The 72089-nt window shown below is 44.5% G+C and overlaps 3 protein-coding genes and 1 long non-coding RNA gene across 4 annotated transcripts; 3 read left to right on the top strand and 1 right to left on the bottom strand.

Annotated features, from left to right (window-relative positions):
• Positions 1-1141: 1141 nt before the first annotated feature.
• LOC311526266 (G-protein coupled receptor 35-like) lies at positions 1142-2086 on the top strand (the record flags this gene model as incomplete). The annotated part of the gene is made up of 1 exon (XM_084639133.1): positions 1142-2086. One exon carries the CDS (start codon positions 1142-1144, stop codon positions 2084-2086), a length of 945 nt encoding a protein of 314 aa, XP_084495259.1.
• An 8454-nt stretch (positions 2087-10540) lies between these two features.
• On the top strand, positions 10541-11524 carry LOC311525792 (G-protein coupled receptor 35-like; the record flags this gene model as incomplete). The annotated part of the gene is made up of 1 exon (XM_084638144.1): positions 10541-11524. The coding sequence occupies one exon, from the start codon at positions 10541-10543 to the stop codon at positions 11522-11524; it is 984 nt and encodes a 327-aa protein (XP_084494270.1).
• A 17439-nt stretch (positions 11525-28963) lies between these two features.
• Positions 28964-29929, top strand: LOC311525860 (G-protein coupled receptor 35-like; the record flags this gene model as incomplete). Its single annotated transcript, XM_084638262.1, has 1 exon — positions 28964-29929. The coding sequence occupies one exon, from the start codon at positions 28964-28966 to the stop codon at positions 29927-29929; it is 966 nt and encodes a 321-aa protein (XP_084494388.1).
• A 6768-nt stretch (positions 29930-36697) lies between these two features.
• On the bottom strand, positions 36698-45811 carry LOC311525862. The gene is made up of 3 exons (XR_014712878.1): positions 45003-45811; positions 38733-38884; positions 36698-36813 (listed from the first exon to the last, which is right to left on the bottom strand). It is a non-coding gene; the product is annotated as an uncharacterized lncRNA (long non-coding RNA).
• Between the last annotated feature and the right edge of the window lie 26278 nt (positions 45812-72089).

Here is a 72089-nt window from a genome sequence, read left to right as displayed (position 1 = left end):
GGTCTGGTGCTTGCCCAGCTCTGGTGCTCCAGCCGGGAGCAGGGTTGGGGGCCGCTCTGCGTGGCTCCCAGAAGCAGCAGCATTGCCCCTCTCTGGCTCCTATGAGTAGGGGCAGCCAGGGCACTCCGCTCTGCACTCTGGCCCCACCCCAAGCACCGCCCCCGCAACTCCCATTGGCTGGGAAGTCCGGCCAATGGGAACTGCAAGGGCAGTGCCTGCGGACAGGGCAGTGTGCAGCAAAGCCGCCTGGCCATGCCTCCACGTAGGAGCTGGAGAGGGGACATGTGGCTGCTTCCAGGAGCCGCTTGAGGTAAGCACTGCCCAGAGCCTACACCCCTAAGCCTCCCCTCGTGCCCCAACCCCCCTTCCCCAGCCGTGATCTTCCTCCCGCCCTACAAACCCCTCCATCCCAGCCCGGAGCACCCTCCTGCACCCCAAACCTCTCATCCCCAGCCCCACCCCAGAGCCTGCACCCTCAGCCGGAGCCCTCACCCACACCCACACACCACCCTCTCCACCCCAGCCCGGAGTCCCCTCCCTCAATCTGAACTCTTCATTTCTGACCCCACCCCAGAGCCCACACCCCTATCCAGAGTTCTCACCCCATCCCACACCCCTACACGAATTTTGTGAGCATTCATGGCCCGCCATACAATTTCTATACCCAGATGTGGCCCTTGGGCCAAAAAGTTTGCCCACCCCGGTATAGTATAAAATTATACTAAATTTAAAATAAAAAATATACTAATTTAAATTTACTATACTATGGTATAAAATTACACTAAATGTAGGCCTTGGCATAGGTTCTCATAAATTTAAATTTAATTTTAATAGGTTTATTTTTTAAAATAAAAACATATAACTTAAACTTTAAAGTATTTTTTTAAAAATCCAACTTTTTTAATCATTGATTTTTATGCACTCTGATTCAGTCATGGGGCTGTTGAGGGACCAGAGGAATGTAGGGAGGCCATTGCTGCCCTATTGGGAGGGGAAATCTTATAGGGAATGTTTATCAGACAATTTGGCAAGAGGGTGCAGTGGGTCAAATAAGAGATGAGCTTTCGTTTTTAATGAAAAGAATCGTGTTTGTTATATTTCAGGTCTTTGAAACCTCGTTCTATAGCAGAGGTGCATCGTAATGACAAACTCAACAAACTGCAACAACAGTCTAAAATTGAGTTACAATGTTCAGCTCGTTCAAGTCATTATTTATGCCACAATTTTCCCTTTTGGAGCCATATTTAATGTCCTTGCCTTGTGGGTGTTCTGCTGGAAACTGAAAAAATGGACAGAAACCAGGGTGTACATGATCAACTTGGTCATTGCAGACTGTTCTGTAGTCTGCACCTTGCCTTTCACAATTTACTTCCTCTGGAATGATTGGCATCGTGACACGCTGTGCTTAACTATACAGTCTATATATTTAATAAATATGTCCATGAGCATCTACATTATCACTGTCATCTCAGTCGACCGATACATTGCCATAAAGTTTCCTCTGAAGGCAAAGAGTTTAAGGTCACCATGGAAGGCTGCTCTTATCTGTGGGCTTCTTTGGGTATCAACGATAACTGGTCTGATCGTAAAACAAAGGAGAAATGAACGTTTGTGCTTTCAAAAGCTTTCCACAAAACCATCAACCGGTTTTCTATATCTCTTCATCTTCATTTTTTTAATTCCACTAATAATAGTGTGCTTTTGTTCCATGCACATCATCAGGAGTCTTAAAAAAAAGATTATCTCCAGTTCACACAAAAATAAGCTAATCGAGAAAGCTATCTATATTGTTTCTGCAAATATGATTGTATTTATAGTGTGCTTTTTACCTGTCCAAATTGGGATGCTTGCTAGGTTTGTGATGGAAAAAAATTTAGTTAACTGTCTTGCAATCCAGAAGATTAGAACTTTTATTACTGTTTCCACATGTATAGCAAATTCTAACTGCTGCATGGATGCCATTTGCTACTATTTTGTGGCCAAGGAATTTCAAGAAGCTTCTTTCTTTCATAAGCCCAAATCTCATCACTCTGAGACAAAGCAAACCCCCACCTCTCAGTTGAGGACATTCGAAATGCTGGTATAAAAATATTGCAACACCAAAGCCAGAAGTAATAAGAGAAGCAATGGGCTTATCAAGCGTGGCATATTCATAGCTGTGTTTAATCTATGAAAATAAAATCACCACATACCATGCTGTTGTTAATTTTAACATGGTTTCCTGTATATACACAGCATTAAACAAGTAACTGCTGTGACTGTACTGTAGTGCAAACATTGATGCATGAACTTTTCCAGCTTGACATCTATTTGCTATCTTTCTGTCATGAATATAAATGAAAAGAATTCAGCTTCCTTCTGTCAATTTAATTTAACAGGATTGCATTAAATTGAGAGAAGAATACAGATACATTTTCTTTTGTTGAAGTTTTGAGAGAAATTCAGAGATCATTAATGCTATAGATATGGGAGAAAGGAGTATTAGCAAGCATTATATAACCTCACCCGCAGCTGGAACCTGCACCCCTTCCTGCACCCCTGTCCCAGCCCTGATCCCCCTCTGAACCCCTCGGTCCCAGCCCAGAGCACCCTCCTACACCCCAAACTCTCCAGCCCCCAACATAGGAAAGAGATGTGGTGTCCACCCCACACAGGACTGGAAGGGGCTAGGTGGCCAGGTAGCGCTATTAGCTCCACAGGCTGCACCTGGAGGGAGTGCCAGGGAGCAGGGAATTAATTGCAAGGAGGTTCAGCTATGCAGGAATAGACAGGGCCTATCAAGCTAGGAAGCTGGAAACATACAAGGGTTGCTGCTGTGAAAGGGCAGTCACTCCCTGGGAAGAGGGTTTGGACCTGGTACACCCAGGGGAAGGAGGGGAATCAGGAGTTCTAGGAAGCAGTTCAGGGAAGGAACAGTGAGGGCTGGGAGAGGAAAGCCCCAAACTTCTGGGTTGAAGGTCCCTGGACTGGAACCCAGGGTAGCAGAGGGCCCAGGTTCCCCTACCTGCCACTGGGGAAGTGGCACTGGCAGAGCAGTGAACGGGGAGACTGCCCGAGTCAATGTGGGAGTGAGAGAGGATTTGAAGGACTGTACCCTGAAAGGGGAGTGTAGGGAGCCAGGGTGGCTCCTCTCCGAACCAGAGGGTAAAGAGCCACCCTCTGGGCCTGAGTGGGCGGGGCCAGGCCAAGCTTCCGCCAATCCCCGGAAGGGGAGGGGTGGGACAGGAAGTACAAAGTGCGGGGCCCTCTGCCCAGTGAGGAGAGCATCAGGGAGGGAGACAGATACAGGCTGCTCCCTTGTGATCCTGCTGCTGTCCCAGGCGAAGCCCTGGGCAAGGAGGAGCCTGACCGGGGGGAAGGCCTGTGGCAACCAGGGCTGCCGGCCGCTGAATACCCAGAGGACCTGGAGGGGCCTGACTGCAGCCCGGGCCAGCGTGAGCCCGATACCGAGGGGGAGCGGGGGTGGCCCGCAGTGGAATACCCAGAGGATCCGGAGCTGCCCACAGCGGAATACCCGGAGGAGATGGAGGGACCGGAGCGACCCGCCTGAAAGAGACCAGGTAGGAAGTAGCTCAGGGGCCCAACTACACCGTGGGCTGGGTGTGTTTGGTCAGCGGGTGCGGATTGCCCCGCTGACCCTGCGGCGGGACCTTCGCCTCCTGCCACTGTCAGGGCCTGGGCTGGAACGCAGTGGAGTTGGGTGGGCCTGCGTTCCCCTACCCCGGCGCTCCCCTGCCCGAGGGGCGCGCTACTGACTCTGGCCGGCGCTCCCCTGCCCGCTAATTCCCCAACACCCGGGAGGTGGGGCCGAGGCCTGCCACGGAGACCATTGCTCTCCATTGCCCCTAGGGGCTCGGAGGACCGACTGACACCTGTCACAGGGAGAAACGCTGAGTGACCTAGCCGGAGGGCTGAGTCACGAAGAGGACGTTGCAATTCCTGGGATGAGAGAGGAGCTGCAGAGATGGTGTGATGGCATGCAATCCCCAGAATGACCAAAAGGAGGTGCCATACAAGCAGTGAGTGGTGCACCCCGTGGCAGAGCAGGGTTCTCTTCTCAGCCCTAATACAAACTTTCTGGGAGATCAGAATTTTATTCTCCACTCTGCTACCAAGTACCTGCGTGACATTGAGCCTGGGCGTAAGATCAGAGTTCTGTTCCCAGTCCTGGTACAAGCTTTCTATGTAACATTAGACAAATCACTTAACCTCCTGTTGCCTCAGTTTAAAATGTATTTGTACTAATTACAAAACTTTTTCCTCTACCTTTGAAGTCTGAATAGGCTACATGTAGGGCCAGAATTTTCAGCCTGGTGCAGTTTTTTTGCACCACCATTGGCATAATCTGGCCAAAATGATAGTTTAACTGGCTAGGGAGGATTGATCTGCCAATGACATAATCAGCATAGGACTCTTGCGTCATTCCCCATCCCTGGCACAGAAGAGAAAAGCAAGAGAAGACAGAGGAAAGGGATGTGGCCAACTTAATGCCACCCTGGCCTTTGGCTGGTTTGTTGGGTTTTTTTTTTTTGGTACCCTGTGGTTGTGGCATCCAGAGTACATTACAGTGATCAGCAAGGCTGCTCTAATTTGTCACAGAGGGTCCAGCACTACACAGAGAAGCACTAAGATCACAGGACTGCCAGGGCCAGATTAACACTCCTGTGGGCCCGGGGCTATTAGATTTTGTGGGGCCCCTGGGGTTTTGGAGTGCAGGAGCGGGCTCAGGGCTGGGGCAGGGGATTGGTGTGTGAGAGGGGGTGCAGCTCCAACTGGAGGGGTGGGGCCAGGAATGGGACAGGGGGTTGGGGTGTGGCAGAAGGTTTGTGGTGCGGGCTATGGGTAGGAGTTTGGGTGCAGGAAGGGGCTCAGGGCTGGGACAGGGTTAGGGTGCAGGTAGGAGTTTGGATGCAGAAGAAGGCACCGGGCTGGGGAAGGGCGCTGGGGTGCAGGGTGCACATACCTCGGGCAGCTCCTGGTTGGCGGCACAGTGGGGCTAAGGCAGGATCCCTGCCTGTTCTGGCTCCACGCTGCTCTTCTCCTTGAGGTCGCTGGCATGTTCAGCCCCTAGGGGACAGGCCGCTCTGTGCAGTGCATGCTGCCTGTGCCCACCCCCACAGCTCCCATTGGCCATGGTTCCTGGCCAATGGGAGCTGCAGAACCGACACTGGGGGTAGGGGTAGCACGCAGAGATTCCCTGAACATCCCTCACCTAGGGGCCACAGGGGCATGCTGGCGACCCGGCACTTGCGGCTCCAGCCCTGCGGGGTGGTGGGGGCGCCGAGGCTCAGGGACCAGTGTCCAGCACGCAGTGTGGAGACTTGCCACGGGCTGGATGAAAAGAAGCAGCGGGCTGCCTGCGGGACCCCCTTAGCCCAAGGCCCTGGGCTGCAGCCCCTAAAGTCCCTGCATTAATCCGGCCCTGGGGGATTGCAAGGATGAGTTACAAACCATCTTTACAGCAATCTTCCTGACTTGTGTTCTGTGCACTTTGGCCCTAGCCAAGGTTCATAGCTTCCTTCCTTGGTGAAATGCAGACTGGAACCAAAACATAATGCAAAAGATTGCACTGATGTAATAGACTCAGTGGAGGGCACCAGAGAAACATGACACCAAAGAGGAAGTTTTAAGCTGAAACATACCAGATAAATCTGAGGAGCTCGTTTTATGAATATCACATTGTGAATCATAGAATATCAGGGTTGGAAGGGACCTCAGGAGGTCATCTAGTCCAACCCCCTGCTCAAAGCCGGACCAATCCCCAACTAAATCATCCCAGCCAGGGCTTTGTCAAGCCTGACCTTAAAAAATTCTAAGGAAGGAGATTCCACCACCTCTCTAGGTAACGCATTCCAGTGTTTCATCACCCTCCTAGTGAAAAAGTTTTTCCTAATATCCAACCTAAATTGTGCAATTCAGACATGCCAGATTTACTGGTGATGAAGTGATTGTATGGATGCAAGCCATGAATAATGGTCAATACCTGTTGGAACTTAATAATAATAATTAATCAATATAATAATTACTGTTGACCATTATTATTTATTAATTACGGTAGTACACAGAGTCCCCAATTGCACTGGGTGCTGAACAACTGCAGAGGAAGTCAGTCCTGACCCAAAACTCTGACCCTCGAATTTAAGCCAAGATACAACAAGCAAGAGAAAGGTGGCAGTTACAATAAGATGTCAGTTACATAGACTGGATGTATAAATCCACATAAATAAATAAATGTCAGGAATGTGGTGGCTCACATTTTTGAAAGCGTAAAGACCAATTGATACAGGGGATAAACATCTTTGAGTTCATTTACACTCCTAAAGTATTTGGGCCCAAGCCAATGCCCATTGAAGTCAATGAGAGTCCTTCCAGGGAGTGATCAGACCCTTACACTTTAGGGCCAAGTCTTCAGCAAAGCTTTCTTGACTTTACTAGTGTAATACAAGTTTACGCCAGATCTGACTGTTAAAGCTGTAGGTGTGCAACTGTGGGCATATGTTTCACTAATTTGTGAATGCAATTCCAAAACTTGTGAGTAATTATGATTCCTTAGTTCGATCTGCCCAACTCTCCAAGGCAGAGAACCTAAAATAAAATCCTAACCAGGATCTCTTCAGATGAGCACCACAAGGAATATAAAAAAATACTTGAACATTTTAAAAAGGTATATGGGGAACGGGATGGCTCAGATGTAACTGAGACATAGCCTTCACCTTCGTATCATTGGCTCAACACCACCTGAAGTGGGTAGTAACCATAACATACTATCTATTGGCTTTTCAGTGTCCTATATGGAAAGAGTTGGTAATTTCAGTCCACTTATCAGAGAAAAGTAGCACTATCATAATTGACACTGTGAAGGAGTGTCCACCCCACACAGAACTGGAAGGGGTTAAGGTAGCCAGGTAGGCCTATTAATTCCACAGGCTGCACCTGAAGGAAGAGCCAGGGAATTGATTTCAGTTTCAGCAGTACAGGAATAGGCAGAATAAAACCAGGAAGCTGGCAACAGACCGGGACTGCTGCTGGGAAAGGGCAGACACTCCCTGGAAAGAGGGAGGCGTCTTTAGTGGCTGCAGAAATTTATAGGCTGCAGTCACTCCCTGGGAGGAGGGAAGCCAGGAGCTGAAAGAAGAAGTCCAGGGAAGGAGCAGTGAGGGCAGAAGAGGGGAAGCCCAGAACTGCTGGGTTGAGGGTCCCTGAACTGGACCCCCAGAGTAGAGGGTGGGCTTGGGTTCTCCTACCAGCCACTGAAGGAGTGGCACCTGAGGCAGTGAATGGGAAGCCTGCCTAGGACTACTGAAGAAAAGACTTTGATATACCCCAGAAGGGGGGAACACTGAGTGACCTGGCTGGAAGGTCATGAAGAGGACGTAGCGGTTCCTGGAATGAAAGAGGGGCTGCAGACCAGAGAGAGAGAGAGAGAGAGAGACGGAGTGGCAGCATGCAACAGCGGGAATGAGCATCAATCTGGTGAACTAATCCCCAGAGCAGCCAGGAGGAAGCACCAGATTAGTGGTGAGTTGTGTGCCCCATCACAGACACCCTTACTGACAACAGCCAGACCAAGGAGAAACAGGACATTGCTTCCCCCATGTGCAACCTCGTTCTGCTGCCCTTGCTTCTGGGTTTCTGAAGTGCCCAGCCAATAATAATCCAGCTCAGGAATGTTAGTAGGTATTGAACTGCTTGCTGACTGACTGCTTGTTCTGTGGCTAAATAAAAAGTTTTGTTTTCCACTGATGTCAGTGTAGGACTTGCTGCTGCTGCTGCAAAACCAATTAGAAAACATTATAGTTTTCCTTCCACAAATTACTAAACTTATCTTTGAGTTGATGACTGTGAATATTAGTATCAGTTCCTTGCTGGGGGAAAACTGTACAGTAGAGCGGTGCTACTCAAAGTGGTAGCTACTCATCGACTGCAGGTCTGCATGCACATTGCGGGGGAAAAAATGCCGGTCCCCCACATCGGATAGCTTGAGAAGCACTGCTGTAGAGGGTTGCACTGATGTAATGGAATAAGTAGGAGGCACCAGAGAAACATTTGTCACTAAAAAGGAAGTTTAATCATGAAACATACCCGATGGTCTGGAGGAACAGGAGGAGATTTGGTCATTGTGCTTTTTTACTTCAGAGCTAGTGATGAAAGAATCATTGGACTTGTGCCCTGAACAATAAGCAGCATCAAGTGGAACAAAATCTGAGTCTATTAAATGTACTCCATAGCATTCAGATAAACTAATCTGTGCTGAACCAAAGCTTTTCTTGTGGAGTAAATTAATTGTGCAGTGAGCTACAAAGAAGCAGGTAACTTTTAATTCTTTCATCATTCTTATGCAATTTGCACTAGTAAATGCAGACTTGGGCCACAGTGAGGCTTCTCAATCATTAGTAGGCAGGTTACTACTTTTTATTTTTAAGGTTAAAATGGCTATTAATCAGCGGTTAGGTCAGCACGCTAAAAATTCTACTTTCATATACCTTTGATGGCACTTTTTCAAATGCTGCTGTCTTTCTGCAGGTTTTCTCTCCACCTACTTTTACTCTAACTTTTGTTACTTTCTGTGTGCTTGTTCTCCCATGCATTGAATCACTCTGTTTTAGATTATATTTGCTGTTTGTAGTGAGAGTCAAAACACATCATTCTTATTATTGATCATAATTATGTGATACTTTGCACTTCTATAGCATCTTCTGAATTGGGATTTTAAAGCATTTTAAAACCATGAATTAGTTTAATCTTGCAACACTCAGCGAGGTGAGTAAGGGTGACTACCCCTATATTATAGATAGAGAAATGGAGGCGGAGACTGTTAGTTCACTGGGGACAAGGATCCTCTTTTCATTGTGTGTCTAATCAGTGCCTATGGATTATGGAGCTGTCGTTTCTCAGTGCTACCCCAGTGAAAATAATGAACAATAATAATGCAGGCTGGGATTTTCAAAGAAGCCAAAGGGAGTTAGGCACACAACTGATTGACTTTCAATGGAAGTATGTCATCTGATTTCCTTTGGCTCTTTTGAAAATCCCCCCCCCCCCAAATACTAAAAATGCTAATTTTAGGAATATCATGAACAGTTGAGATTTGGGATTGTAAATGTTAACAAACTGATATACTATTAGCGTTATGCAATGCCTGATCCAACAATGATTCTGAAGCCAATGGGAGTCTCCAGACTGACTTTGGTGGGTGTTGGGTCTGGCCCTATATCTTGGCCACTAAAAATTGCTTTGCTCTAACTCAGTGGTTCTCAAACTAGGGTCGCCGCTTGTTCAGGGAAAGCCCCTGGCGGGCCAAGTAGGTTTGTTTACCTGCCGTGTCCCCAGGTTCGGCCAATCGCAGCTCCCACTGGCCATGGTTAGCCGCTCCAGGCCGATGGGGGTTGCGGGAAACGGCCCGGGCCGAGGGATGTGCCTCAGGCTTTATTGGGGTACAGATAAAGACATGCACATCTCCGCTTTCACCAGAACCTAAGTAGAAAAATACTTGAGGCCTGAGCCTCATTTACACTAAGGCCCCTTTGTACCACTCTGGCAGTGTAAAGGGGCTCAAAGTGGGCACCAAATTACATTTGCATTAGTATTAAGGCCCTTTACACTGCCAGAACACTGTAAAGGAGCCTCGGCATAACTGAGAATCAAACCCATTGATTGCAGTTAGGAGTTTTACCTGGGAAATGAATGAAAACTGTAAGGCGATTTGGTCCTTAATTTTTATAGGCCATGATTACCTGGCTTTGGAGTGCTGGCATCATATAAAGACTGCAATCTAAATGACTAATTCTCTCTGGATCTGGACAATGTCTAGACAGCAGAGCTAGTCTCCTAAGAAAGGGATCCTTAGAAGCCAGCAAGCTGAGCAGGGAGCTGTCTAAAAGCCAGCCAGGAGTTAAATGCTGAGGAAAGGGACAGGAAGAGGGGCCTAAGAGGCTGACATGGTGCACCTGCCTGACAAGCCACAGATAGGCACCTCATGCCACTCAGGATGCTTAGCCACAGGCGCTCATCTAAAGTTAGGCACCTATGCCAGGTCAGCCTCTTCCGTAACCCATGCCCTAGCAGCTGAAATTGTCTCTCACTCTCTGCCTCCTGGTAATGCTCATTACCTCTCTCACACTCGACCTGCATTTTCTTGTGCCCCCAGCTGTTTTGTGTGATTGCTTTGCTGCCCCCCACTCCCGCATGCCCACACACCAATTGGTAGCCTGTATCTCTGGCCCTCCTCCTGCAGGGTCTGCCAGGTATCCAGGCTCAAGCATGCTCAGAGCACACCGACAGGATTGGGCCCTGCTTACAAGACAGCATGTTCCTCTGACTAGTTTGAAAATCCTGCTTCAAGGCCTAAAAGCAGCATGTTAGCTGTGCAGTGGTGTCAGGTCTGAGGCAGCTTTGTGGCAGAAACTTAGATGTCTAAGGGATTTTAGGCCCCTACAAGATGTGAACATTAGAAGAATAAATAAGTTGTAAATTAATCACCAGTGTGTTCTGTTGTATTTCACAGCTCTTAATTCTTCCATTGCAGTAACTACTTATCAGGATGAACTGCAGCAGCATGAACGTCACAATGCATGAAAATCTTAACCTTTTACAACTGATTATTTACATCCCAATTGTCTCTTTTGGAGTTATATTTAATATCATTGCCTTCCTGGTATTCTGCTGCAAGCTGAAAAAATGGACAGAAACCAGAGTGTACATGATCAACTTGGTTATTGCAGACTGTTTTCTGCTCTTCACGTTGCCTTTCATTGTGCATTTTCACAGGACTGAACATCCCATAGATGAACTGTGCTATGCCATACAGACTATATATTTTACAAACATGCCTGTAAGCATTTATATCATCACCCTTATAGCAGTCGACCGATTCATTGCAATTAAGTACCCCCTGAAAGCAAAGAGTTTCAGGTCCCCACTGAAGGCAGCTGTTAGCTGCGGATTTCTTTGGATAATAATAATCATTTATGCATACTTCAACCCACGATTTTCTGAGAAAAAAGAAAAAAAGTGCTTTCAGAAAACCTCTGGTGAACCTGCAGTAACTACACTGGTGTCAGGTATTTGGGGTTTTTTTATACCACTAATAATACTGACTTTTTGTTCTATTCAAGTCATCCAGTGTCTGAAGATGAAGAAGAACATGAGTCCACCTGAGGAAACATCAATCCAGAAGGCTCTCTGGATTGTCTCTATGAACCTGAGTGTATTTATCATATGTTTTTTGCCTTTTCATGTCGGGCTACTTGTTAGGTATGCAATGGACGCAGCTGGAGCTGCCTGCTCTTTACGCCAGAATGCAAGCCTTTTTATTCGTGTGGCTGCGTGGGTAGCAAATTGTAACTGCTGTTTAGATACACTTTGTTATTACTTTGTAGCCAAGGAATTTCAGGAAGCTTCTTCTCTGTTACCCTCTTTTAAATCTCTGAAGTCTAGATCAAATCAAAGCCAAACCATAACCACAAATGCACTAAGTGATCACAAAAAAATGCATGATACAGGGGTGGATCCACAGCTGATATAAATTGTCATAGCTCCATTGACTTGCCATAAAGTCTGTAATTATCATGGGTAATAGTCACAAACTTCCTCAAAGTGTACCTGATTCTGATCTCACTTATACTGTACTCGTCTTACAGCATTCCAACTCCAGTGATTTCAACAAAGTTACTTCTGATTTACACCTATGTAACTGAGATTCCAGTCAGGATCAATGTCTCTCTTTGAAGCTATGCATATGCCTATTTTATTATTGCCATGATTTCCTTTGCATATACAACATTAACCAGCTAACTACAGGAAGCTTTCTTGCATCACTACAAGGGTCAGTTAGTTTCTTGTACTGCTGTGAACGTGTTTACAAGAAAACCGATGTAGTAGCAGAATGTAAATACTGAGATGTGTATCTTTCATATTATATTGGGTTTGCATAATTTACAATCTGCTATTTTCCTTCCTGCTGCTCTCAGCCAAATAGTATACATTTGAAGCCTGAAGCCGCTATCAGAATTCCGCTTATCTCAATTAGCAGAATTATCACCAACACTAGTCAAATACTGGTGTAACCCCCCTTTCCTGTGTGCCTGATGTTGTTGACATTCAAGGAGATCCTGAGTACCCCAGTGGTGATGTTGGATAGGTGAGAATCCTCTATCCACCCCTCTACTACAGTCCCTTTACTCCTAAAGGAATTTAAATTTGGCAGTGCTTCCACCTCCTGGCCCCTGTAGACACTCAATGGTGTGCCTTGGAAACCTCTAAGAATAAAGCTATTCTAATAATAATCAGTGGCATGTATCTAAGTCAAAGCCCCTGCAGGCTCTCAGGTATGGACAGAGCGCCACACCAGCAATCTTGCTCCTTTCCCAAAATGGAATCCACCGCCTCTCTCCCTGCACTCCCTGGAAGGGGAAGTGTCTCACTCTTTTCCCCCAAGGCATCATGGGAGTTGTGGTCTCTAAGGCTAAATTGCGGCACACAGGATCTTCCCAACTGAAACACTCCCAACAAAGTTCAGAGATCCCTCTAGTAAAGGGTGACATGAGAACAAGGCTCAATTTCTGTTGAAGTTTTGTTTTAATCTGGTGCATTGTTACAATTATGGAGGGTCCCCCCTTCCCAGTTTGTAATAATAATTAAAAGGTCTAATATTGTACGAAATGAGGGAGATGTACAAAGTATTGTGTGTTGTGTGACATGGCAAATGATATGAAGTAAAATAGCAACACTATGCATAAAATGTGAAGAAACGAGACTATAATCTCACTGAATGAATTTCTACAGAGTTCAGTAACAACCTTACAAGGGTAGTCTTACAGTGGGAGAGGAAGGTGCTCTCTGCTGCCATCATCTTATGACCCGGGAGCAGAGCTAGAATGAGCATACTTCAGTGGCATTCACTATGCCAGTGTGTTCCTTCGAATAATTTTTGGTTAGTCATTTCAGTTTTGGATGTCGGGGTAATGAAATGTTCCTCTTATTGTGTGATTAAAAGGTAGCTAATACCTTTTAATCACATAATTAATACTTAATTACACCCTGAGTGAGGGGCTCACCAAAACCACAATCTCAATTATGTACCCCTGTAAAGCGGCATATGGCCATGAGCTGGGAGAGGACATGGAAAGGGGTTCTACTTTGTAGGAAGGAAGGAATCCTTGCTGGTGTGGACTCTGCTCAAGGGTTCAAAATGCCATTTGCCCTTCCTCCACAGTAAATGATGATCGCATGTGAAAGATGATGTGATTATAGCAGTGGCAATGATGATCAGGCGTTCCAAGGTAAGCTATTTAAGTTTTCCCAGGTTTCTGGTTGGATGCTCAAGCCAGTGGTGCATGTTAGTTTTAAGAGGAGCCCCTAGATATTTAAACCAAGCCACTGTTGCTGCTATCAGCACCTCGTAGAAAAGTCACATGTAGAAGGAATTAATTTAGGGAAGTCTTATGGCCAGTGATATACAGGTTAGCCCAGATCAATGGTCTCCAAACTTTTTTTGATCGCACACCCCCAAGAAAAAAAAAATTTGATGCAGTGGGAGGGCTGCCACAGGCGTGCCGCTGAAGAAAAAACAAGGGAAGAGCTGCTCTGTAGAAACACAGGTGAGGCATTGTCACTTAAGCCACACAGTAGCTTTATTGCCCATTGTGCAGGGTGTGTCTGAGTCACAAAATCTCTGGAGGGCCTCTCCTTGGGAGGTGCTGTTTACACACTATCACTTAATCAAGGCTAAAAGCACACACTAGCCATGTATGCCTAGGCAAACTATAAATGCAAGTGTTATATATGTTTGCAAGATCAACAAAACAGTTGAGTGATGCAGGTTAAACTTTTCTCTTCCTTGATGATTCACAACAAGTATCTGCTCCCATCCTATTGAAAAGTTTGGGCCAAAAAAAGATAATACTGGCCGTTTGTGCACCAGAGTTAGGTGAGAGCTTCAGAGACAGCACTGCCATTGGGCAGGAAGTACATTTAACACATAGCAAAAATGTTGTGAGGTTAGTGATTGTGTGGGCTTTTTTTTTTTAACATCAGAGTAATTGTGCATGGGGCAACATCCGTTGGAGCAAGGCCCCTTTATTGTTGTGTGGAGGCTTTTCTTGCAGTAGTTTTGTGCACTGCAGGTAACTCTTACATTTTTAATCTTGAGTTTTATTTTCACCAGTTGACTATAGGGCTGCAGTGCAGTTTGTTTCCTAGCTTTTGAAGACATGGGGGAATTAATTTGAGGCAGTTTGTGTGACTGATGCACTATATAGAAAGCACCTGCTGGGTTTGTTGCATGTTTTGTATACACCTTTGACTGCACTGTGTTTCACTGCTTCAGGGTTGGAGCTGAACACCCTTCCACAGGGCCCCAGGAGATGGGGTATGATAGCCCAAGGTACTTGTAACTTCAATTTTGTTTAAGAGCCCACCTCCAGTCAGTGCTGCACCAAAAATGAAGCACATTGGCCAGGATGGAAGCAAAGTTAAGGGGGGGGAAGGTTGCTGAGTCATTGTCTGTATCACTAAGGCTCCTTGATGCAGACAAAAGCTGATCTCACCTGGTGTAGTGTTACCTTTGCCCTCCACTGTCCCTTGGGTGCCTCTTCCCTCTGTGGAGCAGGCCATGGTAACATAAACAGGTAGAATTTGCACGTCCTTACAGAAGAGTGAATCTAGTTTTTTGGTGTAGTTTTAAGTCTGAATTTCACTGCACGTCCTAGGTGCTTAGCACCTTTGAAAATCAGGCCATTTTTACATGCTTATTTCCTTCACTATTTTCTGATCATTTCCCTTTCACACTGACAGAACCACAATGCTAGCACTGCAATACTACCAGCAAAGATTTAAGGCCATGATTCCCAGTTGCGTTGCCTGTCTCTGTGTACATTTATATCTTCATCACTAAAAGCCCCTGACGCTCTGCTGCTTTACAGCACTTTATATGGCTAAATGGCATCCCACAGCTCTAAATTATGGCTGAATAGAATATCTGGTCCATGATTAGTGTGACTGTTTTTCATGTTTCTTTTGATTCATTCTCTGTTCAGTGCTTTACAGAAGCCCCTCTCTTTACTGTGGAAACCTTTCGGTTTTTCACAGAGCCTGGTTCATATTAGCAAACATTCTGGTTTTCAAAGCTGACCTGCAAAGAACAAAAAATGACTGACAATTCAAAACTAGTTTGTGTGATACCAAGGAAAAGCAGCAAATAGGAGCTGGGTACAAATCTAGGGCTCCAGGGAAGCCCGGGTTTGCAGTAGGGATAGAAAGTGAGGAATTTTGCATCTGTTTGTCTCCTCTCAGCTGCATTTGTTCCCACCTCCTATGCTTCCCCTCTGCAAATCAATCATTTTTCAGCACCTGCTTTTCCCTTTCCACAGAAGATTCCTGAGGCTCAGGCAAGGGAAGAGGCCAGTGAGGATGAGGGAACAGAAGAAGTGGCAAGGAACCAGGGCGGGGGAGGATAAAGGGTAGACGGGTAAAAATGAGAAGGAAAACGGACACTGAAAGAAGGGGAAAAAAGCTACAGTCACATTCTGGAAAGAAAAGGACAGAAGGAACCTAAAATGACAAAAGATGGAAGAAATAAAGCAAGGGAAACACTGTCAGTTCATACATTCATTATCAAAGTTTAATGCCAAAAAGATACAATAGGTCTGTGGTCACCAACATTTTTTATGCCAGAGATCACTTTTTTAATTTAAGGGTAACCCAGTATTTACCCCGCCCCTTCCCCAAAGCCCCGCCCCATTCACTGCATCCCCCCTATCACTCGCTCTCCCCACCCTCTTTCACCAGGCTGGGGTAGGGGTTTGGGAGGGGTCCAGGCTCTGGGCTGGGGCCGAAGGGTTTGCATTGTGGGAGGGGGCTCTGGGCTGAGCCTAAGGCAGGGGTAGGAGTGCAGGATGGATTGAGGGGTGCAAGCTCTGAGAGGGAGTTTCGGTGCAGGAGGGGGGCTTTGGGCTGGGGCAGAGTGTTGGAGGGGGTGCAGGGTGAGGGTTCTGGAAGTTTGGGTGCAGGAGGGGGCTCCAGGCTAGGGCAGAGTGTTGGGGTGCAGGAGGGGTACAGGGTGCTGTCTCTGGGGGTGGGGTCAGAGCTGGGGCAGAAGGTTGGGGTGCAGGAGGGCGTACAGGGTGCCAGCTCTGGGAGGGTGGTTGGGGTACAGGAGGGGGGTACAGGATGCTGGCTCTGGGAGGGGGTCTCAGGGCTGGGAGTTGGGATGCGGCCTCCCGCCAGGCAGCACTTACCTCCAGCGGCTCCTGGTCGGCGGCGCAGCAAGACTAAGGCAGGCTCCCTGCCTAACCCGGCCCCACACTGCTACTGGAAGGGACCAACATGCCCTGTGGCCCCTAGCTCCACGCACTGCCCCTCTCCAGCTCCCATTGGCGACAGCTCCCTGTTCCTAGCCAATGAGAGCTACGGGGGTGGTGCTTGCAGGCAGGAGCAGCGAGTGGAGGGAGACCCCTGCCCCGCCATCCCCAGGGCCGCAGGGCACGCTGGCCACTTCCGGGAGTGGCATGGGGCTTGGACAGCCCCACTGTGCCGCCAGAGATCGCAATCAACTGGGAGATCCTCTAGGATTGACCAGTCGATCGCGATCAACCAGTTGGTGACCTCTGCAATAGGTGAATGCAGACATAAGGAATGGCTGATTCCATAAGTAACTGTGAGCAATCCCCCACCGACCATAGCCCTGACCTATGTATCAGTACGCCTGTATGATCTGCTAGGCTCAAGGGAGTTCTGATCACATTTAGTGCCCTGCTCACAGATAGTACCCAGACTTGTTTGTGCCTGTCAGCCAGTCCTAGTTTTGGGTAGGGAGGAGGGGAAGCCTGGAGAGACACTGGGCAGCTCCTTACTGCATCTGGGCAAGGAGGGGATTCTTCAGCCTGCTAGCTAGGCTGAGGGGGCTGTTTGTCTCTCTCACACTGACTGGTCAGCTTAGGTGCCAGCCCCCCTCAGCCAGCCAGCTCCCACATTCCATGCAGCTGTTCTGGCTCCTCCCCACAAACTGTAAGGGACCCTAACATTGGGCCTGATGTATTACTTTCAATGGGCCCAATGGTAGGGTCCCTTCCAGTTTGCAGGGAGGAGCCAGAACAGCTTTCAGCGAGGTAACATCTCAATTACTTTCAGCGAGGTAAAGGTGTTACCAGGCAGGAACCTGTAATTGTCCAGCATTGTACAGTTGTAAACAAGGTCAAGGGCTGGTATACAGAGACTTCAGCTGCTCAGTACTAGGGCAAACACCATTAATTTTCTTCACCTTTTATTAGAAGATACAGAAAAAGGGAATACAGTTACAGCATTTGAAATGTAAAGTACTGAGTAAGTGTTTCATTTTAGCACCTCGCCACCCAGGTTACCTAGAAAGAATATTTAGAAAGAACCCTCCCCCATGTCTGACAGTCTTTAAGATAGTACAGTATTAACTTTCCAAGAAGCGGATGGCTGGAGCTGGGGCTGTTGCTGTTTCCTAGAAGACAAAACCACACACACAAATGAACAAAAGGTAGAAAATGCAGTCTCCAGCATTGACTCTCACTTGCACCTTCACTGCTGGAAAAACACAGGCATACACATGGTCTGATCAGCCACTCTGAGACCTGGCAAACTTGTGCCAGCATGGGGCTGTTCTGGGCATTGCTTTTAGCTGCCTCTCTGGGCACAGGTGTATAGCACTGTTGCAAAACATACAGTTTTGGGCAGCTAAGCCAGACTCCTGTTAGATAGATAGAGAGAGAGAGAGAGAGAGGAGAAATGAGGTAGGGAAGGAAAAGGACATGGGGGGACAGGACGGTGACAAAGTCTCACATCACAGCTGTTTGGGATTTAGCCAGAGCCAATGCAGGTAGGGTGTCATCTGGTCTGTTTGGTTAGGATAGTCCTCGGGGTTAGGTTGAAGGCAGCACAATGGTGTCATGCTGGCTCCTAAGGTCCGAGGAGATGGTGAGGATGGCAGCTATAATGGTGAAGCTCACTCCAGTGCTGGTTGGCTGTCAGCTTCTTCTCCTGCTAACTTTTTCCCCCTAAAGCCTTCTCTTTTAAGGTTACCTAAAGGAAATGATAAGATGTGCCTCATCTTCTGGAGGTGGAGGAACAACCTGTATTCCTTATTTCCATGGGAAAATACCCTTCAATTTATTATAGCCCCATTGGGTTTTTCTATTACTCACCTATTGTCAATGTCTTTTAATCAACTGCTCAAAAGAGAGTGGCAGACATTATTCGAGAAGACGAGCTGGCTATGAGTCATGCGTCTAAATTTCCCCTCTGGTTTTCTACTTTGAAGACAGCTTTTGGTTTTGAACCATTCTTGACTGAGTTTTCAAGCCCGCATTTACTCAGCTAAGATTCTAAACCATGAAAACTGCTGTCCTCAAATGGCAGATGTGGAAGGGTCTCTGCACATCTTCCTTTTTTCCCATGTACATCTGGAGCACTGGAGAATCTTCCTCAACGTCTTCTGGATTGTAGAGTTTTCTGAGAGCACACTGGGGTTGTTTAAAAAAGAAAGAAAGAAAAAAGGCAGCTTTATCACCATTTCAAAAGTGAACATTTTTAATATTTTCTCAATCTCCCGTATTAATTAACTCAGTGGCAATTTTTGGTTGTTTAGAATCTTGCTAAAGAAGAAAGTTTTTAGTAAGTTCTGATTAGTATTTTAAGTATCATGTGGAAGTAGCTGTTTTGGTGGATTGTATATGTTTGCTCTATGTATCCATAAAAGACATAGCATGTGGAAGCTAATAAAGTTGAATTGAATGATGATTGGAATAGCCCACCCCTTGTTATTTTTTCCTCTAACTAGGCCTAATTTCCAACAGCTCAAGTTTGGTTCATTAATTTTTGTGCTCACATTCCCCTCTCCCCCGGCCCGGGACATGATTTTAAACACAGTCCTTGAACTATATCAGTAGGGCTTTTTGTGTGGACTAATTCAGTCTGTTTCCCTTTCACACCTTTTGCCATCAACATGTGTTACAGGTTATTGTGACATTCTATGAACTTTCACTCCTTACAGTTGAGCTTACAATTAGGGTAAACGTGTAGGCCCAGTTGTTACACTAGCACTCTAGTTCATTTGAACCATTGGACCCTTATATGATTGTCCACCCCTGAGTTTAAAGAAAAGCACTAGCCTGCTGAACAAGCTTCCCTGGTCCCCTCTGACAATTTCTATAACATCGGTCCATGTGGTTAATGCAAAAATCTCAGGCATATCAAAAATGAGGGGGATGGTCTAAAATAATAGATTTTATTGACATATAATGGAGAGGCCACTGCACGTATTGCATTATTCATTTTCATATTTAATGTATTAAGGTCCCTCAAATGAGACTATATTGGCCCTTTAAAGCCAGAGGAAGTGTCGGGGACAAGGCTACCCCTTTCCAGGAGGGCTGCAACAGAACTTTGAGAATGCCAGAGGTCGCCACTGGGAGAAGTCATTTTCTGCTAACAGTTGGCATCTGGTGTCTAGAAGCAAGACTGGAATGATGTAAAGGTGAAATGGAAGAGAAGTAAATTCTCAGCACTTATGGGCAGAGACAGTGTGTATACCTTGCTTAAAACACAATGAGGCACTGATCTCAGTTGTAGCCTCTAGGTGCTACCATAATTCTAATAAATAATAGGATAATATTTTAGATTTAAACTATAAGGGACAATGGAAAACAAAAATGTTAAATATCCCAATCTCTTGTCTACAGTAAATCTAAGACATAAAGGAATACCATTAAGTAGATTGAATTTTAGCACTGGAAAATCAACACACGCTGAATGGAGTCTTGCCAAAATTAAACACAAGCTGACCCAATTACACACTTACATTACACGTACAGAGAGAGCAAGCCCACGGAAGAGAAACTGCCACTTTTAGATATTTCATGCAGTGTTGCTGGGTCCAGATAAGGGAGGGGGTGAGGTTGGGCCAACATCCATTGATGTGTGTGAGCGAGAGGGAGAGAGAAACTTTAGAGCTTACACAGTGCTCTTCTTCAGGTCACAAAAACAAAAAAAAAACAAAAAAAAAACAATTGTGTCTGACATATGGGAGAGACTTTATGGTATTGTTGATACCAATATTCTAAAATCGCAAGGAATCTGACCAGCTATTCCATGTAAGGCATCTACAAAAATGTTATAATTTGCCAAGTATGATAACCTTGTTTATATGTTTGTATCACCTTCGTATTCTCAATTATAGATATGTATGGCATATCTGTATTTCAAAACTTGTGCTTGTGAAGACAGATTGGTATCAGCATACCTGTTCAATGGCCTATCAAGGATCATCATATGTACAATGAACCCACTGAAAGGAACTAGGGGATATACTTATGAGTCAACAAGGCATGTAGTATGCCTGTGGTCTGAGACCATTTTGTATAGTGAGCAGAGTTTTTAAAGAATTTCTCACCATACTGGACATATGTGCAGATTGGGAGCCAGAGAACTGGAATGCAATAAAGGGGGCTGTGTGGTTTCTTTTTTAGCTTCTTGATAACCAGTGTGGGGGACCAGGAGCAGTTTGTGACTGGCTGGGGAGTCTAACTTCAGTGTTGACCACATTTTGGGAGAATCTGCTCTCATTTTTGCATTGGACTGCCCTGACCTTAGGATTTTCAGTGAGGGCTGCCCCAGGCACCCCGGGTAACAGTGTCTTGTTCTATTTCATGTCTTTAAAACCTTATTTTACAATAAAGGCGTGTAATGATGGCACACAACTGCAGCGGCAACAGCATGAAAATGTATGAAATGGTTCAGCTTATTCAACTGATAGTTTACATCCCAGTTTTCCTTTTTGGCATCGTATTTAGTGCCTTGGCTTTATGGGTATTATGCTGTAAACAGAAGAAATGGCCAGAACTCAAAGTGTACACGACCAACTTAGTCATGGCAGTCTGCTCTCTGCTCTTCACTTGCCCCTCAAAAGCTTTTTTCAAAGAAAGGAAAAGAAGCACGATACAATGTGCTTAGTCTTAGAATCCATTTATTATACAAATAGGCCCAGGATCATTTGCATTATCAACCTTGTAGCAGTTGATAGATACATTCCAATCAAATACCCCCTGAAAAAAAAATGTTTGCAGTCCCTCTTTATGTCAGCTTTTGTCTGAGAACTTCTTTGGATACTAAGTGCTGAGACTGCCAGCTGAAGATGACTTCTGCTTTCAAAAGCATTTAAAAAATCCCTTTAAAAAAAGTCTTTGGTCTTTAATGTTTGGTGATTTTTTTACACCATTAATCATCTTGAGGTTTTGGTGTATATAAGTTAAGGGGGACAAGATTATGCAGGTATGGAAGTAGCCAGTGGAGCCCCAAGAGGTATATTAATAGGATGGCCCTTCCAATGACCGTGAACGGAAGATGACCAACAGAGAGACTGGAGATACAGTACACACAGTCCTCGGACTTAAGACACAATTGGTTCCTTACAATTGCGTCGAAAGTCGTAAGTCGGAACCGGAATCTACTCCATTGCAGGACCAAGTGTCATAAACTCGAAACCTATAGTTGTAAGTCGAATCAGGGTGTCAATGTAGAAGTGGCGTAAGTGCCGTTCAGCATAACTCAAACGCTGTAAAGTCAAAGACTGCCTGTACAGGGACCAAGCATCCACAGACCTTAGAGAGAGACCACATTGCACAACAGTCAAGCGGACAATCCTGAGTTTTGGAAGAAGGCTATAAAAGTTGCTGAACCTGCAAAGAGATGTGGTTTAAAAAAAAAGTTTTTGTTCTCTATAGATCATTAAGACACTTTTGAAAAAAAACAGATCCTTGTGTGTGAGCAAAAGTTAATCCAGAAAGCTACCTGCATTTTTTCCCTGCAAATACGATCAACTGTAGGGTATGTTTGCTACCTGTTAATTCAGATCATTTTGTTTGGACTCCACCAGTGCCAGCTGCTCTTTAATAGAAAATGTTACAATTCTCATGCATCTGGCCTCATTCAGAGGAAACATTAATTGCTGCTTGGATGCCATTTGTTATTACTTCGTAACCACAGGATTTCAGGAAACTTCATTTATGTTACAAATTTTTGAAGGCAAGGACAGCTCAAGACCAAGACATCCTATTATACATGCACTAAATGCTAGTCTAAAATAGCTGTAATATATTATTTGCAATTAACATTGTTAGTAGTAACCAAGCTTACCACACACAGAGCTGTGTGAAACTATTAAGTGTTGCTTCATGGATAGTCACAGGAGAAACAACAGTTTAAGATGCAAAAAAACAAACTTTCCACAATTCAAGTCAGAAATGAAAACAATTGTTAAATGTTGCTGTTTTGTGAACTGAAAATTAGTGATTTTTTTTACAATTTCTGCCATTGGTGAAAAATATTTTTGCATAGTTTGTACTGTATGCTACAGAAATTGGCGGGGGTTCGGGGGTTGAAATATTATTTCATCCACATAAGGAGAGAGGAAATTAGGACTGCCCTGAAAATATTCCTTTAAACAAATGTGTGATTGCATATCAGAGTCAATATAGTCAGTTGCTAACTCTAGTCATATATTAGGAGTATGAGAATTGGTCTCAGACACTGTGAGATGATGTTTGTGTGGCTTCTTTATTGCAATTAAAAGTTGTGCAAGAAACTAGGATGAATTAAAGAGCTTAATGAGGGTACATGGACTGCATCTGTGAGAATTACATGCTGTTTTATATGAAAAACTGTAATATAGCACCAGCATCTGTTGACCTTCCTTTGTCCACATTGAATGATCCCTTACTCAATGATGATCATATTGAAATGAAACTACTTGTAAGGTGAGGTATGTTGGGATTCCCTCTGAGACCTTTTCCATTTAGCTTATCTAGAGCACCTCTGCCAGTTCAGGGAGAACACTTACTTGGGCTCCAAAAATTCAGTTTGACAGCAGTTCATCACTCAGGTTACTTTATCAGGCATGGAACAACTCTATGCCCACACTGGCCTGGGCCAGATACAGGGCTTTTGGTAGAGGGTGAGACTACAATTCCAAATCATGTTATGCCCTACACAGTTTATATACATTTTTTCCTACCTACTAACATATATACTTCTTGAATTAATTGGTTTGGACGTCGTATGGTTCATGTAAGGACCAATCCCTTCGCAGATCATGTAAGGCAGTGGTTCTCAAAGCCGGTCTGCTGCTTGTTCAGGGAAAGCCCCTGGTGGGCTGGGTCGGTTTGTTTACCTGCCGCATCCACAGCCCTTCCCGCAGCCCCCACTGGCCTGGAGCAGCGAACCATGGCCAGTGGGAGCCACGATTGCCCAAACCTGTTTGTTACGGCAGGTAAACAAACTGGCCGGCTCGCCAGGGGCTTTACCTGAACAAGCAGCGACCGGCTTTGAGAACCACTGATGTAAGGCTCAATTGCTTACATCTCACTTTAACCACATTTCAAGCTGATCAGTTCAGGCCATTCCTATTTATCTCAGCTAGCCCAAAAACATCTGGTCCAGCACACAGCCTTGTTTACAGTTTAATCTTGCACTCAAATCAAGCTTTATGCAAGTCTACTCATGCCCAACAAGACTGAGCTAAAGGCTCTATTCAGGGTGAGTGAGGGTGTTAACATCCAGCCCATAATTAAGTGTTGGTAGTCAGATAGTATTGGGATTGGAGGACATAGGAAACCATACCATTGAATGAGTTCCTGTGAAGCTCCATACCTATACATCTGGATACTCAAGTGTCTGAATTGTGAAGAGCACGAGACTGAGTGAATGAATGAGGCCACAGGAACTCTCCCCAAATCCCTGCACACCTTACAGAGTGTGCAGAAATGGGGGAGGATTCTTATAGTTGTTTCACATGATTACTAAAAAAGAATGTTGCTTCCATGATTCCCATGTTGGGAATGGAGTCATATAGTGTTATTGCTTCTCAGCTGTTATAACAGTCTCATTCAGAGTCAGGCCCCTTGTCGCAGCTGAGGGTGGCTGTGTGTTAGGTCAAGTCAGAACTTCAGCAATTACATTTTATACAGCTGTCCAGTGGCTTGTGTTCATGATCATAACAGCTCACCACACCCTCTCCATGATCCTTCAGAGACATTCTGGCTAAGAAGAGCTCAATGTTTGGCAAGAAGCCACACTATTTTGTACAAGGGATGCTGCAAACATCTACTGGAACTCTTTGCCACAAGTACCTGGACAGCAAGGGGAAGCCAATCTCCAGTAAACCTGTGCAACAGTTGGCTGTAACGTCTTTGCAAAAATAAACTGTGCTTGGATTTATAATGAAGCCATCTGATGGCAGAAACATGCCATTGCTGGGGTCAGGGGGGTGGGAGCAGCAGGGAAGCTGAAACTGGAAAAACTGCAAGGAAGCCTGAAGCACCCAATCCTGCAAACATTAAATTATGGTCTTAAAACCATTTTTTTCAACTGATATCAAGTGATTTTAGATCAAGCCCTATTAGAATAGCATTATTGACATCAGTCATGGAAACGCCCATAGCTTTCTTAGACCAGAAGCGGTGCCCCAGTGTTATGTTTAACATAGAGCAGTATATCCAATAAGTCAGTACAGACCTAAGCTCTGATGAGTGTATTTTTTCTTACCTTAGTGATAACACACTTCACTGATTAATTCCTCAAAAGATACCGGTGTACTAATGTGACACTATAAGCCACTAGAAAGAGGCTCAAAATGTGGGATTCAGAGTCTAAACACACTAAATATGCAGTGTATTTTTTAATAGGGTCCAGCTGTGAAATTTGGATCTGTGCCTGGGTTTTGCTTAAACGCACATACTCCCCCAAACGCTCAGGACTGTTCAGCTCTGAAGTTTTGGTTCAGGTCCCGCTACATACATTGCAGTACTAAATTTTCATATATATCTAGTCACAGTCTCCTCTGCAAAATCCCAACCACTATGTGGTGAAATAATCCTTCAGTCTCTCATGTGTTTCCAGTGCACAAAATATTTGCAACCCATGAATCTGGTTGCAAGTTTTTTCACATTACTTTTAGGGCTAGCTATCTACATAATTCCACAATTTTCACACCTCAAATCCATCCTCCACACCAACTTTCCACTGCTAAAGACTCTCTCTCAGATCTGTGCCAACTGTCTCTGGAGTGAGAAGGAGCTAAGAAGTGGGCCATACCTACATAATCAGTAGTAGCCTTCATAACAATGTTGAGTCATACAGTTCTGTAACTCATCCATTGATGCAATAATTCTAGGTTTTCTGAGACTGCAAAACTCTTTTAATGCATTGAGAAACAGACTGCCAGGCTGTTAGAACAGCGATATTATATAACTCTGTAGTGTTTATTAAGTCCCTACTAAAGCAAAATTCACTCTGAAGTCAGAGTTTTGCCATGCAGTCTCAGGGAGTCTGCAAACAGCGGCTGGGAATATAGTCCAGCTATGCTACCTTTGAAATATAATGAGCGATGACAGTTTAAATATCAACAGTGTGAACTATTTCATTGTTGCTCTTTTTAGCAGAAACAACCAACCCTCAAACACCCTTTAGTTCATTTGGCAGTACTAGGGCTTTGGGAAACAATACAATTGGGGAAAAAACAGCTCAAAAATTGCAATTTTGCATAGTGTGCAACTGCTACAAATTGGCCATCAGAACCCTGAAATTTCATGGGTTTTCATTCAGATATAGGAGTATTTAATTCAGCTTCAAAATGCTCATGTTAGTCCTGTAAAGAGCAATTTTTGCATCAAACCACAGGACATTACAAAACTTCATGTGTCAATGTGAAAAAAAAAACGCCCACAAAATTTCACAAACAGCAACTTTTTAAGATCACCAAAGAACTCAATAAATTGGTGAATACTTTTTGCACCTGGTAGCATGGTATTGATACACCTTCCCACCCCCCACCCCCCGCAACATTTAGCAGGGGCCCTGACACATTAATAGATGATAGTTAATTAGCATATACTGACAGGCTACTAACATGTGCTAATTGTGGCTGCACACCCAGATGCAGACAGCTCATAAGCCAGGGGAACATGGATGCAGCTGCCTGGCTGGCTCTGAGAGCATCTCTAGTGACCCTCCCACCTTCACCTGTGTCGGAGCAAACAGCTTTAGCACTGCCGCTTGTCCCTGGGCACCACAGACTCCTGGGTGTCCCATAAACATCTCCATCCGCCCCTGAAAAAAAACAAAACCCAAAACCTGCCTCCCTCTTTCCACTATAACAACATAGCACTAATCTCCACCTAACCTGTGTTGCTCCCTTAGCAGCAGGGTTTCTTCAGGAACTGTGATTCCATGTGCCCTTTTCTGCCAGCTGCACCAACATCATGGGGATGGGGGGGGGGGGGGGCTGCTGTACACGGCAGTAGCCTATTATAGTACAATAAGTTCAGATTTATGTTATGTGGGTACTGGTACTGAGGTTTGCAGAAAGATCCTCTAGCTGAGCTTCCCGTGCCACCCACCCATATCCAGCCTTTTCCAAGCTTTCCACTGCCTCCAGAATAAAAAGCAGAGGGGCCGATCTGCCCTATACAGCAGAACCTCAGAGTTACAAACACCTTGGACATGGAGACTGTTTGTAACTGAAATCGTCGTTACTCTGAACAAAACAGCATAGTTGTTCTTTCAAAAGTTTACACCTGAATATGGACTTAATACAGGTTTGAAATTTTACTATGTGGAAGAAAAATGCTGCTTTCCCTTTATTTTTTTAATAGATTACATTTAACACAGTACTGTACTGTATTTGGTTTGGGGCGTGGGGTTTTTTGGCTCTGCTGCTGCCTGATTGTGAACTTGCTTTTCCAAATGAGGTGACTGATTGACTGGTCGGTTTGTAACTCTGGTATTCAGAACGCTGAGGGTCCACAGTATTAGTATAACGCAGTTAAACACTAGCACTAGACAGCCTCCTTTTCTTCATCCAATTTTTTTTCCAACTAAAAAAGGATTGTTTGAGCTAAACAAAAAATTTTCAATACAGTTGACACTTTCCAGGATTTATTTTTTAAAATGAAAAACCAGAACCTGAAGATCAAAAATCTTTCAGTATAGAAAAAAAAGGGTTCAAGTTTTGTCTTTGTTTTTTTTTCTTTACAAAAAGTGAAAATTTTTTACTGAAACTTGCATTTTTTTAAGCAAAAGCAATATTTGAAAATTAGAAAAAACAAATTAACTTTTTTCAAAATCAATAAAACAAAATATTTTCAAAATGGCCCGGGAAAAAATAATTGGCTTTTTTTTAACCAACTCTGCTGGTTGTTAAAAGGTGTAAAAAGGCACCAGACTGTCGTGCTCTTTCATGGGTTTGTGGGTGGCACGGACATAAAGTACCCTTGCAAGTTATATAGCCCGTGTATGGGCCAGGCACAGTCGCAGAAGAGACATTAGCAGCAACAACTTGGAATTATACAATTTTTATATTTTGCTTAGTGAAAAAAATTACAAAATAAGTTAAGGGCATCAAATTTAACTATAAAAGCTGATTTTGTTTAATTACGGAACAGAACATTTCAGCTCTGCATTCAAGTATAATTAGAGCTGAAAAGTGTAATGCTGGGTACACAACAGAGGGCAGTAATAGACTCAATGTATCTGGACAGGGAGGTGGATGTGTAACGTGCACAGAAAACTATATGAAAGAGGAGGAGGGAAGTGTTACTAATGTAGTAGTGTTGGGCTGTTTTTGTTCGTGTCGACTGTAAAGAGTCAACTGTCTCTGTGTTTTGTGTGCTGCGGCACAGACCTTAGAACATCTGACTCAAGTAAGTCCTGAAGCCTCTCTTGCAATTTATTAGTCATTTTGAATGAACAGGTAACTTTTCATTCTTTATCATTGCTTTGGCTTTATCTTCCCCATTTCACTAACTGTGTTATAATGACTTTCACTGTCCTCAGTGATATCAGAAAATAGCTAGAGGGAAACTGATTGAAAGCAGACTTGAGCCTGCTCACGCTGGAAGTTTTCTGGATCCTGTACAATGACTAGGCAGCATTCAGACTAGCTGCTGTGCTTGTTCGGTTTTCAGTCATTTGGTGGGTTGGTCTGGGGGTCAGTTCAGTTTTTTGTCTGCCTTTCATTTTGTTCTGGGCTTATTTCTTTCTGCGCTGTAAGTGCAACTGGGGTAGGGAATCACACATCTCCACTCCCTAGGGCCCACCCAATCTTATGGGGAATCAAGCACTACGTAAGTTTTGCATGCTCCCCCCTTTTTGGGAACACTCCTGTAAAGGGGTTCTCTGGGACCAAAGACAGATTGGGCTTCCCTAGCCCTGTGGCTCCAATGGCTGCCTAAGGACTGTATTTGGAGTGGAGGATTTAAAACAGTCCTCCGCCAGGAGTGTCCTGGCCCCTGGAGATCCTAGGAGATCCATAGAAGTTGTGGGTAGAGTCACTGCCCATTTAGTAGGGGGAACTCTATTCCCTAGGAAAATTCTCTGCTTTGAGAGCCTCCATAGAGCTGTATTTCTTCAGGAATGGGTGCAGAGTGACACGGGGGAGTCCAGCTCCACATACCATTGACTGACAGACCCACCAGAATCCTCTAAGTGCTTGTTATTTGGCAGATTGCTGTGCTGTTTGAGGCAGAGACTGAATTCGATGATTCGAGCAAGTCCTACTGCATGAAAGAGAAGGCAAAAAAGTCTATATTATCATTCCATGTAGATACAGAGCTTAGCAGCAAAGAACCCTGAGTGGACCCTCTCGGTTCCTCCACCAAATAAGCAAGGAACTTACTAATTAAGAAGAAGATGACTATGAGAGAGAGCCTGGGGAGAAGCAGCAAACAGACCTTCCTCACAATCCTTCCTGGAGTGTTTGAGATTTAAGTTCATACGTTAGGAGAATGACTAGTTTTTAGATTGTAAACTCTAACTTCAACTTCATTTTAGGTCTCCAAAGCACCAGCACCACTAAATAAATTCATAAATCATCATGATTTTGCTCTATGTCATCTCTCTGATTTAAAATCTTCTTTTCCAGTAACTGTGCATCAGAACAAACCCAGAAATGAACTGCAGCAACAGCAACAGCAGCATCCAAGTGCCCCAAACTTTTCATCTCATACAGCTGATAGTATACATCCCAGTTTTCCTTTTTGGAATCCTATTTAATGCTCTGGCTTTCTGGGTGTTTTGCTGTAAACTGCCTAAATGGACAGAAACCAGAGTGTACATGATCAACTTAATGATTGCCGACTGTTGTTTGCTCTTCACTTTGCCCTTCAAAGCATTTTCCCACAACCAGATGCAGCACCGAGATAACAAGTGCTTGGCTTTAGAAGCCTCATATTTTATAAACCGGCATGTAAGCATCTATATTATCACCATCACAGCTGTTGATCGATACATTGCAATAATGTACCCCCTAAAATCAATGACTTTGAGGTCCCCCTTCAAGGCAGCTGTCACCAGTGGATTTCTGTGGCTACTAACGATAAGTTCTGTTTGCTTAGCTGTAGAATTGGAAGAGCAAGACAACTCTGGGATTTGCTTTGAAAAGTCTTCCACGGAGCCGTCCAAAGTGACATTAGCCTTTACTATTTGGGGATTTTTTATACCATTAATCATCTTGAGCTTCTGTTCAATTCAAATCATTAAGAAGCTTGTGAGAAAGAAGAAAACAAATCCACATGAGGAAAAACAAATCCAGAAAGCGATCTACATTGTTTCTACAAACATGGCTGTGTTCATTATATGTTTCTTACCTGTTAACATTGGGCACATTGTTCGGTTTATACTGGATTCCACCAGCACCAGCTGCCCAGTAATATACAAAGGTAATGTATTCTTGCACGTGGCCTCAATCATAGCAAACACTAACTGCTGCTTAGACGCCATTTGTTATTACTTTGTAAGCCAGGAATTTCAGGAGGCATCGTCCATGTTACCAAAGACAAAATCTGTGAAGTCGATGTCTAATCACAGCCAAGTCTCATCTATCCATATGCCACTGGGTAATATAAAATTTAGGTAATATGTATGTGACCTAGCTCACTGCTTTACTTTCCCCAGGGAAGGCAACATAAAAAAGCAGGACAATTGGTCCTAACTATCAAATCTGCTCATATTAATCTTGAATGAATGGGTGAGAGTTTCTTGATGGGGATATTGAAGATTGGATTTTCAAGCCCTAAGAAGCCCAGGATACACAATTACTGCACATTCAGATTGGAATTTACATGCAAAAATAGCTAGTTAAATGCTTGTCTAATTGTGATCTGCATTCACAAATGTGATAATTGCACAACTGCACACATATTTTTGTGCACGAACACAAGCATCCCAAGGTTGAAAGAGAAATCCCTGAAGCCATATGCTACAGAGATAGGGGGTGGCCACACAAGCCCTGGCCTGACCACTATTAAGCTCAAGGTCACAGTGCCACTCAGGTTTGAAACAGCCATCCCCTGGGTCTTGCTATTTGTGGTGGGCAGGAAATGCAGCCCATGCAACTGGGCCACATATGAGTGAGTGGCATTGAAACATGGCTCATGGGGTCCTAGCACCATTCAGATTTACCCCTTCTCCCCTCCATTAAATGGCACTCTACATCCCTTGACTGTATCTTTAGCAATGAAGCATATTGTGGGTTGTTGCTTTCATCATCTGGGGAAAATGAGAGTCGGATCTTCTTGTATGGAAGCCTGAGCTGACCTGAGTGGTTTGTTATTTACGTGATAAACTGCAAACAGACATGTGCTTAACTGGCTGAATCACTGCAGGCAGCAAAACAGCAGTGAGTTTTGCCATGATAGTAGGATAGAGAACTTTTTCCATCGGCATATAGGGCCCACCAAGTAGCACCAAGTCATAGTATTCAAAAAAATTATGTAAATAACGATATATCATAGAGCACATAGGGCTCTATATGTCTGCATCTGACCTGGAAAGATGACCTGACACCACCTCCGGAGGAAACAAGATGCAGGTGTCTTGTTTCCTTATGCCAAATGCATCAGGCTCACTTCAGATTATCAGAGATAAGTTAACTGAGTTTAGGAGAAAGCATGCTCTAACGATCCCATCCTGCCCCCTCAGAGTTTTACCATTGGCTTCACTGAGTGCAAGATCTGGGCCTAACTCATTGGGTAATGGAAGGGGAGTGAAAAAGAACCTTGGACTCCATGAACGCCCTTTGAAAAGGCTGGAATCCTTTTAGCAGAGAAGAAATGGACAGTCACTAGGGATTTGCCTATGCAGGTGAATATCTTGTAGGGGCTACCTCATGGGAGACTGAGGGATTGTGAGTGTCCTGGTAATAATTCATAGAGCAAGCCTAAATAAGGACCAGTATTCTATGGTCTTTATTAAAGAGTATTTTGAAGCAGTTTTCCTGAATTGTACTTGCTTCTGTAACATGTGTATAGTCCTCTTGTTGCTATTGACTTAGACTGTTGTGCTTGCCCCAAGAATAAACTTGCCTTTCAATCTTTTGTTATTTGTACTTTGAAGGAACAGCAGTTTGAAGAGGGCATTAGCCTAAGGTGAATCCACTTGTTCTGTACCACTACTCTCTGACATCAAAGAATATTCATGAGAGCGAGTGTTGAACAAAAGAGGAGTTAGTTTAGAGGCAGCATAACCACTTCTTACACCCTTCAGAAAGATCCATCATGACCCTAGTCAATTGTCAATGTTGAGAAGTCAAGTCCTTGGAAATATTCACAAATGGCCAAAGTCTCCCATCGTTCTTCGCTGTGAGTAGTGCTTTTCTTCAAGAGCATCTTACCATCGCAATGGTACCATTGAAACTGATGCAACTGCTTGCAGAGTAAAGTACTTCTCAGCATGAGTAATGGTGGGAGAATATGTGCCAAAGTTACTATGATGAATACTGGTCATTGATTATAATATTTGGGGAATGTTGACAGATAATTTATACAATGACTAATTCTCTTCACTAGATGACTAGCTCGCTGAACACTATTCATTACAGGTTTGTTACCTGATTCTACACGGACCCCTCTCCCTGCAGCACCACATAGGACACTGCAGCATGACAGGAGAATGAGGGCCTGCTCCACCCCTGCAAAACAGAGACCAAGAAGGGACACAGAGTGAATGGAAACTTGGATTCATTCCAACATCTACACACCAGCCAGCAGAACTAGTCAGGTGTATGGAGTGAGGGTGTTTCACCCCAAAAAGCATGAGAGTAGCTTATGTTCCAACCCCACAAGAAGGGGGCAAAGAGAGGAGAAACTGTAAATAAGTGGAGTGACTTGATCATATTGGTGCTGAGAAATTGCAGTGTACATGAGGCCCTGATCATGACCTAGAAGGTCGAGAGGTTAATAGCCTGACTCCTACCATTATCTGTAGCCCTGGGAAGGATTTTTTTTCCCCTGAAACCATCTGGGCTCAGAGAGTGAGAGTTCTTAGCTTGACTTCATTTTACATTCACAACATATCAAGCTAAATTCACCAATGGCATTTGGACAAAATCAAAAGACAGTCTTATCACCAAGACTCAACACTACATTGTACTTAGCAGCATGAGCTTAGGAGAAAACTAGCTGACCTGAGGATTTGTTAATCAGATATTTTCACCTGTAGGTGGCCATTTCAAATGTGGCTGAGCTTCACAAAGAGAGAAAGTCGTGACAGTTATTGCAATGCCCTGTAATATCTGTGGGGACCATATTATATTCAGTTTATGTCTCACTCTGCGCTAAGGATTGGAACTCGAGCAGGGAGGGTTACCACAAACATCTCCAGGAACCAAAAACTGTGAGAGGTGATTACAGCAAGTCATGCAGGTTGTAACATCTCCAGAGAGGTACCAACATCTGGAGAAGCTCACCTATACTAGTTCAAACCAGCTTATCCAGAGACCAGACCAAAAAAAGGTCTCTGGGATAAAAATCTGGGTTAACACTGACTCAGGCTTTCTTTTTGATCCAGCAAGTGAACAGGACCTCCTGTCTAACAGCCACACCCTCATAGAAGGATTGGAAAGGCTTTGGCCTACTAGAGCCTCATAAGACTGAGGGGTGACCTCTTAAATTTTTAGCATGTGCATAGGAACTTTTTTGTTTTTAGATGTTTTCTCTGTGGTGCTTTTATTTTAGGAACGAATCCAGTGTGTTTTGTGAAGGAAGGTTAGTGAGTGGTGTACACTGTTAGAGCCTCTGGAGAGAGGTTAACGACAAGGGTTGCATTGTGATCAGATTTCAGAGTAACAGCTGTGTTAGTCTGTATTCGCAAAAAGAAAAGGAGTACTTGTGGCACCTTAGAGACTAACCAATTTATTAGAGCATAAGCTTTCGTGAGCTACAGCTCACTTCCTCAGATGCATATCGTGGAAACTGCAGCAGGCTTTATATATACACAGAGAATATGAAACAATACCTACTCCCACCCCACTGTCCTGCTGGTAATAGCTTATCTAAAGTGATCATCAGGTGGGCCATTTCCAGCACAAATCCAGGTTTTCTCACCCTCCACCCCCCCCCCCCCACAAATTCACTCTCCTGCTGGTGATAGCCCATCCAAAGTGTTGTCACTTTGGATGGGCTATCACCAGCAGGAGAGTGAATTTGTGGGGGGGGAGGGGGGGGAGGGTGAGAAAACCTGGATTTGTGCTGGAAATGGCCCACCTGATGATCACTTTAGATAAGCTATTACCAGCAGGACAGTGGGGTGGGAGTAGGTATTGTTTCATATTCTCTGTGTATATATAAAGCCTGCTGCAGTTTCCACGATATGCATCTGAGGAAGTGAGCTGTAGCTCACGAAAGCTTATGCTCTAATAAATTGGTTAGTCTCTAAGGTGCCACAAGTACTCCTTTTCTTATTGTGATCAGAGTGTTGGGGAGGTGTAAAGCTTAAAACACTAGTCTGGAAGGAGAGAGGTGGAGGTCTCGGCCCGAGAGAGGTAATGGCTGGGAGCCAGAAACCTTACGAGAGTGCCCTCAAGGAAAATCACAAGGGGTTCAAAGGTGCAATTAATCCTGAAACTGTGACTGTTTCCATGTGGAAGCTACTTAGTACCCTGAGTAAAGTGAGCTGATAGCCTTTATCTGCTTCTGAAACAACTCTTATCCCACTCCCTGCGTTCACCACGCAAACAGTCTCTGGTAGTCTCACCAGAAAGACCAAGGATTTGAATGGGCAATGTACTGAACAACACTCTCATCAGAGGAGCTCCCTCCAAAGCAAGGTTCAGGCATATTATTAGTAGGAGGAAGAGGAAAATTTGCATTGTCACATCCTGCACTGCATTCATCCTGTGAACTAACAGAGGAGCTCAGTACCCACAGCCACTAAGTGCCCTTTTTATAAAATACGTAATTACAAAAGTAAGTGGCTGGGATGCAAAATTCCCCAGTGACAACAGAGAACTGAAAAAGGTATCAGCAACATTAGGTTTCTCTAAGGATGTGCAGGCTGAAGTCACAGAACCTACCTACCACGTGGGGGTAGACCTGTAGAGTAACTGTTATTAGCTTTCTTAGGTGGGGGCTTCCTGTTTTTTTGTTGCAAGTACAGCTAAGCCTACGCTATGAGCTAGCGGTGTGATCGTTCTCTGCTCCAGTACCAAGACATGTGCTAGTTCTCATCAAGCTAGCACAAGTATAAATTGCCATGACAGGATCATAGAATCTCAGGGTTGGAAGGGACCTCAGGAGATCATCTAGTCCAACCCCCTGCTCAAAGCAGGACCAATCCCCAATTTTTGCCCCAGATCCCTAAACGGCCCCCTCAAGGATTGAACTCACAACCCTGGGTTTAGCAGGCCAAAGCTCAAACCACTGAGCTATCCCTCCCCCCAAAGGGATGGGCAGCAGCAGCGGAGACACAGCTCAGCTGTGCCAAATACATATTGTACTCGGCCCAGTTGAGCCATGGCTCTGCTGCCGCTACCGTTGCTGCTGTGGCTACATTGCTATTTATACCCAGGTTAGCTTGAGGAAAGCCAGCATGCGTATGTGTATGTGAGCCGGGGAGGGGGTAATCACACCCCCTAGCTCTTAGGGCAGGCATAGCCTGTGAATGAGGTTTATGCAGGGCAGAAGGCTAGATGTAAGAGTTCAGTGGGATGTCAAACAGAAAATGTGTCGAAAAGCCTGCCCTGAAAACATTTTTGTAGCTGCTTAAGATAACTTGGAGATGTTTACACTGCAAAAGAGTATCAGTGAAAGATCAGGGTGGTGCTTATCTGCAGGTTGATATGAAAAGCTTCTGTGTCTTTATTATGCTAATGGTAACATTTGCAAAAGTGCCTGAGTTGGAGCCTCAATATTTTTTTTTAAAGTGATTTAGGTATTTATACCCAGATCCACAGAGGTATTTAGTCTTCTAACTTCCATTGAGACTAAATAGCTTTGTTCATCTGAGCCTTAAGAGCTTAAATCTCATTTAAAGGAACCAGACAGTCAAAAGTTATGGCCACACCACAAAAATAAAGCCTCAACCTGCAGCAATGAGTCTAAAAGCCCAGCTCTGCTTTGGTGCTAAAAAGAGCACTGTAGACGTTTCCTCTCAGGCTGGGTCTTCAGCTCTGAAAGCCAGCAAGGGGGGTGGATCTCTGAGCTCAAGCAGAAATATCTAGAGTGATTTTTTTTTTTAGTGCCATAGCACAAGGCCGCATCTGTAGACCTGATCTCTGAGACTCACTGCCACGGGTTCAGTTTCTTCTCTGTAGACATCCCCAAAGCCCAACTCTCCTCTCACTCCAAAATAAATAAGAAGGAGCTGTACTGGTGTCAATGGAGGTATAAAAACAGAGCGAGGATAATCAGGCACAGCGATATGGGTTGGGGTAAGCTAGGGACTGGTGGCTTTTTGGCATAGTCAGAAACAATATCCAGAACGTAAATTAGTAAATTAATATTCAAAGTCCACCAATTTCCAGAAACCTTTCAATGCTGTAACCTGAATCAACAATATTCACACAGTGAGTCTGCATGCATCATTCACTCCTCTCACCTTTCATTGTTTTGACGAATTCCACATGTAGGGAACATTTTATACTGGGCTTGGTAAACCCAGTACAGTGACCTGCAGTCCAGCCTACCTTCTTCAAAACACCCAGCTTCCTTTTGAATGACATGTTCCCCAGCTGTCTACAATCTGCAATCCAATGAAGTAGCCTTCAAGTTTAGAAGACAAAAACAAGAGTTAAATATGCTGAAAATCTGAAAACTCCCCAATGGAGACCAATATAAAGGGGCTCAGATAAAAAAAATAATCAATAGAGTAATGTAAAGCACTTGTAGGTAATTTTGTCTTCTCTTTGATTAAAATGGAGACCTGATTCCAAATGAAAAGGTAGCCCCACTGCAAAGAATCACCACCCTCACAAATGGCACTGATGAGAATCCATATAAATTGGCTCTGCAACTGACTCACTGCATGGTTTAAGCAAGTCACTTAAGCCAATTTTTTTCAAAATGTAGGTGCCTAAAGTTAAGTACACATATGTATATATAAGCACCTACTTATGTGGCTTGATTTTCAAATACTGAGCACACACAACTCCCACTGATTAAAATGAAATCAATAGGAGTTGCAGGTTCTCAGTTCAGTTTGAAAATTAGGGTGCTAACTAGGTGCCTGTAAATAGGTAGCATTCCAACCATGCTCCTACCACAATGTACACACTAAACAAAGGATCCAAACTTATCCCATTTCTGACCTTTGTTTGACTGTTAAACAACAAACAGACTCTTTTTCCTTACACCTAATTTTCACAGTCACAGAGAGAAACACAAATCTCGGTTTTAGCTAACTGGAACCACCTGTTTGGTGCCAGGGTGAGTCAGCACAATATCTCTGCATCTCTGGTACCGGAACCTCATGTCAGGATGAGTTAGAAGAACTCTGTATTTCTGTGCAGGGACCCACAATCTGACCCTATTAGAAACACAGATTTGACATATTTAGTCTTAGGATATCTTTCTCAGTATCGCATCTTAAAAAAAAACAAAACCAAAAAACCCTGTATTGACTTCCAACAAGTGTTAAGATAGCGTTTTCTCTCTTGATGATACCTATCTTCCAGCTTCTAGAAAGGCAGAAATGGGGGGAGAAAAGACCATGGGAGCACTGAGAAAACTGAAGGATTCCCTCCCTGAAAGACTCTGTGACAAGGAATTGAAATATAACATGACTGCGAACAGGTATACGAACAGAGAGATCATAAGGTCGATGCTGTGGTTCTATGCAAGTGTAACTGAGGGCAGGATTTGGACCACAAGCCCTTTATCATTGATAAATTATGATGGTGCATAAGCCAGGAAGACCGCAGCTTGACTTTCAGAACCAAGGTTCAAGTCTACAGAATTACAACTGGAAAAAGTAATCTTTATACCTGTGGACTGAGCAAATGTGATCCAGAAATCATTGTTTTTGCAGTGACTATCCTCAACAGACGTACATTTTAAGATACTCATGTTGTGATTACTCTACTCAAAACTGGAGCTGTGGGAGAGCACTGAAGACCAAGTTTTGCCTAATTAATGAACAGAATCTGTAACTAAACACTACATTATATTTAAGCACACCTCCTATTAAACTGCATTCAGCTAAAGACCTAAAAACGTCAGCCAGCATTCATCTGCAGGACTCCAGCGGACACATCATTTGCCACATTTCTCTCATGACTTTCAAAAAAAGACGTCTCTTAAATATAGTCAAAGTTGTTTAAACTGAGCATCAATTAAATTTACAGCTGAAAAAAATGCCTATATTTTATGATCTGCATAAATTGGTGGATTTACACAGCTATCCATCATGCTGGAGGAAAACTACAGGTTATTTTTTCTTCTTGTCATAAAGTTCCTCAGATGCCAGTGAGAAAGGGATATAATTAGGTTATTCAGTCCATGGCAGAGTCTCAATGACTGATGACTAGAGGTGCCAACTAGGAAGACGTAATAAAATGGAAGACAAGAGAATTGGTTAAAATCAGGCAAAAAACCCAAAAACATTTGTTTAGTGTCTAACCCTCGGAGGGTAAGATTCTTTGATACTTAAGAAAAATGTCTCAATAACGCTGATGCATGGCAATTGTATTTTTGATGGCCTTTCCTATATGATACAAGATTATCCCAAATTCTTTTAAGTAACCTCAGGTCTGTTAATCTCATTTATTATTTGCTTGCCTCAAGGCTGATCTCTTTCAGGCTCTGGGCATTGGCCACTGAAGAAATGTCTACAATGCAATTAAATACCTGCAGCTGGTCATTGTCAGCTGACTTAGGCTCATGGGGTTCAGGCTATGGGGCCGTTTAACTGTGGTCTAGACGTTCAAGCTCTGGTGGGAACCCAAGCTCTGGGATCCTTCCCCCTTCCAGGTGCCTATATCACAATTAAAATGCCCTATAGACTGAGCTTCGTGAGCCCAAGTCAGCTGATACAGACCAGCCATGGGTGTTTAATTGCAGTATAGACATACCCTTAGGGCCTGATTAAAGCCCAGAGAAGTCAATGGAAGGACCACTGCTGACTTTAATGGGCATTGAATCAGACACTTACACCAGTCTCCCCTGTCACACATATCTTTGCCAGTCCCATTGATTTCAGTAGGGTTACATGGGAATAACTAAGTACTGAATTTTAGTCATTGCATTAACGGAACTGCATGGAGTCACTGGGAAAAGAGTTTGGGCACTTTCCCCTTTTGTTAGAGATTGAAATTTTTATATCTCAGTTGACTTCTCAAAAGGTACACTGTAAAGTTGGGGTTTTTTTTGGAACAGCAGCTCAGATCACTAATAAAATATTACAGCTGAATTTTATAACATCTGAAAGTAGCTTCCTCTTTTACTTACCTGATGGAGCTGAATCCAGGACTCTCCGTATCTTGAATGAGCTAACGGCATTCCCAATATATGCAAAGCACCATCTTTTTCTGTGCTGTTTTCGGTTCTTGCAGCATCAGTAATATTTGCAGAAGGGTCAAAGAATCAGGAACAACTCAGGGCTTGACAGATAAAATGAGGAAAGGGTTTAAATGTTTCATTTTTAAATGAAAACATGTTAGTGCATTTTTAACTTATTTATAATTTATACAAGGCCATGGACTATGACCTTCCCCCTCCCATACAATCTTTTGGTCTAATTTGGACAGATACAATACTGATATTTAAAGCTCAGGTTCCCACACTTTGGTTCATGGACTATTGGTGGCCCCCAGAGCTAATTCTGCCATAACAGTGAAGTGTCAGCTTGCCTTCAAGCAATAACACTTCCTTCTAGTTATAGTTCAGTTCTGGATTCTGGGTCTGATCCAAAGTCCATTGACTTCAATAAGCCTTGGATAAGACTCTGTCCTAGAATGTCAAAGTTTTTCTGACCATTTGGAGTGATAAATACCCAAGCATTTCTCTGCACCCAGCATGACTGTGTCAAGTCTTCCTGTCAGCCTTAGGCTTGGTCTACACTAGAAAAATAGATTGACTTAACTATGTCACTTTGCGGTGTGAAAAATCCTCACTCCCCAAGCGGTGTAGTTAAGCCAACCTGTTTCCTGCTGCTTCCCTGGACCCACTTGAGGAGAACAGGCTGTCAACTGAAGTAGTAGGAGCCAGCTAGGCCCTTAAGACGCTGATATCTTCCCTCACTCAGGCCCTGCTACCAGCTTGCTCATTTGTCCCCTTCAATTGAGTGTTGAGACCCAAAATAGCTGGCACAGAACAGCAGTCATGAGTGAAAGAAGAAAACGCCCCTCTGGGGTAGCATTCGGAAAAAGAAAGAAAGCAAAGGAAGCTTTTCTATCTAAGCAGGAAGGAGCTCTCCTGAGATACATGGACACAAATGTTCACGGTGAGCCTTCTGGCCCCAGTGAGGATGTGAGTGGTGAGAAGATGCATGATCTTCCAGTTAGTCAGAGTGCAGGTGACCTGGCAGCTACTGCAGCATCCATATCGCCGTCTCAAATGGCTGTAGCCATGCACATTCCTGAAGAAAAGTGTAGCTCAGAGAAGAGTGTGGTGGAGGCGCAAGAAATAGCTGCTGCTGAGTTTAGTTCCTTAGGTCGAGATGATCCAGGACTGTGGACCCACTTGAGCAGTAGCCTGAGGGACTTCCTTGTACTGCATGGGCCACAGCAAGTGAAAAACTTCATGTTCCTCAAAGACAATGAAAACAGAAGTTTCCATCCAACACATTACTGGCACGAAATCCCCAATGGTGACAAAGTGGAGAGGCCATGACTTATGTACTCAAAAACCCAGAATGCTGCATCCTGTTTTTGTTGCAAACTCTTCCAGTCTAATGTTCCAGCCACATTGGGTTCTACAGGAACAAAGGACTGGAAAAATCTGGCTAGAAATCTGGCATGCCATGAGAAGGCAGCAAATCACCAGAGAGCATTCCATAGGTGGAAAGAACTTAAGGTGAGACTAAGGTTCAAGGCCACCACAGATGATCAGCATCAAGAGAAGATTGCATCAGAGTCTCTTTATTGGCAAAATGTTCTGAAAAGGCTCATTGCCATTGTGAGAATGCTTACTACCCAAAACCTAGCACTGCGTGGCCCTTCAGATCAGCAGTATGTGCCAAGCACTGGAAACGTCCTTAAAATTGTGGAGCTGATGGCTGAGTTTGATGCTGTACTCCAGGAGCATCTAAGAAAAGTCACCACCCAAGAAATGTACACACACTGCTACCTTGGAAAAACAATTCAAAATGAGATCATACAGTTACTGGCAACAAAAGTCAAACAGAAGATTGTGGCAGATCTGAAGTCAGCAAGATATTACTCTGTTATTCTGGACTGCACACCTGACATCAGCCATACTGAACAAATGACTTTAATGGTGCATTTTGTAACAACAACAGAACCTAGTGAAAATGTCCCTGCAATGGTGACTGTCAGAGCATTTTCTAGAATTTATTGACATTGATGATTCTACAGGAGCTGGTACGACAAATGTGCTTTTTAAAAAGCTGGAAGATACGGGAATTGCGATAGCTGACCTGAGAGGTCAGGGCTACGATAATGGTGCCAACATGAGAGGAAAGAATAGAGGAGTGCAGACACGAATCCAAGAGTTAAATCCTCAAGCTTTTATTTGTCCCAGGCAGTTCTCGTTCATTGAACTTGGTGGTCAGTGATGCAGCAACAGCTTCTAGTGAGGCTGCTGAATTTTTTAATGTAATTCAAAGCATCTATATATTTTTCTCTGCATCAACTCATCGATGGCAAATTTTGAAGCAACATCTGGGAACATCCTCTCTGACACTGAAACCACTGAGTGCCACATGAAAGTCGAGTGGAGGTGATTAAAGCCTATCAAACACCAAATTGGGAAGATAGATGATGCCATAGTTGCCATTATGGAGGATAATGCTATGACAGGAACTGTTCATGGGAGAACAGTGGCAGAGGGAAATGGAATCACCAGAAACATACATAACTTCACATTGCTGTGTGGCTTAATGCTCTGGCATGACATACTGTTTGAAATAAATGTTGGAAGCAAGAGACTCCCAAGGTGTTGACCTTGATATATCTGGAGCAATGGAACAACTGGACAAAGCAAAGCCATACCTACAGTCTTACCGGTCATCTAACCTCTTGCCAACGATGAGTGGCCACTACAGACTGCAGTCTGCTCCAGTGAGCGGGAGCTAGATGATGACTGGCAGTAGCCACTGAAGCAAGGTGGGTTTAGAGGGTTGGGGGTTCCCCTGTGAGGGGAGACCCAGAGAGAGTGGGGCTACTGCTGGGGCAGAACCCCGAGGTAAAGGGGCATCGGGGTCGGGGAGGGACACGGGGCCAGTGGCAGGTGAGCCACCAGGCTGCACAGGGTGCGCTGGGCTGGAATCGAGCCAATTCCCAAGATGACCAGCAGGAAGTGCCGTGTCGGTGAGTCTTGAACTTGCTAGACGCTCATGTTGGAAGGACAGAAAATACACAAGAGAGAGGAACCAAACTGCAAAGTGATCCAGAAGATTAGAACAGTGCAAGCCACAGGAAGTGAGAGATGTTTTTATTGATAAACTGGAGAGGAAATAGTCAGCTTCGATACAAAATGATAGTGGGGGAGGGAACCTTATCACACAGCATCATCCACTGGATTAAAGGGATCTTATTTCCATTTTGTCTCCTCATTACCCTAATATTTTCATATGAACAAGTATTTTCATTTGCCATTGGGAAGCAGGCAGGGGATATGAGATAAGGGAAAGAGAAGATCTCTATCTTTAGAAGTGGTTTACTCAATAGAGCTTGACAACCATTGCGTTGGAGGGAAACGATCTTCAAGTCACATTCCTATCTGCAGTTTTTAACCTATTATTGTTACCAGAACCAGCCAAGATGGCTGCATCTGGAGTGGCTAGAAATCAAAGGTATTTCTATTTGTTCCGTTTATTTACTTCATGCACTTGACAGCATTCTGTGTAGAGTCAATGCAATTTTATTTCTACTTATTTTTGTGCCACTTCCTTCTTTCTCTCATACCACTTCTTACTTGTTGTTCCCCTTTGAAAATTTCCATGGGGGCGGATGGAGCTGCTATTTATAGAACCATTTGCCAAATTAAACACACTGCTACTTGTCCAACAGAGAAAATATTTTTGAGCTCTTGCTAAACCAACAGCAGTCCCCGCCTCTTGCAAGTTCTTTTTTTTTTTTTGCAAGAGCACTAGAAAAAGGAATGGTTCTTTTGCTTTCAGAGGGGATTTTCCAAACTGAGTGCTATGGCATACTAGTAATGCTGATGAGGTGAAGAATTTGTTGAAACAACGCATCAGTGACACTAGCTAGTTTAACAGCTGTAGTAAGACTACTTGGGGAAACACTTTCTGGTCACTAGCATTCTGCACTAATATGAAGAGTGTGGCTGAGTGACCCGCGGGCTTGGGAACAAAAGAATTATCATTCATTGTTATGTGTTATGTGTGAAAATGTGTTAACATTTTCGTATTAGTTACTGATGTTTGCTTAACGGAAGGCCAAAATCAGTGAGGTGCTGAGCGCCCTTAAACCCCAATGCAAGCCTATTGACTTCAGGGTTGACTTGTCTCTTTCTCAGTTCTTCATTTTACTGATGACCCTAAATTTCCTGGAAGGACAGAATAACAGCTGTTGCAAACTTGCTCTTCTGGAGATACTAGAGACCTTTTAAGTAACAGTATGCTCTTACGTTTTGCTGGCTCGCCTGCAACCACCCTAGCAATAAGCTTCCGCTGATAAGGCTCACTACATTTACGCTATGGGTAACTTTGGTTCCTACTCCAGAGTTCCCACTATCATTACATTCCTTTTATGTAACATGCACACGCACACTCTACATATAATTTAACTAAAATTTTAACTTTTTTACTTAACAGTATTAACTTAATTTAGTATCCATAACTCTAATCTGAATACTTAAAGGTCTTGAATAATTAATCTCTGTATCAACCAGTATAAGGTTGCATGTGGTAGCATTGGTTCCTTTTGATTTTTCTTTCTGAAGATTTAACGTGTTGCAAGACTATACCATGTCCTCAATTTGACTAAACATGCCTGGCCAATACACAGCACCTTGAGATCTACATAGCTCTTCTTCCAGAAGACCATTATGAATAACAGCCAAGATCTCTTTTGTGAGACTTTCCAGGAGTATGTCACTTTTACAGACAAGTCCATCTTGTACATGTAGTTCCTCTCTATATCCCTCTGGTACTTCAGGACTCATCTGGCCATCCTTTCAAAATAGTTTGTCTTGAGGTTTGCAGGCCAACATCATTTGCATTAGCTGCTTGACATTCCTGCAGTTTCTGTTCTGAAATAGGCAAATTTGTCTACAACTACTATAGAATTGACCCATTTTGTAGGTTCTTCCACTTTTGGTATTACTTGAAGCTATTCCACGTGGAGCAATTCTTTTTCTACTTTATCCCTTAATGTCTCTGGAACTTTGAGTGTATGAATTACAGATGAAATTTATGAGTTCATCTTTATGCTACACATCCTAAACCTTCAAATACATCTGTGTATTCTTTAAATATATCCCAGTCACCTTCTGATTCTTCCTTTAGCATATTGACTTTTTGCACTAAATTTACAGACTGTGACAAGTTTAAGCCCGGCATGGCTTGTGACTGCATGCCTGGGTGCTTACTAATGAATGGCATGCTTACGTTGCAGTATGTGTGCATGTTTTTCCGGTTTATCCAGCCCTTTTCATTGTTTTCAAGTCATTTCATCTGCATGATATGTCCACAACATGTTCAAGAGTTATATTAGTCTCCCTCAACAACTTAGCTCGCACTCAGATTGCTGCAATGCCATACACAATGAGTGATTCACACAGTTCTCCAAATTCACAAGATTGTGCTGCCAGTTTTAAATCAGTCACACGTTGGTCTCCATCTATATGGTTTGCAGTGAAATATTTGCGGCTGTCATATGACACGTGCCTTTGCAGAGCACAGTCTGCCTCACACTTATTCTTTAACACCTGTATTTTTCCTTTACCTGCTACATCAAATTGAAAAGTGTTTCATTCCTCTCTTGCTCCTTCACTAGGGTTCCTAACTTTCTAATCTCACAAAACTGACCACCCCTGCCCCGCCCCTTCCCTGAGGCCCCACCCTGCCCCGCCCCTTCTCCAAAGCCCCACCCATGCTCACTCCATCCCCACTCCCTCCGTCATTCCCCACCCTCACTCACTTTCACTGGGTTGGAGCAGGGGGTTGGGGTGTGGGAGAGAGGTGAGGGCTCTGGTTGGGGGTGCGGGCTCTGGGGTGGAACTGGGGAGAAGGGGTTCAGGGTGTGGGAGAGGGCTAGAGCAGGGGGTTGGGGTGGGGAGGGGAGGGTGAGGACTCCAGCTGGGGGTGTGGGCTCTGGGGTGGGGCTGGGGATGAGGGGACTGGGGTGTAGGAGGGGACTCCGGACTGGGGCAGGGGGATGGCGTGCCGGGGGAGGGTGAGGGCTCTGGCTGAAGGTGTGGGCTCTGGGGTGGGTTGGGGATAAGGGGTTTGGGGTATGGGAGGGGGCTGGGGCAGGGGTTGGGGTGTTGGGGCTCCAGACAGTAATTTGGGTGTGGAAGGGGACTCGGGGCTGGGGCACAGGGTTTGGGGTGTGGGGTTCCAGCAGCGCTTACCATGGCTCCCAGGAAGTGGCTGCCAGGTCCCTGCAGCCCCTAGACGCACGGATGGCCAGGTAGGCTCCGCGCGCTGCCCTTGCACCCACAGGCACTGCTCCCACAGCTCCCATTGGTCGCTGAACAGCTCAAGTCCTTGCTTCCACTTTCTCCAGTTTTTCTGCTGCATTTCCTTCAGACACAAACTTTCCTGGAAGTTTTAGTTGGTCCTTTGTTTTTTCAGGTCTGTTCTACCCTTTTCTTTCATCATGTGAGAACAAATCGAAAAGTAATAACTGTTGCCAGGTACTGAAGACTCTATGTAACAGTAAACACTTTACTTAACATGTTGTTGAGAACTGTACATATACATATGTTAGGGAAAAAGGGTTCCCCTCCCGTCTAGGGTTAGGAGGGTAGCCTTCTCTGGACTTCTGTATTAGCCAAACAAAACACAGAGTCTTGGCTCTTTGATAAAGTGAGGCACTTTATTGCTAGCAAATACGACAGCTGAAGGGCTCACCAATTCCTTTTCAGAGGAAAATGGTGAAGCCCCGAACAAAGAACAGGGATGAGCTTTTATAGCTTGGTTCAACATACATTGTGATATCTCTTCCAGTTCGAACCGGTTAACCCAGTCTGTTTGAAGTTCTGGGGTAGGTAAGAGCATGGAGGCTTATCTGTATAAGGAATTCTCTCCCCAAAAGCAGGGAGTGCAGGTTACACACAGTTCACATTCTTTCTATCCATAAACAAAGTAGAAAGGACAGATAAGCATAGAAAAAAGACAGCAGCGTAGCTTTACATGATTATAGGGTCGCTTTCTGGGTTTTTTTCCCTATCACATATTTCTGGCTTGCCTGGCAGGTTCCAAGTGCTTTAGCAATGTACTTCTGCTTATAGGTCTCACTATATAATAATTGCCCCCATACAACATTATGAGTAACTTTGGTTCCTACTCCAGAGTTCCTATCATCATTACACAGAGAGCAAATCCAGGAACCAGAAGAAAGCTGACAGTATAGCAGTAGCTCTCTTTTATTGTATGTATGTACCTCTAATCTGAGTCCAAGAGCAATTTAGGAAAAAGTCACTTCTTTGTCCACTAACAAAGAACAAACTGATTTCCATTGTCCTTAATGAAAACAGAAAGTGGCAGGAAGAGAGATTTTAATTAAAAAATGTGTCCCTAATGAAAAAACCCAAACTGGATTAGTTTGCAATTCAGAGGTCAAATGAATCACTGCTTTATCTTCAGGAAGGATGATCTTGTAGTTTTGGCACTTAAGTGGGACTCAGGAAAAAAATGGGTTCAGTTCCTGCTTTTTCCACAGATGTGTCCTAAGTCTGTTCACTTTCTCCTTCTGAGCCTCAGTTCTCCACCTGTAAAATGGTGGGATAATACTATTTCCTTATCGACTTACATTATAAGCTCTTGAGGGCAGCGACTGTCTCTTACTATGTGCCTGATTTGCTTGTACAGTATCACACAATAGAGTCCCTGTTATGGGTGGGACTTCCACATGCTACTGTAATACAAACAATAATAAACTGCTATCTATTTCAGGTACTTCCTGGCCCCCCCACCAGATTATCCGAGCACCTCACACTCTTTCGTGTATGTATCCTCACAACGCCCTGTGAGCTAGGGCAGTGCTATTATCCCCGTTGTACAGATGAGGAACCGAGGCACCGAGACCCAGATCCCCAAAGATATTTAAGCTCTTAACTACCATTGAAGTCAATAGGAGATAGATGCCTACATACCTTTGACGTTCTGAGCCTAAACAACTTGCCCTCAGCCACATAGAAAATCTGTGGTGGTGCAAGGAACGGAAGCCAATGTCTCGTGTTCCAGTCTAGCACCCCAACTACTTGACCTTCTTGTGAGAACTTGGCCTACAAGTTTACATTAGTTACAACCTCAGCTGTAAGGAGTGAGTGTGCATTCATATTATGTCACAACAACAAATGTTGATGGGAGAAGGTGCAAAAGTGAAACAGAAAAACTAAGTTAAGTCTTAAACAAAAGGCCTCCTGATATAACCTCAGACTGTGTTAAGAGCATGCTTGGTAAATAAGAAAACTGGAAATCAATTAAACAAAATTGGTACACCGCAAACTAGGCCTATCTAATGGACAAAATATGGAGAATGCGGGGTGGAGGGGACTGGCTAATGGAGTGAGCTTCACCATCATGACTGCGAGTCCACCATCTGTTGAGACTATAGGCCTGCTTTGCTCTAATCCTGAGAGATGTCCTGATCAGAGAGAGGGACCCAGAGGCCATCACCACCTACACTCGCTTCAGCTAAATCCCAAATACCACCTGGGATGTGAGACTTTGTCTCCCCTTGCATTCATTTCCTTCCCTGTCTTATTTCTTCTTTCTCCTCTTTCCATTTGTCTAATAAGAGTCCGGTTTAGCCAGCCAAGACTGTATATTCTGCTGTACACCTGTGACCAGACAGGCAGCTAGAAGCAATGCTCTAAAAAGTTCAATGCTGGTACAAGTTTGCCAGGCCTCAGAGTCACAGATGCAGTGCCTGTTTTTTCTCCAGCAGTAAGGATGCAAGTGAAAGTCAAACCAGAGACAGAGGCTGCATTTTCATCTTTGTTTTTCTTTTATCTCTCCTTGTGTGTCTGTCTTGTGTTGTCTTCTTGGGAAACAGGATCAGACTTTAACAACAGGAACAGTGACAGCTCCAGCTCATCTTAATTAACTCTTCCCCCCCCTCCAAAAATAGACAGTTATTACTATCTAAGAGACTGCCACAAAAGGGGAGCTTTCCTTCTAAAATCTGGACCCAGCTAATGGGAACGGAAACAAGGGATGTTGCTAAAATAAAAAGCTTAATACTTTATCATTTCAAATGCTTTCACTGTTTTTCCTACATCTTTAATAAAAGGTTAAAAGGATTTGTAATGGTGTGTTTGCCATGGTACTACACAGGCTGAGGTCTGTTTATACCAAAACACAAACCTTGTTTGGCACAGTTTAGTGTTGGACAGTGATGGGGTTATGATAACACCTTTGACTCCCTTCCACCTAAATTATTAAAACCTCTCCTTGATTTCTGTAACATCTTTGTATAGTGTTACAGGAACTTTGCTGTTAGTCCTCCTCCTCGAGCTGCCCCAACTATCCAAAAGTCATTCCATGCAAGTGTGCTCAAGTGACATAGCAAAAATCAGCCCATGGACATTGTTTAAATATTTTTCAATTGTATTTTGTGATCTCCTTCCTTTGCAGCAACTATAATCTGCTTTCACACACCAGCCAACCACAAGATGCCGTCATTAAGAAAACTAAAACACAGGATGGTTTGTTTCCCCAGAAAGAGGAACTGTTACATGTGGGAGAATACTGTCTGCACACCCCTTCCTTCTCCTACAAAGATGAGTGAGTTCATGGAGAATCTCTTCCCTTGGAAAATCATTCATCTGGTTTAGCTGGATTGTTGATTTCTAGGTGTGACACTAAGCACCCCAGTATTCACAACCTGTACACTATTGTAATAATCTTTATACAAAATATGCCTTGTGAGATATCATTTGAAAATGAATAACTCACTGATGATTAATAATCTTGCACCATGTATGTATGAGGTGGGTATTAAGAATTATGGACATGTACTGGAATTATACCTGGTTTGATCATATTTTAGTGATGTCAGGGAGTTGTTAAACAGATCTATCCCAAAAAAATGAATGTGTGTTTACCTCAGGTTACATATAAGCAGTAAACAGACCCATCAAGCTCCCAACTTGTTGAGACAAACCTCACACTAGCATGTGTGGGAGAACACAGCATGGCATCTACACCCAGCAGGAGAAAGCAGCTTGCTCTGGGTTTTATTTTTCAGAAGAATAACTTAAAAGGTTTACTGGGCTAAAAAGACAGGAGGGCTGAACTTCAAGTGATATTCAGCTGATTGAAAACAATATTACTGTATTATAAGAGCATAAGCATATTTTATTTTGTTTGGCTTGTAACTTTCTATCTTTTATTCCTTATACTTGAATTTATTTCATTCTATATATAGTTTGTTAATAAATTTATTTCATTTTTACCATAAACCAACTAAGTCCTGTGTTTAAAGGGAAGGATGTAGTTACCCCAGTTACATTTAATTATCTGTGTTGTGTTTTGTTTTGTTTCTTTAGAGGAACAAACAAACCATATTATTTCTCTGAACTGCCCAGGAGAGGACTGGATATTGCAAAGCACATGGTTTGGGGAAAATTCAGAACTGGGAATGTGTTGGGGTCATCCAGCAAGTAGTAACCAAGGCTCATGGAAGTCAGAATAGGGCTGTAGATGGGCTGCTGTGGCCTGTTTACCACAGATTTGCATATGGGCCCTGAGATGATTTAGGAATCTGATTCTGGAACCACAGATCTGCCCACAGTAGGTACAGACATTTCCTGGAGAGTCAGCCACCTGCTGAGAGAAAGTTCTTTCTTTTTACTTCATTCTCTCTCTCTCTCTTTTCAGCTTTGAGGGCAAGGTGCTTCTCCTTGAAGCAGGCCACTGCCTGATGGAGGATATGGTGCCATTTGGGTTGGTTGGTGGTTTGCTCCTCCCAGCTTGTGGTATCCACATCAGTTTTCTTGAGATAAGCTTTCAGTGTATCTTTATAGTGTTCCCTCTGACCACCACAGGATCTCTGACCATGGCTGGGCTGAGAGTAGAGGGCTTGTTTTGGGAAGTATGAGTCTGGCATCCACACACAATGTCCAGCCCAGTGGAGTTGCTGCATGAGGATCATTGCTTCAGTGCTGGTGACATTGGCTTCAGTGAGGATGCTGGCATTAGTGCAGCGATCTTACCACTTGATGCGAAGGATCTTCCAGAGGCATCATTGGTGGTATCTCTTCAGACTCTTGAGCTATACATAGGTCATCCGGGTTTCGCAAACGTAAAGGAATAACAGTTGTGTTACAGATCTGGATCTTGGTGTCCTTCTGTAGGTCACAGTCCCGTGAAAATGTGTTGGAGAAGTTTCCCAAAGGAAGCACTTATGCACTGGATCCTGTGCTGGATCTCATTGTCGATTTTTGCATTTTGAGAAAGTTGGCTACAGAGATAGCAGAAGTGCTCAACTGTCTCCAAAGTCTGTTCCTTGATGGTGACTTGTGATGGGTCATGTGCAAGGGGCCTGAAACACTAAAGCATAACTCCTCCTTTACTTCAGTGGGATCAGGATTGGTACCTAGGATATTATCTGTATTCCCATAGCACCTCTCATTGCCTAAGTAATAGACCAGGACCCATTCCCTAGGCATGGTGCAAAAAAACTGTCCCTGCCCCAAAGAGCTTTCCATTTCAGTATACTCTAATCATATGGGAAACAGGTTCCAGATATTGATTTGTATGGGGCCTGATGATTGTTAGGATATAGATATTCAGGCCTGTCTGTAAAGGCCTATACTCTAAGAATTTAGGTGTATTCCTATCACTTGGCTAGTTAGAGGTATAAAAGAAAGAATCAAAATCACTGTCTGCCAGTGTAAGGGCCTTCTCTTACTGTGACAGTCTGAGGCCCTGTTCTTAGGCTAAGGCCTTTGGCTAAGCGACAGAGGCAGCCATAAGCTGGGAAGTGAATGGTCACATCCTCACATTCCAAACTAGTCACATTGAAATAAGGTGCTATTGGGCTGTTAGGAATTTAATCCTGTCCTTATAGTGCCTATCACCTCCAGAGAAAGGGAAGTGCCTAGAAGCTGTAAAAGGAAATTGAGGTTGATAGTTTTCTGTCTGGTAAGAACTCACTTATCAATAGACATAGCTGGGAAACTCTTGTCTTTACAGATGTAGTTGTGAAATCCTCACTTCTGTATTGTTTTGTCATTATAGTTCCCACTTTGCTATTGTTTATTGGCATGGTCTCTGTCTGGTTCTGTGATTGCTTCTGTCTGCTGTATAATTAATTTTGCTGGGTGTAAACTAATTAAGGTGGTGGGATATAATTGGTTAGCTAATCCATGTTAGGATTGGTTAGTTAAATTTTAGTAGAATGATTGGTTAAGGTATAGCTAAGAATATTACTATATAAATTAGGGGCAAACAGGAAGTAAGTTGGGATTCGAAAATAAGGAAAAAAGGAACTTGTATTTAAGCTTGCTGGAAGTTCACCCCAATAAACATCGAATTGTTTGCACCTTCGGACTTCGGGTATTGTTGCTCTCTGTTCATGCGAGAAGGACCAGGGAAGTGAGTGGGTGAAGGAATAAGCCCCCTAACAATGATGTAACTCCCTCACCACTAACTCACATGAGTCCTCTCTCAGAAGTCAATAGTCATGTTCATGTAGCTACTGCACACTGAGGTTTGTAATAGAGCAGTCTATTACCGTCTTTGAATGTTCTTTAACACCCTAACTTCCTAAGTTCTGCTCCATCTGCTGTTATCATTTCTCTTTTAGTTTAAACACAAAGAGAGAGAGGATTGTTTAAAAATACTATCAAAAGACTTAACATACAAAGAAAGGGCTTGATTGTGTCATTTTGCCACAGCCCAGAGCGAAGGACGTTCTGGAGTTGCAGAACCCCAGCAGGAGCAATGGGAGGCATTCTATCTTTGTGCTTATTGCTAGATCTCTTTGTGGGGGTGCACGTTACTCTCCTTGAGCATATGGCTGATGAAAAAGCAGCACTGAGCCATGACGCTGTTTCCTCACCGTCTCACTGTTGTCTACTGTGTGCTTTTTGGGAGAGGCACTAGCTGCATGTACAGCACCTAGCACAATGGGCCTTTGTTCATGGACAATGCTTCTTAGCACTGTTGTAACATAAGCTGTAATCAAACTACTAATATCTGCAACCATATTCAGCAAGATTACACTTACATATATGGCGTCTGGCTGTGAAAATAAGGCCCTCTGTCTACATTGTTAAAGCATTCCATGTTAATTTGTTAGTTTCCAGACTGCTATATAAAATAGGCAAGTACAGTGCTATTAGAAAAGGAGTACTTGTGGCACCTTAGAGACTAGCTGTAGCTCACGAAAGCTTATGCTCAAATAAATTGGTTAGTCTCTAAGGTGCCACAAGTACTCCTTTTCTTTTTGCGAATACAGACTAACATGGCTGCTACTCTGAAACCTGTTACAGTGCTATTGTATATCATATCAGAGTCATATCGAAGCCAGCATCAGGCCTGCCACTGCCTCAGTTTATCATACATCAAACAAGCCACCTCAGCTGGCACTTTCATAGAACTGTTTCACTACCAGAAGCAGTTTGTTACCAGCCCTCTCCTTTCAGTTTGTAATGGGCTTCAACATCCACATAGCCCTCCCTTTAGGTTATAACATCTTTCCAGCCCTTTACCATGACTGCTGCCTGCTTATAGCCCTCCCTCCAGCCGATCTACCGGGCTCCTGCATGCCCCAGGCCCTCTGTCTAGGAGTACCTCCTTGCATACAACAGCTTTTGAGACTCTGTCCCCACTCAGCTCAGATTGCCCCTTATATCTGCCAGCAGGCCTGGTTCTGAATCACATGCTCTCACCATGTGACCATTCCCTTCACCTGGGAAGGCAAGCTACACCTGGTTTACCATGAAATAGGCACATGGAAAAATAGAGGATGTGATAAAGCTAGGATGAGAATTTAGGAGGTCTTTCTCTGAGCAAAACCTAATAAACCATGCTGGCTCTCAATAGAAACCTTACTTCATTTTGGAGTCATAATATTATTCCACATCATTTTTCATCAGCTCAGACAAAAGCCTGTAACTGTGAGTCATTATTTCCATTTTGCAGCTGTAGAAACTTGCAGTCAAATGCAAAGGACTATGTTAACTCCAATAAAAGCAGGTCACCAGTGAATCTAGCTGCACACAACCGTTATCTCATTCACACTGCTGTAAATTCAAAACAGCTCCAGTATCATCATTTGAAGAAAGGGAATGTTGTTTAATGGCACCAGCAGAGAACGGGGAGCCAAGGCTCATGGGTTTTGTTCTCAGCTGTGAGCGCTGTGTGAAATACTCACATTGATCCTGAAGCTTCAGTTCACAAAATCTCAAGTCTTCAGCGAGGGCCTCCTGTGGCTACCTCCCAGCTTGAGGAAGCACTGGTAACAGATCACTGGCTCCCCTAATCCTACCCCACCTCAGTAATACAGCAGGAATAAAACACCCCTCCTACTGTCAGCCAGCTCCAAAGACCTCAATATTAGTAGCATACACGATAGACAATGTGTAGGTCAGAGTACTTTAACAATGAGCTGGAGTTATTCACCATAAGCCCTAGCACCTTTGCTCAGGAACCCCCAAGTTCTCCCTAGTTATCACTTTAAGGATTTGAGGGCTTCTCTCAGCCTCAGCTCAGCGGCACCTGCTGATTGTGGAAGGTGTTCTATTAAGAATCAACACATCCAGCACCTCTTTCTTCAAGAAGCAGGTCTGCGAAATGTATGTGGCGACCCCACAGAGTGCTAATTTTGGCCCCTCCCATGGGCCTATGGGAAAAAATAAACACTCTGCCCTAGAAGAGGGGGCTGGTCTGTGTGCCCAGCTCTATTTCTTGTAAAATACAGCTGTCTCTACTCACCCCTGCTTAGCTGCATCACTGGCTATAAAGTCAGGTTTCAGAGTAGCAGCCGTGTTAGTCTGTATTCGCAAAGAGAAAAGGAGTACTTGTGGCACCTTAGCCCTGGTATACACTAGGACTTTAGGTCGAATTTAGCAGCGTTAAATCGATGTAAACCTGCACCCGTCCACACGATGAAGCCCTTCATTTCGACTTAAAGGGCTCTTAAAATCGATTTCCTTACTCCACCCCTGACAAGTAGATTAGCGCTTAAATCGACCTTGCTGGATCAAATTTGGGGTACTGTGGACACAATTCGATGGTATTGGCCTGCGGGAGCTATCCCAGAGTGCTCTATTGTGACCTCTCTGGACAGCACTCTCAACTCAGATGCACTGGCCAGGTAGACAGGAAAAGAACCGCGAACTTTTAAATCTCATTTCCTGTTTGGCCAGCGTGGCAAGCTGCAGGTGACCATGCAGAGCTCATCAGCAGAAGTGACCATGATGGAGTCCCAGAATCGCAAAAGAGCTGCAGCATGGACTGAACGGGAGGTACGGGATCTGATCGCTGTTTGGGGAGAGGAATCCGTGCTATCAGAACTCCGTTCCAGTTTTCGAAATGCCAAAACCTTTGTCAAAATCTCCCAGGGCATGAAGGACAGAGGCCATAACAGGGACCCAAAGCAGTGCCGCGTGAAACTGAAGGAGCTGAGGCAAGCCTACCAGAAAACCAGAGAGGCGAACGGCTGCTCCGGGTCAGAGCCCCAAACATGCCGCTTCTATGATGAGCTGCATGCCATTTTAGGGGGTTCAGCCACCACTACCCCAGCCGTGTTTTTGATTCCTTCAATGGAGATGGAGGCAATATGGAAGCAGGTTTTGGGGACGAAGAAGATGAGGAGGAGGAGGAGGTTGTAGATAGCTCACAGCAAGCAAGCAAGCAGAGAAACCGGTTTTCCCGACAGCCAGGAACTGTTTCTCACCCTGGACCTGGAGCCAGTACCCCCCGAACCCACCCAAGGCTGCCTCCTGGACCCAGCAGGTGGAGAAGGGACCTCTGGTGAGTGTACCTTTTAAAATACTATACATGGTTTAAAAGCAAGCATGTGAAAGGATTACTTTGCCCTGGCATTCGCGGTTCTCCTAGATGTACTCCTAAAGCCTTTGCAAAAGGTTTCTGGGGAGGGCAGCCTTATTGCGTCCTTCATGGTAGGACACTTTACCACTCCAGGCCAGTAACACGTACTCGGGAATCACTGTAGAACAAAGCATTGCAGTGTATGTTTGCTGGCATTCAAACAACATCCGTTCTTTATCTCTCTGTGTTATCCTCAGGAGAGTGAGATATAATTCATGGTCACCTGGTTGAAATAGAGTGCTTTTCTTCAGGGGACACTCAGAGGAGCCCATTCCTGCTGGGCTGTTTGCCTGTGGCTAAACAGAAATGTTCTCCGCTGTTAGCCACAGGGAGGGGGGAAGGTTGAGGGGATAGCCACACAGTGGGGGGGAGGCAAAATGCAACCTTGTAACGAAAGCACATGTGCTATGTATGTAATGTTAACAGCAAGGTTTACCCTGCAAGAGTGTAGCCACTGTTTTATAAAATGTGTCTTTTTAAATACCGCTGTCCCTTTTTTTTTCTCCACCAGCTGCATGTGTTTCAATGATCACAGGATCTTCTCCTTCCCAGAGGCTAGTGAAGCTTAGAAAGAAAAAAAAATGCACTCGCGATGGAATGTTCTCCGAGCTCATGCTGTCCTCCCACACTGACAGAGCACAGACGAATGCGTGGAGGCAAATAATGTCAGAGTGCAGGAAAGCACAAAATGACTGGGAGGAGAGGTGGCGGGCTGAAAAGAGTAAGTGGCGGGCTGAAGAGAGGGCTGAAGCTCAAATGTGGCAGCAGCGTGATGAGAGGAGGCAGGATTCAATGCTGAGGCTGCTGGAGGACCAAACCAGTATGCTCCAGTGTATGGTTGAGCTGCAGCAAAGGCAGCTGGAGCACAGAATGCCACTGCAGCCCCTCTGTAACCAACCGCCCTCCTCCCCAAGTTCCATAGCCTCCACACCCAGACGCCCAAGAACGCGGTGGGGGGGCCTCCGGCCAACCAGCCACTCCACCAAAGAGGATTGCCCAAAAAAAAAAGAAGGCTGTTATTCAATAAATTTTAAAGTTGTAAACTTTTAAAGTGCTGTGCTTAAAGTGCTGTGTGGCATTTTCCTTCCCTCCTTCACCACCCCTCCTGGGCTACCTTGGTAGTCATCTCCCTATTTGTGTGATGAATGAATAAAGAATGCATGAATGTGAAGCAACAATGACTTTATTGCCTCTGCAAGCAGTGATTGAAGGGAGGAGGGGCGGGTGGTTAGCTTACAGGGAAGTAGAGTGAACCAAGGGGCGGGGGGTTTCATCAAGGAGAAACAAACAGAACTTTCACACCGTAGCCTGGCCAGTCATGAAACTGGTTTTCAAAGCTTCTCTGATGCGTACCGCGCCCTCCTGTGCTCTTCTAACCGCCCTGGTGTCTGGCTGCGGGTAACCAGCAGCCAGGCGATTTGCCTCAACCTCCCACCCCGTCATAAACGTCTCCCCCTTACTCTCACAGATATTGTGGAGCGCACAGCAAGCAGTAATAACAGTGGGAATATTGGTTTCGCTGAGGTCTAAGCGAGTCAGTAAACTGCGCCAGCGCGCCTTTAAACATCCAAATGCACATTTTACCACCATTCTGCACTTGCTCAGCCTGTAGTTGAACAGCTCCTGACTACTGTCCAGGCTGCCTGTGTATGGCTTCATGAGCCATGGCATTAAGGGGTAGGCTGGGTCCCCATGGATACATATAGGCATTTCAACATCCCCAACGGTTATTTTCTGGTCTGGGAATAAAGTCCCTTCCTGCAGCTTTTGAAACAGACCAGAGTTCCTGAAGATGCGAGCGTCATGTACCTTTCCTGGCCATCCCACGTTGATGTTGGTGAAACGTCCCTTGTGATCCACCAGAGCTTGCAGCACTATCGAAAAGTACCCCTTGCGGTTTATGTACTCGGCAGCTTGGTGCTCCGGTGCCAAGATAGGGATATGGGTTCCGTCTATGGCCCCACCACAGTTAGGGAATCCCATTGCAGCAAAGCCATCCACTATGACCTGCACATTTCCCAGGGTCACTACTCTTGATATCAGCAGATCTTTGATTGCGTGGGCTACTTGCATCACAGCAGCCCCCACAGTAGATTTGCCCACTCCAAATTGATTCCCAACGGACCGGTAGCTGTCTGGTGTTGCAAGCTTCCACAGGGCTATTGCCACTCGCTTCTCAACTGTGAGGGCTGCTCTCATCTTGGTATTCATGCGCTTCAGGGCAGGGGAAAGTAAGTCACAAAGTTCCATGGAAGTGCCCTTACGCATGCGAAAGTTTCGCAGCCACTGGGAATCGTCCCAGACCTGCAACACTATGCGGTCCCACCAGTCTGTGCTTGTTTCCCGAGCCCAGAATCGGCGTTCCACAGCATGAACCTGCCCCATTAGCACCATGATGCATGCATTGGCAGGGCCCATGCTTTCAGAGAAATCTGTGTCCATGTCCTGATCACTCACGTGACCGCGCTGACGTCGCCTCCTCGCCCGGTATCACTTTGCCAGGTTCCGGTGCTGCATATACTGCTGGATAATGCGTGTGGTGTTTAATGTGCTCCTAATTGCCAAAGTGAGCTGAGTGGCCTCCATGCTTGCCTTGGTATGGCGTCCGCACAGAAAAAAGGCGCGGAACGATTGTCTGCCATTGCTCTGACGGAGGGAGGGGCGACTGACGACACGGCTTACAGGGTTGGCTTCAGGGAGCTAAAATCAACAAAGGGGGTGTCTTTACATCAAGGAGTATTTCAGGCAGGACTTCACGGAGGGTTCCAATAAGAAATGGTGCACCTAAGTTATCGTTCTTATTGGAACAAGAAGGTTAGCCTGGCCTCTGATTGATACATGGCTAGATTTACCTCGCTGCACCTTCTCTGTGAGTGACTGCAGTGTGACCTAGAAGAATGAGTCCCCTAGATAGGGGAGGGGGGGAAGCAAATGAATACAGAACAAATCTGGTCTATTTCTTGTTTTGATCCACTCCATCTATCTTTTACATCTTTGGCTGGCAGCAGACGGTGCAGAAGGACTGCATGCCATCCACATCTCATGGCTGCTCGGCAGAAGATGGTACAGTACGACTGCTAGCCATCCTCATCTCTTGCCTGCCCGGCAGAAGATGGTACAGTATGACTGCTAGCAATCCGTATCACCTGCCTGCTCACCATAAGACGGTTCAATAGGACTGACTGCAGGACTAAAGAGAATGACCTGGTCAAGTCACTCTAAATTAAGTCCCTGCGCCCATGTCTGTCCAGGCACTCCCAGCCGACGTGGCCAGGAGCACCTCGGACATGACGATGACGGCTACCAGTCGTACTGTATCATCTGCTGCCACAAGGCAAGGGGTTGCTGCTACTGTGTAGCAAAGCCGTACCGCGTCTGCCAGCACCCAGGAGACATAGGATGACGGTTACCTGAGCGGGCTCCATGCTTGCCGTGGTATGGCGTCTGCACAGGTAACTCAGGAAAAAAGGCGCGAAACGATTGTCTGCCCTTGCTTTCACGGAGGGAGGGAGGGAACGGGGGCCTGACGATATGTACCCAGAACCACCCGCGACAATGTTTTAGCCCCATCAGGCATTGGGATCTCAACCCAGAATTCCAATGGGCAGCGGAGACTGCGGGAACTGTGGGATAGCTACCCACAGTGCAAAGCTCCGGAAGTCGACTCTAGCCTCGGTACTGTGGAAGCACTCCGACGAGTTAATGCACTTAATGCACTTTAGAGCATTTTCTGTGGGGACACACACACTCGAATATATAAAACTGATTTCTAAAAAACCGACTTCTATAAATTCAACCTTATTCCGTAGTGTAGACATACCCTTAGTGATGGAGAAGTGGCAAGGGTGTTGTGGGGAATGTAGGAAGGCTGCAGTAAAGTCCATTGCTCCTCTGGATGTCTGTGGGGTGGAGCAGAAAGAATGCAGCTCTCTTTGCTTGTGGGGCACAATCATCTGATTTTTGAATTCTTGGGGTGAACAATCATTTCTTCTGAGCAATATGTGCTGTTGCTGTCGTAACTTAGTGCCCACCCCACGAGCTGCCCCATAGCTAGGTGCCCATTCCCCTGGAGTGATGCCCCCCTTAACCCAATATTTACCCTACTGAGATGTTGTAGGTGCTGCCCCCTTAAATCAGTACCTATCCCAGTGGGGTGCTGTAATGATTAATTTACAGATGGCTGTAGGGTTATTTGAGATCCTTGGATGAGAGGGGCTGCACAAAGGATTACTCTTCTCTTAGCTTTTCTCATATGCCAGTACTGCCTTAACATTCTATTTCGATCCACTTTTGCCTATTAATATGCTTTTAAAAAGCTTGTTCCAGGCGCTTTTCTACATTCAAGCTAAATCACATATCAACTTTTAGAACTGCCTACTTTCTGACATCTCCTTCCAAGCTCTCTCATCAATCATGTCTCGGGGCAGCCATCGTCACTTTGTCTTCTCAAAACAGCAGCTTGTCAAAAAGAAACTTTTAAAATATTAACTCAGGAAAGTTTTGAAGGGGATATTGACAACCCAAAACTATTAAAGTGCCTCGTGTTTCTCAATAAGTTAGACACCCCCCATGTTTGGAGTTGCCAGCATTGGGGTTTTCCCCCTGAATGTACATATGTAGCACTGAGGCCTAACACAAGCCACTGAACAGAAGCAAACATCATCGCCCTATTAGTAACTAAGGGTACATCTACACTGCAATAAAAAATCTGAAGCACTGAGTCTCAAGCCCAGCTCAATTGACTTCAGTTTATGAGACTTATGCTGCTAGGCTAAAAATTCAGCGTTGACTTTCGGACTCAGGCTGGAGCCAGGGTCTGAGACCACCCCGAACGCAGGGTTTTAGAGCCCAGGCCAGAACGTCGACCCTACAATTTTTAACCCCAAAGCCTGAGCCCTGCAAGCACAAGTCAGCCATGGCTCTTTTACTGCAGCGTAAACGTACTTCTACACTCTGCGTTAATTTTCATATGACCCTTTTCCCTGTAGTTAGATGTTCTCTAAAGTACTTATACGGCTTCTGTCACTCTATGTAAACACCCTGCCATTTTTAATGAATTTATCCTTACAACACCCTATAAGGAAGGGCAGACAGGGAACTAAGGCACGCAGAGGTCTGAAGCCAAGGTTACACAGGAAGTCTGCGATAAAGCAGGGAATTGAATGAGTTTCCCTGGTCATTGGCTAGTGCCCTAACCACAGTGCCATCCTTCCTCTCTTACTCAGCCAGGGCTGGGATCTGCAGATTCTTAGTGCAGCTTTCCCCTGCCCACCAAAGGGAAAACTTTGGATAGTGATTGGGATAGGAAAAAAAAAGGAGAGAGAGAAAAAAGCTAATAATAGGAGGGAGACAAATGGCATTTTTGAATATCATTAATGTCCAACAACCGCATTGTTCTAAGGAAGGAAACACACAGATTGGAAGATTAAACAAAATGATGAAATGGAAACTCAAGAAGGAAAATGAAAAAGGAAGAGAAATAGAAGATTGGTAACATTTTGGAGAAAAGGGAAACTCAGACTGAGGAGGCTAGGAAAAATAAAAAGGAAAAAGTGAACAAAGCATCCTTGGAATGAATAAACAAAAAGAAAAATGATGTATTTGTAAACCAGTGGATCAAAATGTCATCTGAATGTTACACTACCAATTTGGTCATTCATTACAAAATGCAAGCATCTGGTGGGGTGTGAGCTGTCTTTTCATTTAGTCATAGCCATGTATTGAAAAGGAAATATTTGTATTTTCAATAATATGTATTGAAAAGGAAACCCTGCTACTTACAAATGTGTATGAGCTGAATCTTGTCCCAAATGTCTTACTTGGGGGAGGATCTTGGATCTGGGGTTACAGTTTCAGCCCATCTTTATTCCTAATTTCATTGCACAACTATAAACGGATCTGATCTCTTTAATATTTGAGTTATTATTATCCGAGGATAGGATCTGTGGTAGGGAAAGTGTGAAGATTAAATAACAGCTGGGAACATAGTATATCTACACCACATGCTTCTTTTGGATGTGTGTAGAGTACATACCTGCGTAGTGCCCCAGCTGGTGAGGCACACCTTAGGTGAGTAAAGACACACCTGAAGGGTGTGGGTATGTTCATCATTCTGGGATGTATTAGCAGAAGTGTTGTACGCAAAACACGAGAAGTAATTCTTCCGCGCAACTCTGCTAATTAGGCCTCAACTGGAGTATTGGAAAGATGTGGACAAATTGGGAAAGTCTAGAGAAGACCAACAAAAATTATTAAAGGTCTAGAAAACATGACTTATGGGGGAAGATTGAAAAACTTGGATTTGTTTAGTATAGAGAAGAGAAGACTGAGAGGGGACATGATAACAGTTTTCAACTACATAAAAGGTTACAAGGAAGAGAGAGAAAAATTGTTCTCCTTAACCTCTGAGAATAGGACAAGAAGCAATGGACGGTTTAGATTGGCCATTAGGAAAAACTTCCTAACAGTCAGGGTGGTTAAGCACTGGAATAAATTGCCTAGGGAGGTTGTGGAATCTCCATCATTGGAGATTTTTAAGAGCAGGTTAGACAAACACCTGTCAGGGATGGTCTAAATAATAATTAGTCCTGCCATGAGTGTAGGGGACTGGACTAGATGACATCTCAAGGTCCCTTCCAGTCCTATGATTCTATACCCTACATGACCCTCTACTCACCCTGACCATGCCTCCGCGTCTACACTGCTATTTTTAGCTGTGTCGTGTCCTGCTGCCTTCCCACTGATGGAGCCTTTCCCCTCTACAGGGAAAGACTCCCCCAGAGGGAAAACGTTCTGGCAGTAGGGAAAGGCTTGGGCGGCTTCCCGCAGTGGGGCCTTTCCCTGCCACAGGCTGCAGCAGCAGAGAAAGGCTGTAGCAGGGTTTGCTGCTGAAGCTTTTCCCCCACTGTCTCCCCCCTGCAGCTTGCCACAGGGAAACACTCCGGCAGGTAGGAGGCAGTGGGGAAAGGCTCCGCCAGCTCTGTGATGCCAGAGCCTTCCCCCCAGCAGTGAAAGACTCTGGTAGCAGGACCAGTGGAAGCTTTTTCCCGCTGTCTCCCCCTGCCAGAATCTTTCACTGACGTGTTATTACACGCTGCAGTGTTGGCCTGCAGTGCAGGCTTTTCACTGTCTGTAGGGTATGTAGCCACACATGCCCTACACGCTGCCAACAGTCGTGTGTAGTGGAGATGTTTTGATTCCTAGACTAAGATTTTCTGGGTCTCAGTCTCAAGGGGCCAGATTTTCACCCTCATCACCCAGCAGCTCCCATTTATGCATCTAAATCAAATGGCCAGAATATGTGCTCTGTGCTTCTGAAAATCTGGTCCAAAATGAAGCAAAGAGAGGGCTGTATTGCCAATCACACTGACAGCTGTCAACCTCTGAAAAGTCTTGGAATGCTGTAGTCAGGTGGATTTGTTCTCCTCCCTGCAGTTTACCTACCCAGGGAAGAAAGCAGCACCTAGCTCTGTAATAGGGAATTGCAATGGTGTATATGTTAAGCCTGCAGGAGCAAGTTAGCCACATGGACAGTAGGTGACAAGTTGCTAAGTTGCTGGCCAAGAAGGTGATTAATGCACAAGCCATTGATTTGTATGGACACAGCTCATTTGAGCCTGGCCACCCTTCTGTCCCCCATCAGATTTTTGTACGACATAAGAATGCTAAGAAAGCATTTTTAAAAGGAAAGCTAAATCTGGGCAGCTTAGTCTGAAAACTCTGAGCCCTGGTCTACACTATAAAGTAAAGTTGATGTAAGGCAGCTTACAAGTGTCTAAAGTAAAATGCAGCTCCCACCCATGTAACTCGCCCACTACACCGACTTAACTCCACGTCCCCGAGAGGTGTAGTGCTTAAATCGATGTAATTAGGTCAATGCAGTGTCAGTGTAGACATTGCATTACTTACATCGACCATTGCTGCCTTTCAGAAGTTGTCCCACAATGCCCCACGCTGACAGCTAAAATTGGTGAAAGCTCTCCTGGTGAGGACGTGCACGACCGACACAACGAATATAATATGGACATGCAAAAGCAGTTTAGTTACTGTGATGGCTGTAAGTCGATGTAACATAGGTCAGCTTCATTTTGTTGACTTGCCTTGAGGGAAAAGGTTCAAGGGAATTAGAAATGTTCCAGAATGACAAAATTGCATAATCAGAGTCACCCTTGGAATAGTTCCTCTTTGGAAAGCTTTTCTTTCATTATTAAGCAAGTAGTCACTGTGACATTGCACTCCATATGCTTTATAAAAATATGTTTATAAGTGTGAATATAATGTAACTGGAATATGCTTTGTGCAAAAGGACTCTTGTAAGGTATTGTTACAAAGCTTATAATCTACTGTGTGTTCTCATCCTATTTGTATGACGATATGCATCTGAGGAAGTGAGCTGTAGCTCACAAAAGCTCATGCTCTAATAAATTGGTTAGTCTCTAAGGTGCCACAAGTCCTCCTTTTCTTTTTGCGAATACAGACTAACACGGCTGTTACTCTGAAAAATGTATCATTCTTGTATCTGAAACTAGGAATAGGTAGTATAACTCTGAGGTCCTATTGTAATATTCAAAGTGTGGGCCATTAATGGTGGTGTAGAATCTTGATGGCTCACCTTGATTAAGACAATTGGTTGTAAATGACAGGTTTCAGAGTAGCAGCCTGTCAAGGTTCCTCCCCCACTCTGAACTCTAGGGTACAGATGTGAGGACCTGCATGAAAAACCTCCTAAGCTTATCTTTATCAGCTTAGGTCAAAACTTCCCCAAGGTACAAAATATTCCACCCTTTGTCCTTGGATTGGCCACTACCACCACCAGACTAAGACTGGTTACTGGGGAAGAGCTGTTTGGACTTGTCTTTCCCCCCAAAACACTTCCCAAAACCTTGCACCCCACTTCCTGGACAAGGTTTGGTAAAAAGCCTCACCAATTTGCCTAGGTGACTACAGACCCAGACCCTTGGATCTTCAGAACAATGAACAATCCTCCCAACACTTGCACCCCCCCTTTCCTGGGAAATGTTGGATAAAAAGCCTCACCAATTTGCATAGGTGACCACAGACCCAAACCCTTGGATCTGAGAACAATGAAAAAGCATTCAGTTTTCTTACAAGAAGACTTTTAATAAAAATAGAAGTAAATAGAAATAAAGAAATCCTCCCTGTAAAATCAGGATGGTAGATACCTTACAGGGTAATTAGATTAAAAAACATAGAGAACCCCTCTAGGCAAAACCTTAAGTTACAAAAAAGATACACAGACAGAAATAGATATTCTATTCAGCACAGTTCTTTTCTCAGCCATTTAAAGAAATCATAATCTAACACGTACCTAGCTAGATTACTTACTAAAAGTTCTAAGACTCCATTCCTGGTCTATCCCCGACAAAGACAGACTATAGACAGACACACAGACCCTTTGTTTCTCTCCCTCCTCCCAGCTTTTGAAAGTATCTTGTCTCCTCATTGGTCATTTTGGTCAGGTGCCAGCGAGGTTACCTTTAGCTTCTTAACCCTTTACAGGTGAGAGGAGCTTTCCCCTGGCCAGGAGGGATTTCAAAGGGGTTTACCCTTCCCTTTATATTTATGACACAGCCGTGTTAGTCTGTATCCGCAAAAAGAAAAGGAGTACTTGTGGCACCGTAGAAACTAACAAATGTATTTGAGCATAAGCTTTCATGAGCTACATGCATCCGACGAAGTGAGCTGTAGCTCACGAAAGCTTATGCTCAAATAAATGTGTTAGTCTCTAAGGTGCCACAAGTACTCCCTCTCTTTTTGGTTGTAAATGGTATATTTTCCTGCAAGCCTTCCTGTAGAGGTGTGGGCCAGCCCTGGAAGAATGGAGGGGGTCTCACAGGACATGTGAACATGTCACCTGATACTGGAATCCATCTTAAACCTGGTGCTTTTACATTTAGAAGGAGGGGTGGGAACCCAGAGAGACAAAGGATTCCCACCTTGTGCCAAAGATATAAGAGGGAGTAGATCAGGACAAAGGCGGAGAAAGCCCAGCTTTTTACTGAAGATACCTGCTGAAACTAACAAGGACTGTACCGAGGAAAGGATTGGGACCAGACTAGGAAGGAGTCTAGTCTGTGAAAGAAGCTTATTGGAACATCTCCGAGGGTGAGATTTATCTGTAATCAGTTTCTTAATGTATTAGGCTTAGACTTGCATGTTTTGTTTGATTTTGCTTGGTAACTTACTTTGTTCTGTCTGTTATTACTTGGAAGCACTTAAATCCTACTTTTTATACTTAATAAAATCACTTTTGTTTATTGATAAACCCAGAGTAGGTGATTAATACCAGGGGGAGCAAACAGCTGTGCATATCTCTCTATCAGTGTTAGAGATGGTGGACAATTTATGAGTTTACCCTGTATAAGCTTTATACAGAGTAAAACAGATTTATCTGGGGTTTGGACCCCACTGGGAACTGGGTGTCTGGGTGCTGGAGACAGGTGGACTGCTGAACTCTTTTCAGTTAGGTCTGTAGCTTTGTGGGCATGAACCAGACCTGGGTCTGTGTTGCAGCAGGCTAGCATGTCTGGCTCAACAAGTCAGGGTTCTGGAGTCCCAGGCTGGCAGGGAAAATGGGCTCAGAGGTAAATTCAGCACATCAGGTGACAGTCCCAAGGAGGACTCTGTGACCAAACCCATCACAGTCGCCCTAGAATCATAGAATATCAGGGTTGGAAGGGACCTTAGGAGGTCATCTAGTCCAACCACCTGCTCAAAGCAGGACCAACCCCCATCTAAATCATCCCAGCCAGGGCTTTCTCAAGCCTGACCATAAAAACATCAAAGGAAGGAGATTCCATCACCTCCCTAGGTAACACATTCCAGTGTTTCACCACCCTCCTAGTGAAAAAGTTTTTCCTAATATCCAGCCTAAACTTCCCCCACTGCAACTTGAGACCATTACTCCTTGTTTTGTCATCTGCTACCACTGAGAACAGTCTAGAGCCATCCTCTTTGGAATCCCCTTTCAGGCAGTTGAAAGGAGCTATCAAACACCCCTCATTCTTCTCTTCTGCAGAATAAACAATCCCAGTTCCCTCAGCCTCTCCTCATAAGTTATGTGTTCCAGTCCCCTAATCACTTTTGTTGCCCTCCGCTGGATGTTTTCCAATTTTTCCACATCCTTCTTGTACTGTGGGGCCCAAAACTAGACACAGTACTCCAGATGAGGCCTCACCAATGTCGAATAGAGGAGAATGATCATGTCCCTCGATCTGCTGGCAATGCCCCTACTTATACATCCCAAAATGCCATTGGCCTTTTTGGCAACAAGGGCACACTATTGACTCATATCCAGCTTCTTGTCCACTGTGACCTCTAGGTTCTGTTCTGCAGAACTGCTGTCTAGCCATTCGGTCCCTAGTCTGTAGCGGTGCATGGGATTCTTCCATCCTAAGTGCAGGACTCTGCACTTGTCCTTGTTGAACCTCATCAGATTTCTTTTGGCCCAATCCTCTAATTTGTCTAGGTCTCTCTGTATCCTATCCCTATCCTCCAGCGTATCTACCCCCGATCGCCATGAGTTTTCAAAGATAATGGCCAATGGCTCTGCAATCACATCCACCAACTCCTTTAGCATTCTCGGATGCAGCACTTCCGGCCCCATGGACTTGTGCTCATCCAGCTTTTCTAAATAGTCCCGAACCACATCTTTCTCCACAGAGGGCTGGTCACCTCCTCCCCATGCTGTGCTGCCCAGTGCAGTAGTCTGGGAGCTGAACTTGTTCATGAAGACAGAGGCAAAAAAAGCATTGAGTACATTAGCTTTTTCCACATCCTCTGTCATTAGGTTGCCTTTCTCATTCACTCAGGGGCCCACACGTTCCTTGACTTTCATCTTGTTGATAACATACCTGAAGAAACCCTTCTTGTTACTCATAACATCTCTTGCTAGCTGCAACTCCAGCTGTGATTTGGCCTTCTGATTTCACTCCTGCATGCCAGAGCAATATCTTTATACTCTTCCCTGGTCATTTGTCCAATCTTCCACTTCTTGTAAGCTTCTTTTTTGTGTTTAAGATCAGCAAGGATTTCACTGTTAAGCCAAGCTAGTCACCTGCCATATTTACTATTCTTTCTAAACATCGGGGTGGTTTGTCCCTGTAACCTCAATAAGGATTCTTTAAAATACAGCCAGCTCTCTTGGACTCCTTTCCCCCTCATGTTATTCTCCCAGGGGATCCTGCCCATCAGTTCCCTGAGGGAGTCAAAGTCTGCTTTTCTGAAGTCCAGGGTCTGTATTCTGCTTCTCTCTTTTCTTCCCTGTGTCAGGATCCTGAACTCAACCATCTCATGGTCACTGCCTCCCAGGTTCCCATCCACTTTTGCTTCCCCTACTAATTCTTCCCGGTTTATGAGTAGCAGGTCAAGAAGAGCTCTGCCCCTAGTTGGTTCCTGCAGCACTTGCACCGGCAAATTGTCCCCTACACTTTCCAAAAGACTTCCTGGATTGTCTGTGCATTTGTGTATTGCTCTCCCAGCAGATATCAGGGTGATTGAAGTTTCCCATGAGAACCAGGACCTGCGATCTAGTAACTTCCGTAAGTTGCCGGAAGAAAGCCTCATTCATCTCATCCCCCTGGTCCGGTGGTCTATAGCAGACTCCCACCACGACATCACCCTTGTTGCTCACACTTCTAAACTTAATCTAGAGACTCTCAGGTTTTTCTACAGTTTCATACTTGAGCCCTGAGCAGTCATACTGCTCCCTTACATACAATGCAACTCCCCCAGTGAGGAGGGCTTTGGTCTCCTTACCCCGGTGAACCTAGTTTAAAGCCCTCCTCACTAGGTTAGCCAGCCTGCTTGCGAAGATGCTCTTCCCTCTCTTCGTTAGGTGGAACCTGTCTCTGCCTAGCACTCCTTCTTGGAACACCATCCCATGGTCAAAGAATCCAAAGCCTTCTCTCAGACACCACCTGCATAGCCATTCATTGACTTCCACGATTCGACGGTCTCTACCCAGGCCTTTTCCTTCCATGGGGAGGATGGACAAGAACACCACTTGCACCTCAAACTCCTTTATCCTTCTTCCCAGAGCCACGTAGTCTGCAGTGATCTGCTCAAGGTCATTCTGGGCAGTATCATTGGTGCCCACGTGGAGAAGCAGGAAGGGGTAGCGATCCGAGGGCTTGATGAGTCTTGGCTGTCTCTCCGTCACATCATGAATCCTAGCTCCTGGCAAGCAGCAGACTTCTCAGTTTTCCCAGTTGGGGCAGCAGATAGATGACTCAGTCCCCCTGAGGAGAGAGTCCCTGACCACCACCACCTGCCTCCTTCTCTTGGGAGCGGTGGTCGTGGAACCCCCAGCCCTAGGACAGTGCATCTCATACCTTCCAATTGGCAGAGTCTCCTTCTGTTCCCTTCCCTCAGATGTATCATCTAGTCCACTCTCCGCATTAGTACCTGTGGAGAGAACATGAAAACGGTTACTTACCTGTATCTGTGTTGCTGGTACATGGACGCTCTCCTTTCTTCTTCTGTAGGTCACATACTGCCAAGTTTCTTCACCGTCCTCTTGTCCCCGCAGTGCAGCCTGCTCTGAATCTTCAGAACGTTGTGTCCGTAGAAGCATATCCTGACATCTGTCCAGGAAATATTCAGTTTCTCTTATGCAACGCAGGGTCGATACCTGTTGCTCCAGACCTTGAACCTTCTCTTCCAATATGGAGACCAGCTTGCACTTTGTACAGACGAAGTCGCTTCTGTCCTGTGGAAGAAAGATAAACATGGCACATCCAGTGCAGGTCACAACAGCTGAACACTCCCCACCCATATTACCTTCCTTCTACGAGCTTCCTCAGGAGTTGTAGTAACTACTCAGAGAAGCCGGCAAGATGTAAGCCTCAGTGGCTCTTCCCAGGCGAACTCCCAGGCAAACTCCCTCTGTTAGCCTCTTTGCTGTTGGTCGCTCAGCTGGTTTGCAGCTGACTGGCTTTTTTTTATAGCAGTCAGGCCCACTCAAGGCTCACCTGGAATAAAGCACTCCCAATTCACACTTTTCAAACAACCAATCAAGCACACGGTCAAACTGTCAACCTGTCCCCACAACAGACACTCAGATACTCACCCTTCTTTGCGTGAGGAGTCTTACTCAACTCTACAAGACCTCCTAACATTGCTAGCATGGAAGCAACAGGGGGGAAATTTTAAGGAAATCCCCTAACATAAACAAGTCTAATGAGACCTCTCACATGAGGAAAGTGACCTCAAGGTGACCCAAAATACAAAAGCATTTCACCTGAGTTGTTTTTAGAGGAACTGGGGATCAGTCATAATAATAAGGATATCAATAATTAACGGTTGCTCTCCCTTTCCCTTTCCCTTATTCTTTTTCTTCTTATTTAGCCAAGATCTGGTGTTTCCCCAGAATCTCCATCTCTCGGCTTCAAGGTGATGCAAGTCTCCTCCTTTCAGGAATCAGGGCCTGCAGCAGAGATAATCTGCAGGCAAGCCAACGAACACAGCTGGCCTGTAGAAGGCTGCCTATTTGGCTACCTCAGCTGACTGGTGAGAAGAGTCAGTAGACTGTCTCTTAAGATACTTTGAGCAACCACCAAATTATTTATCCATGATTGTAATAGCTCCTATGGTTGTTTGTTCCCAGTCCTGCTCCTGCCTTTCTTCAGTCCAGGTAACCCAGCTCTAATTCAGGTTCTAGCCCTCAGCTCTGATTCCTAGTTACTGAGCCTTCTCGATCTACTGGGCCTAACCGCCCAGATCCTGGTCTGGTCTACACTAGGAAATTATGACAGTTTAACTACACTAGTCAGGAGCAAGAATGCAGGAACCTTTGTAGAAGGAGGGGGGGGGGCGCCCAAGGCCAAAGTGGTGGGGAAATTAAAATACTACTTCAATATCCTGTGAACAACTGTAACATAAGTAACCAGAATACTGGTTAAATGTAGTCACATTGTAACATTATGGTATAATTATAGTATGAACGAAACAAATAATCCTTTAGTTCTAAACATTGAGACAGCATTTTATTTTTGCACTTTGCACTTCATTTGCATTTATTTTACTGCATATACTCCACTATTAATATTGCACTATTATTAAACTTTTACTTGCAATTTTGTAACATTACAGTCCAACCATTCTGGTGTGTATATATATAGTAAATCTCCTTGAAAAAAAGGCATCAGTAAAAACAAAACAACCACCAACAACTTTGAAGGGAGGTAAATGTGTCCCCATACAAGAGCTACCATATAAAAACCTGGATTTGTGCTGGAAATGGCCCAACTTGATTATCATACGCATTGTAAAGAGAGTGATCACTTTAGATAAGCTATTACCAGCAGGAGAGTGGGATGGGAGGAGGTATTGTTTCATGGTCTCTGTGTATATAATGTCTTCTGCAGTTTCCACAGTATGCATCCGATGAAGTGAGCTGTAGCTCACAAAAGCTTATGCTCAAATAAATTGGTTAGTCTCTAAGGTGCCACAAGTACTCCTTTTCTTTTTGCAGATTTAGATTAAATCTCAAGAAAAACTTCCTAACTGTAAGTAGGACAATGGAAGGTTGCGGAAGCTCCTTCGCTGGAGATTTCCAAAAGGAGGCTGAATAGCCATCTGTGTTGGATGGTTTAGACACAACAAATCCTGCCTCTTGGCAGGGGATTAGACTAACTCTATGGTTCTATGATTCTACACACAAAATTAAATCAGTTTCAAAAGACTTCTTTAGCTAAACTGCTGCAGTTAAACAGGTGTAACTCCCCATGTGGGCATTACATTCCACAGGCAAGTAGAGTGCCATAGGCATCCAAGTCACATGGACTTTTGCTGAAATGTAGGACCTGCATTTCAGATCCTCAAAAGGTATTTAAGCATCAAGTCCCAACAGTCATTGGAATTAGGCTCCTAAATACTTTTGAAAAGCTGGGCCTAATGAGACCTAGTCTCCTGCAATAGTTAGAAGCTTCTGGAAATTGCATCCTTAGCCAATTCTTTGACCAAAATGAGGCTGCCAGGTATTTGGAGCAAGTGATCAAATGTTACTAGATTGTGTGTGCTTCCATTTGTGGGTCTCAAGAAGGACATGTAAAATCAGAGGTCATATTTGATTATTTTGGCCTCATTTACATACAGCTGTCCTCAAAAGCATACAGTACTAAGAAGAGAGCTATTACAGTAGCAGATTCCCTGAGAAATAGAGTTCTCATGTAATCATTTACACTTGAAGTTCAAATAAATGCATTATACAACCCAATAATTGGTTCTTGGTGCACTAGATTTTTTCAAGGCAGAGGGATTATTGAAACCCATGTGGTTAAGAGAGCCAAATAGAAAGTATGTATTGCAATTTAAACAATGTTGTTTATATTTAGAGAATATAAGAGGATTGCCACGGACAAATGTGGGGTCAGAATAGTCATTTAAAAACTGGTTGTTTTCAGACCCAAAGTAGTATTCTTACCAAATACAGTGAATCATCTACTCTCAAACTGGATTTTTCAGGGGCCTAGTGGAGTTAAGTATCCTGATTTCCCGCTCAGGCCCTTTTGAAAATTCCCAACTTCAGACTTTGTTGGCAAATGCATTTGCCTTTATTCTAAGCATTTGTCTTTTCTTGGTTTAGGTTTTCTTTTTTTAAGGTGTGCAACTTCTAGCAGCCTGGCTTCTGGTTCCCTCTAGTGTCACGAAGTTTGCTATTCACCTACTTATAACAGCAGAACTGAAGTGCTGACGGAAGTGGGCCTTTTCAGAGTTTTATAGTAAATCTTCTAAACGTTGTTTGCAGTAGAAAGATGGCAAACAGGTTTTCGGTTGTAAGCAATATTCCACCTTGGCAGGATTTTTTCTCAAAGGAGGTTTGGATTTATTTTGAGCCTGTCCCACTTGGTTTTGCACATATGACTGCACCTGCTCCTGGTAGGCAGCCAGAAAAAAAGGAGAGAGTATAATGACTCAGGGCAGGTCTACACTACCACGAGGATCAACGCTCTGAGATTGATCCACTGGCAGTCGATTTAGCGGGTCTAGTAAAGACCCGCCAAATCGACTGCAGATCACTCTCCAGTCAACCCCTGTACTCTACCCCCGATGAGAAGAGTAAGGTAAGGTACGTAGCTGAAGCTGCGCAGTGTAGGTCGACTTAACACAATAGTGTAGACATAGCCTCAGCTAAACCACTTTTATGCATCATGTGGAATCAGGCTATTAAACTGGCATTAGGCTCTGACAATACAGGCTACCTCCACACAAGCCAAGGGAGAATTCCACTAGCTGTCAAGCAAAATAGGGCTTATCTCCTCTTTGTAAGCCAGCTGGCCTGGTGGGATTCAGCAAACCTGGCCTCTGCTGCTGAAATAGAGTGTTGTGTATTTATGAACCACAATACATTCAGCAACAGCTGATATGCAGCAGAGGGGCTGCTAGACCTGCCCGGCTCAGCAATTGCA

Source organism: Lepidochelys olivacea, assembly GCF_965140295.1.
Source record: "Lepidochelys olivacea isolate rLepOli2 genome assembly, chromosome: 9".
In the NCBI taxonomy this organism is placed as follows: domain Eukaryota; kingdom Metazoa; phylum Chordata; order Testudines; family Cheloniidae; genus Lepidochelys; species Lepidochelys olivacea.
Note: the sequence above shows the minus strand (reverse complement) of the source record. Positions and strands in the feature narration are given on the sequence as shown.